This window comes from Podarcis erhardii (assembly GCF_964252035.2).
Source record: "Podarcis erhardii genome assembly, chromosome: 13".
NCBI lineage: Eukaryota > Metazoa > Chordata > Lepidosauria > Squamata > Lacertidae > Podarcis > Podarcis erhardii.
The window spans coordinates 22672536-22743633 of NC_138502.1; the positions used below are offsets into that span (position 1 = coordinate 22672536).

General features: G+C 42.4%; 4 protein-coding genes across 12 annotated transcripts in view; 3 read left to right on the plus strand and 1 right to left on the minus strand.

The window, feature by feature from the left end:
- The window catches only part of LOC309327441 (uncharacterized protein), a 14206-nt gene extending 7338 nt beyond the window's left edge, over positions 1 to 6868 (plus strand). For all 5 annotated transcript variants that reach the window (XM_081836714.1, XM_081836715.1, XM_081836716.1 and 2 more), the window contains 5 exons: positions 1368 to 1556; positions 2345 to 2659; positions 3328 to 4326; positions 5335 to 5490; positions 5900 to 6868. In XM_081836714.1, coding sequence (XP_081692840.1) covers positions 1368 to 1556; positions 2345 to 2659; positions 3328 to 4326; positions 5335 to 5490; positions 5900 to 6303 — 2063 coding nt within the window. In that variant the 3' untranslated portion in view covers positions 6304 to 6868. The remainder of the gene's footprint in view (positions 1 to 1367; positions 1557 to 2344; positions 2660 to 3327; positions 4327 to 5334; positions 5491 to 5899) is intronic.
- A 12149-nt stretch (positions 6869 to 19017) lies between these two features.
- LOC309327461 (putative serine/threonine-protein kinase SBK3) lies at positions 19018 to 48395 on the plus strand. 4 transcript variants are annotated; one of them, XM_081836756.1, is made up of 5 exons: positions 19018 to 19051; positions 30171 to 30344; positions 41967 to 42164; positions 44308 to 44510; positions 45171 to 48395. In XM_081836756.1, the coding sequence occupies exons 1-5, from the start codon at positions 19033 to 19035 to the stop codon at positions 45951 to 45953; spliced, it is 1377 nt and encodes a 458-aa protein (XP_081692882.1). In that variant the 5' UTR covers positions 19018 to 19032; the 3' UTR covers positions 45954 to 48395. The 4 variants fall into 4 exon arrangements, with proteins under 4 accessions (XP_081692882.1, XP_081692883.1, XP_081692881.1 ...); XM_081836757.1 differs by lacking the exon at positions 19018 to 19051 and adding an exon at positions 20979 to 21151; XM_081836755.1 differs by lacking the exon at positions 19018 to 19051 and adding an exon at positions 21165 to 23788.
- A 303-nt stretch (positions 48396 to 48698) lies between these two features.
- LOC309327439 (toll-like receptor 11) lies at positions 48699 to 54290 on the minus strand. The gene is made up of 2 exons (XM_081836710.1): positions 54126 to 54290; positions 48699 to 51622 (listed from the first exon to the last, which is right to left on the minus strand). The coding sequence occupies exons 1-2, from the start codon at positions 54168 to 54170 to the stop codon at positions 48761 to 48763; spliced, it is 2907 nt and encodes a 968-aa protein (XP_081692836.1). The 5' UTR covers positions 54171 to 54290; the 3' UTR covers positions 48699 to 48760.
- LOC309327442 (toll-like receptor 12) lies at positions 51574 to 60538 on the plus strand. Of its 2 annotated transcripts, XM_081836718.1 has the most exons (3): positions 51574 to 51998; positions 54443 to 54516; positions 57290 to 60537. In XM_081836718.1, the coding sequence occupies exon 3, from the start codon at positions 57344 to 57346 to the stop codon at positions 60167 to 60169; it is 2826 nt and encodes a 941-aa protein (XP_081692844.1). In that variant the 5' UTR covers positions 51574 to 51998; positions 54443 to 54516; positions 57290 to 57343; the 3' UTR covers positions 60170 to 60537. The 2 variants fall into 2 exon arrangements, with proteins under 2 accessions (XP_081692844.1, XP_081692845.1); XM_081836719.1 differs by lacking the exon at positions 54443 to 54516 and having other exon boundaries at positions 57290 to 60538.
- Positions 60539 to 71098: the final 10560 nt, after the last annotated feature.

A 71098-nucleotide genomic window follows, 5' to 3' on the forward strand; every position in this document is an offset into this window, starting at 1 on the left:
TAGCTTTGTGAGGATTCCAGAGGCTAGGAATCTCAATCATCCATCCCTTAGCATCCATCCCAACAGCAATTTCCAGGATCAGTTGGATGAAGCCATGAGTTATAAAGCTGGTGAAAGATATGAGTTATAAAGCTGGTGTAGATATACCATTGCTATACAGTGGTACCTCTGGTTACAAACTTAATTTGTTTTGGAGGTCCGTTCTTAAGCCAAAACCGCTCACAACATGAGGCATGCTTTCGCTAATGGCTCCTCCTGCTGCTGCCGCGCTGCCGGTGTGCAACTTCAACTTGCATCCCAGGGCAAAGTTCACAACCGGGAGCATCTACTTCTGGGTTAGCAGGGCTTGTAACCTGAAGCGTTTGCAAGGAGGACGGTACACAACACGAGGTTCTACTGTACTCTGGCCATGGAAAGGTAGCACTGGTCTTACTGTGAAAATTATTTCTCATTTGGTGTGTGGATGTCTCCAAGTGAGATGTGTTTCTCCTGTTGCTCATTAAGGCCATGTTGAATGCGCTCTCTTCCTGTTGAAGCCTCAGTTCCATGGCTGAGCTAAATTCTCTCTCTCTCTCTCTCTCTCTCTCACTCACACACACACACACACGTGTATGTATAAGCAACAGAAGAGATTGTAGAAGAGTATGGGCTCTGGCAAAACTGGATGTCAGGACTACAAGTTAGCTAGCAATATAAGAAACAGTGTGAAATAACCACTATTAGGATGTGACCTGTACAACAACTTTCACAGTAAGACCAATGCTACCTTTTCCTTTAAGTACTGGATATCTCACAGTGAGGTGTACTAAAGCTAATGATATACTGGATGGGAAATTAAGTGTCTTCTGCCATGGCTATTACATTCTTGTCTCAAGCTGCTCATACTTCTTGGACACTTTTTGTTATCTTGACCACAGGCTGTCAGTAAGTGGTCAGAGACTATAGTCCTATATTCCTGGTATGTGCTGATCCCAGAATGTTCTTCCACACTCAGGTCATGCTTGCACTATGGGCACTTGACTGAGTGCTGCTTCTTATAATTCTGAGATTAGGAATCTCAGGCTTGGTCATGTGTCTTCTCTTCAGCCAGTTTTGTTTTGCAGTATTGGAATACCAGACTTCAACAGGAATACTGAGGCTTCAACAGGAAGACAGAGTTGAGAAATTCCTCTGAAGCAAATGGTTTTCTGCCTTCCCAAGCAACAGGAGCAACCCAACCCACTCAAAGACATCCAGCACCCAAGGGAGAAGCTAATGATTATACCAGTATTAATTCTGCTCTAAATTATTGTGTAGGGATATGGATGCACTGAAGCTTCCTTTGTATGCACTGTGTCTGTGTCACATGATGTATCATCTTCTCACAGGTGAGATGCCCCTGGCCATGGTGGAAGAGCATGTGGCCATGCTCACAAGGACCTTGGCACCCCAGAGGCGCCGGTATGTAGCCCCTAAAAGAATTCCCCGTCCTACTCAGCCTACAGGGAACCAAGAAGCAACTGTAGCTAATGAAGCATTACAAATAGAGAAGAGCCAAAAGGAAGCAGTGCCAGATGGTGAGTAGCAGAGAGAGGTAGGTGTTTGTGTCCATCATTGACTCCCAGGCAATTTGCACAGGTGCTGTTTCTTGTTTGGAATGGGGGTGCCAATATAATTAACAACTATGAAAACACAATCTAAGTGACAAAAGATATTACATGACAACAGATTTTGCATCTTTGCTTCAACAAACCCCTTAAAAAAGGGAGCAGAGATTGAGTCACTGGTTGAACTTCAAATGAAGAATTATGAAACAAAATTCAGTTGTGACATCTCAGTGCTCAATGAAGTTATTACATTATACAGCATGTTTTACTTGTTTTATGGCCCCCTTGAAAGCATGAGTTAAGGTCAAGTTAAAACATAGGGCCCCTCCATTCGCCCACCTGCTGCTACCTAAGCAAACAGGTACGACTCCACTTTCATTTGAGTAAATGACAAAATTTGGGGAGATCCAATCATGGATCTTCCACATGGCATCTAGTTTGGTCTTGAACTGCTTTCAGGGGACATGGGCTGCATAGTCATGGTATCTGGATTCCTTGCAATGATACTGTGTTTAGATTTTTATTTATTTGTGCTTTAATTTGTTTTAATGTTTATACTGTGGCTGTAAGTTGCTTTGGGTCACCTTTGTGAGAAAAGCGATATCATTATAAAAAATAGAGGCCTTTGGGATTCACTAGAATGAACTGAGAACCTCAAAGGGAAGGACCGTGGTTTACAAGTGAGAGATCTGTGATGCAAGGACTTTTAACTCCTCTTATCCTATAAACATTTCCTCTTCATATGCTTTTAAACTCAGGCCAGTGGCAGGTGCGGCTGCAAGGAGGCCCTGGATCCTGTGCTGGACGGGTAGAGGTTCTGTATCAAAATTACTGGGGCACAGTATGCGATGATGGCTGGGATCTGGTGGACGCGGCAGTGGTGTGCCGTGAGTTGGGCTGTGGGGCCCCTCTTCTCAGCCCTGGTAATGCAAGATATGGGCCAGGATCTGGACCTATCTGGTTGGATGATGTCAACTGCACTGGGGCAGAGTTCACTCTACAGAACTGCCGCTCCCAGCCGTGGGGGACGCATAACTGCAATCATCATGAAGATGCTTCAGTCATCTGCACAGGTAGGGAACAATTCAGTTTACCAGCTGATTCCCAGTCATATTCAGTGAGTCCATTTGCCTGGTTCCAAAACAGATATGCCATATTTAGGAGAGAGAACCCTGAACTTGTGAATAAGCCAATAATAGAAAATTCAACGTCCTTGGGGGGAAAGCAGTAACAATCTCAAATGGGCTAAACCCAGTTTCATTCTGGAGACTCCAGTAAACACCTTATTCTGGGTATGTATATACAGTACTAAAGACTTATATTGGTTTTAGGTAAAGGTAAAGGGACCCCTCACCATTAGGTCCGGTCATGACCAACTCTGGGGTTGCGGCGCTCATCTCGCTTTATTGGCCGATGGAGCCAGCGTACAGCTTCCGGGTCATGTGGCTAGCATGACTAAGCCGGTTCTGGCAAACCAGAGCAGCGCACGGAAATGCCGTTTACCTTCCCGATGGAGCAGTACCTATTTATCTACTTGCACTTTCATGTGCTTTCGAACTGCTAGGTTGCCAGGAGTATATTGGTTTTATGGCAGCTTAATTGCTATGGCTTTCCATCTTGGGAATCTATTTAGGTGAGGGTGCTGAGAATTCTCCCTGCACTGCTATAATTCCCCACCAAGAAGAAATGACTGTTAAAGTAATTTTAGTCTGTGATGTAGGAACGCCTTTTGTATTTTCAGACAGGTGGAAGCGTCTGTCATTGCCAAACTCATCAAGCAATTCAAAGATAGCTGCACCTGCTACAACCATGAATCCAGGGCAAAGCATCTTGGATGTGGCTGAGACCAGCACAACTACTCAGGAGTTTTCAGCCAGCTGGGAGCTAGAGTTCCCTGAAGCACCAATCCTAACCACACAAACTGTGGAGCTTGAACTGGAAAAGGAGCAAAAGCAAGCGAGCCCCTTCAACAGAATTGAAACAACCACTAATACAGAAGCCCTGCTGCACATCCAAGAGATGGAGTCAAGCAACACTCCTAAGATAGAACCATCCTCACAGGAAAGGGGACAAGAGCCCATTTATGCCTCAGTTGAATCTCTGCCAACCTCGGCCACACTGGATCTGGTATCTGAAAGAGAAACAGAGACAGTAAGCCTGTGGAATATAGATAAAGCAACACTTAATCTAGAGATCCTGCATGTTCAGGGGACAGAGTCAACCAGCACCCCCAATACAAGGCCACAAACACACGAATTGGGACAAACCCCCACCCCCTCCACAGCTGAGTTTCAGCCAACCTTAGCCATGCAGGAACTGGAATCTGAGGAAGAAACAGCGAAAACAAGCCCAACAGGAACAGGACTGCCCATAGTTGAACCAGGCCTAACACTTGCAACAGAGGTAGTGCAGTCTAAGCAATGGGACATTGCATTTAAAGTGCCCTCAGTACAGAAGGTAGAACTTACCAATCCCACAGCTACAGATCAGCCTACCACTTCCACTTCAGTTCAGGAACCTGAAAGAGTGAATGTAATTGATAATGTAGTAAAGGAGCTGTTCCTGTTCTCAAATATCTTGAAGGTTGCAAGAGAGATGGAATTGTCGGCAACCACACAGAATGCACCATCTGTAAACCACATGGAATCCATAAACCACAATTCTTCACATTCTGAAGAGAACACAGATCAGAAGCAACAAGAGGAATCACACACATATTCTCATACCATGGGGCCCACAGGTGAGTAGCTGCCTCAGTGTCAGCTCCAGGATTTTGAGGGGCCTCGGGTAAAGTATCTACATTCAGGCCCCTCTAGTCAAATAGTGTGGGCAGTGGTTGTTCCTCATCATTCTCACCACCAGAGGGAGAGAGCAGGAAGGTAAACTGGAGGATGAGCAGAAGCTGCCCAAAGGTTCACCTGCCTGTCTTTTCCCTCTGAAGCAAAATCTCAGAGGAGATTGACAAGAAAGTCAATTGGTAGATGGCTGGCTGGCAGCAGATCCACCTCTTTCCCCTCCTTTGCCATCAATCTGTTTGCCTGGCAAAGGCTGCATACACACAGTACATTTAATGCACACACATTCTCCTCCAAGAATATTGGGAACTGTAGCTTTGTAAGGGTAAATTACAATTCTCGGGATTCAAAAGGAGCGGGGGAGATGATAGCGTATTTTAAATGTGTGATGTGTAAGGGAAAAGGCAGGTGAATTGCCTGGAAGAGTAGGAGGAACAGAAAATGTCAGTTCTGCTCAATGGTCAATTGTTCACTTACTCTGTATTTTCTCCCCTCCCAAGAGGGGAAAGGTGAGCAGGCTGCTGCTGCTATGTAGCATTTCTCCCTCTGCACCCCTCCTCGCAGTGACAGCAACTGTAGAGACTCTGTTAGCTGTCTGTGGTGGGTTCCTGCCTGAGCATGGATGTTGGTAGACACCCAACCACACAAACATAGTATGCCTGAACTGCTTATTAGGCAGGAACATACCTTCCCCTTAAACTCTCTCAGTTGGTGCGGGTTAAAGGTGAGCCCCAGCTTTCTGTGAATGAAGAATGCCTTGTAGAATATCCTCCAGAAACTTATGCAATTGCCAGACTTTCTTGGCAGGCAAGTTGATGGAGAACGGGTCTGAGATAGCCTCAGCTACCCTCCTAAGATCAAACATACCCTGCTCTTTTTTTGGGAGGGGGGTGTTATTTAACTCTGCTGCTCTCATTTAATATTACCACATTCTCCCTCTCCATTTGCACCAGAGCCTACCATTGCTCCCATTGTCTTGACCACTTTGGCTGAAACAGATGTTCACGATACGACTGTTCTGCTCCAAAGTACAGTGTCACATACAGTTTCTATGGATGGGCTGCTTGAGGATAGTATGGTGAGCTCAGGAAACACAGAAAGAGGAGCTGGTAAGTATCAGAGACAAAGCTTCACTGCTGAGGCTAGGAAAAGGGTCTTACTTTGAAGGCCTCTTCCCAAACCGCAGAGCATCGTTAACAATTTCCACACATTCTGTAGCTGTCAAAAGTTCAGAATTGGGTCTCACTTACCTCACTGGCCATGTTTAAGTCCAGTAGTCAGGGATGGCACTTCCTCCTGGACAAAGTCAGTTTTCACAGAAGAATTTCCTCCTTTTATATACCTTTGGCTATGCTTATTGATCATAGTCACAAGCTATGGCCATTGTGTTTTTGTAGTTTAGTTGACCACATAACATGCAAACACACCACCTTGGGGATACTCCTTACTGGCTACTGGGGTGATGGTGTCAAGGCACAATACAGTCATTGGTTATTTTCTGTCTCTCCGAATACATAGGTACCACCTCCGCACCAGGCTTGATTGAAGCACCAGGTCCAAACACCACTTTGCCTGAATCTGTCACCCACACTGCTACAGTTAGCGAGTCACCCTCGGACTTCCCTTTTAGGCAGGACTCAAGGGGAAAGGATCAAGGCTGTTGCTGTTCACCACCTGGCCTGGAAAACTTGGTCCATGCAATGACAGGTCTCCGTGGGGAACTAGGCTCCCTCTCTACCACCATTCAACATCAGGGCTCTCAACTAGAGGCTCTTGCCCGCAGTCTGGCTGAGCTGGCAGCTTCTGTGAACCATCTTGTGGGGGTGCTGCCTACCTTACTGCAGCCAGCAGCTGCCCAGTCCTCCTCAGCTCAAAATACGCAGGATGAAGGCCAAATGCATAACCAGCTGCCCTTAAAATGAAAATAGGACTTTCTATAAGGAAAGGAAGTTGCTTCTCAAGCCAACTAAAGTCAAACTTCTGCTATGAGGTGAGCCCACCTCCCATGAAATCCCATTAAATATGCCATAAGCAGAGGTCACACATGCTACAAAAAGGTACTATAGGAGACCTCCACCCCAATGGTTATGGGGTTTTGGTTGATCTATTTATAAGCAGTTAACTAGAAAAATGTGCTGAGAATGGTAAAATTGGGAAACATTGCACAGTTCACAAGAGGCTGCATGGTCTGAAATCCAGAAGTCAAACGAATTTGTAGATTTTTTGGAAAATGAACATGATATAGCAATTTCAAAGGTAAAAATGCAGAACCGATTATGATTGGGTACTAGATTCACTGGGTACTAGATTGCGCTAAGAAAAATGTTCAAATAAGTGTTTGTATAATTGCTTACATTGATGTGTGGTGGCCTGATCAGTATTATCTTCTAAAATATTTTGGATTTTAGCATAAGCCTTCATGAATACTCCATTTGTTTGTGTAGGCTGGTCATTGAACCTTTCTATGTAATAAACTGTTGAATTTTGTGTGATCATTCCTGTGCAAAATGGGAGGAACGAGTAGAGAAGGCTGGAAAGGGCAGGAGCCAAGCACTAGGTGTATTCTTTTTGGTAATACTGTATATCCACTGTCTCAGAAGTAAATTCCTGAAATGACCACGAGATGTCATCACAATGTCATACAGACACAACCCAAGAACCATAATTGAAATCCCTTCCATAGTTGAAAATCCTCTTCCCCCAGTCAATTTGATCAGTTAAACCTACTCCTAATAAAACTACTACAATAGTGTAAGAAGTCAATTAGAGGGATGATTTTAGGAGAGAAGCTGACACCTTCACTAATGTCTGAATCTGTTGGACAAAACTCTGCAATAATAAACAATTAAATTATAATCATTATGCTTACTTTGGTAAAAATAAAATAAAAAGATGTATCCAATACATTAGAATTAGGAGTTTTGCTGGTGATGTCAATAAGGATGAGAAATGGTATCGTTATCATAAATAAAGAAAATTTCACAGTTGCCACACGCCACAGTGTTCATAAGGCCTCTGGGTCAGGGACCTAATCTCTCCCCTCCCCCCAATGCTACTTAATAAAGTCCCATGCATTTTAATGGAGAAAATATTAAGAATTTAAATTTTAACAGAGAAGGGTGACCAAGATGATCAAGGGTCTGGAAGCCAAGCCTTATGAGGAACAGTTGAAGGAGCTGGGTATGTTTAGCCTGGAACAGAAGAGACTTAGAAGAGATATGATAGCCATCTTCAAATATCTAAAGGGCTGTCACATGGAAGATGGAGCAAGCTTGTTTTCTCCTGCTCTGGAGGGTAGGACTCAAACCAATGGCTTCAAGTTACAAGAAAGGCGATTCCAACTAAACATCAGGAAGAACTTTCTGACAGTAAGAGCAATTCAACAGTGAAACAGGCTCCCTTGGGAGCTGATGGTCTCAGCTTCATTGGAGGTTTTTAAGCAGAGATTGGCTGGCCATCGGTCGTTGTGGATACTTTAGTTGAGATTTCTGCATTTCAGGGGGTTGAACTAGATTACCCTTGGCGTCCCTTCAAAATTTACAGTTCTATGCTTCTGTGCTTGTAACAGATTAAAATAAGCTTCCTTCATTCAGAGGCAATATATTACCAATTTCTAGAAGCTGGAGACTTTTCCAGGTGACATTTAGCTCACTGCTGTTGAAGGTCTGCTAGACATTTTGCCTGTTCCAGCAAAGGAAGGTGGTATCTTCTTGGAGGTGTTGCTTCTGCCGCTTGCTCCAATAAACAGGGCTTATGCAAATTAGCTGTAGAATCTTAGTCTCTATGAGTTGGAGGAAAACTGTCTTTTCCTAGTTCCAGCCTTCTCAGTGATCTGAGACCATTTTTGCACCATTGTCTTTTTGTGGCGCATAGATGCCAATTGTAGGCAAAAAAATGGTGCCCTCTCAGTGGGCTTGTCCACACTTCCACTTGTCCTAAGGCTAGACAGCATGGGCCAATGCACTTTTGCCTTTGCTCCACAACTTTCCCCCAGAAAACCCGCTCTTTAGTACAAAAGCAGAGCAAATTGGCGTTTGCTCCAACTCAGCGGTAAAGATTGGGCTTTCCTGGGGGGAAGTGGTGGGACAAGTGCAAGTCTGGATTAGCTCTGAATCTACTGCCCACAGTAGTTGCTTCACAGCAAAGTCCGATAGCAAGACAGTTTATTCATTCTCCAAGGCTTTAAAGGTGTTGGTGTCAATGTATTCCATCTGTGTATTCTATGTATTCCATTTTTTCAATGTCATTCACACAGTGTTCTCATCCAAGTGTATCCTGATCTGTGGATAGGGTCACATTACCCAACTGTGGACATACTGAAGCATTGTGCGGGCAGGGTTTTGTTTTTTACATGTGTGGTATAAAAAAACTACACCCCCTACTTCTGTTGGAGAGTTGCTTCTCCGTGGGTTGCTGGTAGGTCTGGGCATGTCATACACACTTGTTTATAATTTTTGTTTTCTTGCTATTTTGTGAAAGTCTGGTATATTGGAAAACTTGCATCTCATTTATAAAACATATAAATCCCCCCCCCCCGACTGGTACACAAATACTTGCTTGAATGCCCACAAAAGTTGAGATTCTTGCATTGCAAAGTGTTGGGACTCGATGACCCTCAGGCTCCCTAGCTGAGAGGTAGCAATCGGAGTTCAAAATGAAGTTTGCTCTTGGAGACTAGAGAAGCCATATGATTTTTGCTCTAACCATGGTAACAGGATATGAACATCAGAGGGATGGCATCACAATGTAGGCAACAATCTAATGGCATCACAATAGCATAGGTGACATCAGAGTGGGCTACTGTTACAACCCCAAGCTTGCACTTTGCTACTAAGTCCTTTCAAGTAGTGACAAAAAACCAGGCAGGATCTCAATCAGGGTGGCCCACAAAAGTACTTCAACAAGGAACCTATGGGCCACACACTGCTTTGTTGTGGGCCTGTGAGTGGGGAGGGGAAGGGAAGCAAGGCACATACCCAGCCCTTGTTCTGCCTCCCCAAAGCTGGCTATGCTATGTGAGGTACCAGGCTTTGGGAAGGAGGTGTGAGGCTTTCGCAGGGTCCTAGAACCCTAGCATCTCCTTCCTAAAGCTGAGAAAGTGCTAACTAGACTTTGGGAAGGTTTCAATATTCTGGTTGGTTAAGGTATTGCCAGGCAGAGGGCCTTCTTGATAGTGGCGCCCGCCCTGTGGAAAGCCCTCCCATTAGATGTCAAGGAAATAAACAACTATCTGACTTTTAGAAGACATCTGAAGGCAGCCCTGTTTAGGGAAATTTTAAGGGAAGTTTTTAATGTTTGATGTTTTATTGCTTTTTGTTGTTGTTGTTGGGAGCCGCCCAGAGTGGCTGGAGAAACCCAGCCAGATGGGTGGGGTAATAATAATAATAATAATAATAATAATAATAATAATTATTATTATTATTATTATTATTTCCAACCCTGCCCCTGCTCCCCAGTGGGTCAACATTGATATCAAGATTGCCTTACAGATTTTCCCTCAGGTTCTAGCTCTAACTGACTTAAATGTCTCATCTGACTCTAACTGACTTAAATGTCTCATCTGTGCTGGGAATGCAAAAGGAACGGTGGGGTGGGGTGCCATGTTGGCTTTGAACACATCCCATTGACCCTCTACTGAGGACTCTGTCAGCTGCATTATATTTAGCACAGTGATTATAGAATGAGAGGCGTGTCAGGTGCAGCTGCTGCCCAGGGATGGGAGGGAGAAGAGAGGTGCTAATTCATTCCGTCATGGGTTGGGAGTGGCAGCCCAGGTGCCACGAGAGACCCTGATAAGGACAGAGCTGCTGTTCAATGAGCTGGTGGCTCCACGGGGACCTCGCACCTGACCCCATTATGTAAGCGCTCATTAGCAACTAATCCCGCCACCTGTCCCAGCCTTGAGGGGACCAGAGGGGCATGTTGTGGCATGAAGTCCATGGCACTGCACACTCCAAGGACATGTGCAGCGGATAGGTTTGGTGTCCTAAGCGCAGCTCCCAAAGGGGTCCTGCATATGAAAAAATCCAAAGTAATGATTTACAGTTCCTCTATATGTGGAAGTAATGGAAAGAGTTCTAGAATAGAGCATATTATTTTAAAAATAGATTTTCATTATTATTTTATATTTTCAGCTCCTTGGGGGCTTAAAATGTTAATTTTTGCCTATGTATTTTCTGTAAAGCACTATGTACACTGATGGTCCTTATTAAGCATATTAATAATTGCAGGTGTTTTTTCCAGGAAAACCTAAGCCCTAACTAGGAACGGCTGAATCTGTCAATCTCTCCGTTTCTCATTCTTCCAAACTTAATTTCAGTGACTCACATTTCCAAATTAGTTCATGGTTGTTGTTTTAAGTCCTTATGAAAATTCATAGCATTTTAGTGTGAATTTCTTCTAATATACATACACACACTTGCATGCAGCTTTGTATACATTATTGCAAGGTGATTTTCCCTAATATAATGCATTTTTCTATGTTATTTTCACTAATATATGCATTTTTATGTACACTTTCCCCTAGTCTATGCATTTTTGTACACATCAGTTGGCTGGAAAGTTGAACTGCAAAATACAGAGAATTTCTAAGAGCAGCAATGTCCCTGTTCCTGTGTTGTTTCACAAAGTGCAAATTAGGTAAAGGTAAAGGGACCCCTGACCATTAGGTCCAGTTGCGGATGACTCTGGGATTGCGGCACCCATCTCACTTTACTGGCCGAGGGAAATGGCGTACAGCTTCCGGGTCATGTGGCCAGCATGGTGAACCAGAGCAGTGCACGGAAACACCATTTATACCTTCCCGCCAAAGCGGTACCTATTTATCTACTTGCACTTTGCGTGCTTTCAAACTGCTAGGTTTGCAGGAGCAGGGACCGAGCAATGGGAGCTCACCCTGTCACAGGGATTTGAACTGCTGACCCTCTGATTGGCAAGCCCTAGGCTCTGTGGTTTAGACCTTGAATTTGCCTTAAAATGTGAATCAAATTTCTCCCCCACTCCTAACATAAAGGTAGCCCTCCAGATGTGGTGCCCTCCAGATGTTTTGTACTATCAAAGCTATCAACCCAGTCAGTGTAGCCAATGGTCAAGGACTCGATTCCACATCTGGAGGGTACCATGATTGCAATTCCTGCCCTAATCCCTCTTATTTTAGAAACGAAGTCCTGTTGAGGAGTGTATTGGGTAGTTACTAAGCAGCTATCAAGTGCTTCCTCTCCCCTAGGACAAAACACCTCTCTTGAGCCAGTAATATGTCAGCAACAGCACTGTTCTCAGGGAAGAATACTGTCAGCACACAGGGTCTTCTGCAGACTCCATTGCACAGGCCACACTCAAGGCAAATTCTATCAGTCATAATTAAAGCATTTAGTGGCTATGTTCCAGCAGTACACATGAACTGAGTACAAAGCAGCAGCTGGTACATACAGTGAGAAAGCAAATGCCATTCCAATCAAATAGGTACAACTGGAAGCTATGAATGCCCTCCTCTCTGCTATCCCCAAGGGTAGCCCCCAAGCAACAGCTGCTTGGGCCTACGTCTGGAGTGTTGCTGAACGTCCTTCTGTCATCAGGCCTTCACTCAGCATGGCCACAGAGGGGGACTATTTACAGCCCAACACATCTATTTATACCTCTTTCCCCTCCACCCTCTTTGCTCTGTGCTGCCCCTTGGCCGTTTCATTCCTTCTCACAGCTCCTGGAGACGTCACTGGGAAGAATGTCGCTATCTCCTCTGCAATGGGACAGGGATGCCTTCCGCGGTACCCAACCGGGGCCTCAGTGGTACCCACACAGGAAACCTTGGCCGTACAAGGCAAAGATTGCCTCTTTGCAGGCCCTGGTGAGAATAGAAAGCCAGCAAAACTGACAGATTGGGCATACAGCTAATTAGTCATTTGCTACTCTGCTAGGGATTAAGAGCAACAATTGATTGACTTCAGGAATTCAGGTCCCAACCAAAGGATTAGGAATCTGGACATTCCCAGGAAATGGCAGCATTTGCCTTGCATACTCATGTATCTTATTATCAGGGGAGGGATATATATCAATATGAATTTGGGGTGGGGAGCAGCCCACGCATAATCTTTACATTTAGTGAAGTGTTAGGATTTGAGCAAACTCACAAATTCATGAATTTAGCAAGGGTTGGGAAAAATACTAGCTAGCTTCCTCATGAGGCCAGCCTGGCATTGGGTAGTTCATAGAATCATATAATTGTAGAGTTGGAAGGGACCCTGAGGATCATCTAGCGCAACTCATGAGGAAGCTAACCCACATTTAGTTGGATAAATGGATCTTTGCCACATGTGTCTACTCTGTTATGGTTTTAGACTTGCTTTATTTTATTTTTTTGCTGTATTTTGAGTTTTTAACTGTTTTAATTATCTTCTGTGTGGTTTGCCTTGAGATGCTTCTTTAGAAGGTGATTAATAAATCAATGATGTTGGTATTTAAATTATGGGGGGGCAGGTCTGTAGGCATTTATAGCAACACAAAAAGATCTTGTGAGATTGTTGGAAAAGTTGCCATTCATGTCATCATATGCATAAACTATTATTCTTAGTTAACGTGGGTTTAAATAAAAAAAGAAGTAAACCAGTAGATCTGAAACGTCTTGGTTTCCTTTGCAAACCTCAAATGTATAGTGGATAAACACAATGACTATTCAACCAAAGCAGCAATACTCTGTTAAAATCTTTTGCAATCCATTTCCCCCTCACAACCAGCTCCACTTTATCAATATGTAATGGTTTCTTCTGCCTCAGGTCCTAAATGAACCTGACTGATCTTGGGTGCTATACAGTGGTACCTCAGGTTACATACGCTTCAGGTTACAGACTCCGCTAACCCAGAAATAGTGCTTCAGGTTAAGAACTTTGCTTCAGGATGAGAACAGAAACCGTGCTCCAGCGGCGCAGCAGCAGCAGGAGGCCCCATTAGCTAAAGTGCTTCAGGTTAAGAACAGTTTCAGGTTAAGTATGGACCTCCGGAACGAATTAAGTACTTAACCTGAGGTACCACTGTATACCTTGTATTGCACTGGGCGATCCATTTCTCATTCTGCCTCCATTAGCAAAATGTATTGACAGCTAGGCATGCACACACCTAGGTTGTCATGTAAAACATGTGGTAAAATGCCCGGCTGAATTCACTTCATGTATTGTTTTAATTATCACTGGAAACAGGAAACCGGGCTGCAGAGTAAACTCATCTATTTGTCTCTTTTGGGTACAATGTTATGTTAGAATGCCTACCTGTATCAGCCCTGCTGTTAGGTCAAGTGAGATGCTCCTCTCAGGAAGCTGACTTTGAGCATAATGGAAGAGATGGCGGACTTTGGGCTCTCACACTCAATTCTACAGCATTGTTGTGGTGCCCCCTGCAGCCAAACCAGTCACACTACTCTAAAACCACCTCTGATAGAAGGGCAGAAAATTGTTACATTTTAATTTATTATTATTGCTATTATTATATTCCCAGGGACAGGCATTTGTGGGATTTCCTGCCTCAGGTGCCAGTTTAGGACACTATGCATGTTGACTTGACCAGAGATGGGTGCCATTTGCTGTTCCACCTCAGGCAGCAAAATGTCTTGGACCCACCCTGATGCCCAGGTTGCTTTGTTTTTAACTCTGTAGTTGTCACAACACTGCAAGCCTCTTACATAAAAAAGGAGACTTGCCAGTGCCAGGCCGTTTGAGTGAGTCACTGAAGATGCTCCTCGTGTTCGTTTTTTTTTAGGCTGATTATTGCATGCAGTTTGATATTTTATTGCTGCACATGTTCCTACTAGTTTTATGGTTGAATCTATTTTTATATATTAGATTTGTTCTTTAGTTCTTATTTATGTGCACCTAGGCCTTTTTTGTGATAGTTCTCACTGACACCGATTAGCAGCACCTCTATTTTCTCTGTCCACGGCAGCCATTTTGCACTGGAACCCACAATGCTTTTACCAATATATGAATAGCGGGACCTAATTTGTTTGTTTGTTTGTTTGTTTGTTTGTTTATTACCAGAAAGAGCACTGTGTATACACTTATAGGGTTACTGGCTTTATTTCTAATCTAACAAGGCAAGGCTTTTTTAAAAAAGAAGAAGCCCAGAGAGGAATCTCACATGATCAGCAGGATTTCATGAGCCGTACAGATTCCCCACTGGCCAAGGCAGCATTAAGGGGAAGCAAGGGCAACCCCCAACAAGTAGCTCACCTCCCCATCACTACCGGATACCTATGGTTACTTGAAGGAAAAGCAGTTTCCACATGCAATTAATACATTAATAATAGATTAAATTAAGGCTGCAGACCTAAGCATTCTTATTGAAGACTCAGCTCAAACCAATAGGACTTACTTCAGAGAATATGTTTAGGGTGGGCCTTGTAACTTGGCCCTGTCTGTGCCCCCATCATTTTTCCTCTTGCACCACCACTGCTCCATAGCTATTGATGCCACATCTTCTGCATGCTGAAAGGTCGCAGGAAATGACGTACATTCCTGCAATTTGTAGACAGGTTTTCCTTGCATGCTAGCTCATGTACACTCTACACATGCTCCAGAAGCCTCCTTTGTTTGTATTAATAAATATTTCAAGGTTGAGCCACAGCAGTGAAAACACATTCTAGGACTCATGTAGAGTCTAGAGGAGACTGAGATGGAATCTACACACATTGAAAACCCCCGTGAAAATGCTTTTTAAAAAAAGTTCTGAAAAATACATTTGAGTTTTGCATAGTTCACTGTCACCATTTAGGGTCACATTTGTATATTGCACTTTACAACACATTTAAAACGTATTTGCAGTGGTGTAGATGAGTCCTGAGAGGAGATCTGATAGACATCTTCAAATATCTAAAGCAGGGCAGTCCAACTATTCATACCAAATGGGCCACAAAGGTACTTCGAAATGGTACCCATGGGCTGCACACTATAGCTTTGCTCAGGAGGGGGCAGCAAGGTCAAAATTTGACACACACCCCTGCCACCCTCATGCTGTCTTCCCAAAGCTGGATAAGCAAGGCACCAGGATTTGGGAAGGAGGGACTAGGCTCTGTCGAGGTCAAATGTTGCCAAGGGCTGCCCTGACCTAAGGGCTGTCACATGGAGGATGGCGCAAGCTTGTTTTCTCCTGCACCAGAAGCTAGGACTCAAACTAAAGGCTTCAAGTTACAAGAAAGGAGATTCCGACTAAACATCAAGAGGAACATTCTGACAGTAAGAGCTATTTGACAGTGGAACAGATTCCCATGAGAGGTGGTGGACTCTCTTTTCTTGGAGGTTTTTAAGCAGAGGTTGGATGGCTATCTGTCATGGATGCTTGAGTTGAGATTCCTGCATCGCAGGAGGTTGGACTTGATGACCCTCGAGATCCCTTCCAGCTCTACAATTCTATGATTCTATGACCCCTGCTTATGGTTACACTCTTAACAAGGCAGGAATATTCATGACAAATGGCACATATGGAATGCCTATTGGGATAACACTGTCTTGATAGTAAGCTTTATGGAGTTTATTGCCTCTTTAACACATTATACCAACAAATCAATCTACAGCTCAAACTGCAAATTCTGCCCTCCCAGAAGGGTTCTCCTCTGTCCTTTCTGCTCAGCTTCCCTCTCACTCTGGGAGGAACCAGCTGCAGGGAGATAGCCTGACCCTCCTGGCCTCATTTGGAAGGTAATTAATACTTGACACCACATTAGCAGCACCTGGGCTTGGCGGAGGGAAAGGTCAGGCATGCAGCCATCTACCCGCAAAGACTTCCGAGCAGCCGCCTCTCTTTGCCTGCCTGCTTAATTTGTTTACTCACTAGGATGAGATTGATGGTTGGAGGACAGATTGGAGGAAGATGCCTCCAGAACAGGTCCAGGCATGAGAGACAAAGCATTCCATGTGCCCACTTGCATGTTTAGAATATAGGTCAAAATATTTCAAGTCCATTTCTAAGTGCCAGAGTGGTGATTAGAAGAGAAGAGTGCCTTCAACCATGCACCTTTCTGAGCCTCAAGCACTGGTGAGCCATGGCTTACCCACCTCTAGAAATGAACTGGGACAGGTTACAGAATAGACTTTCAGATGGGCATAATATATTTGACATTCCTCCTCCCCCCCCCCAAAAAAAAATCAGGCACTGCTTCTGACCACTACATGGCATGCAACATCTGGGGAACAGCTGGTCTGACTTCTTTCCCAAACTAATCAGTAGATGCCCAAAGTTGAAATGTCAGATGGGCTGATTCAAAGCTTTGTGCCTTTTCTACAGTTCTAAAACATATTCACACAACTCAAAAGATGTTGCTATAGACGTTAGGAATCAGAATTCCCAGCTCATGGCTCTTCCCACTGACCCCAATATACTGTATATTCATTTTAGCTACAGCGAGGAGCCAGGAGTCTTGGTTTCCAACAAAAATTCTTCAAAAGGAGCAAAAGAATATATGAAGGAACCTGCTGGATTAGATGAAAGACCCATCTGTCCAGTATTCTGTTTTTAGTGACCAGCCTATGACCCATGATAAGCCTACAAGTAGTACACGAGTGCAAGAGCACTATCCTTGCTTGTGCTCCCCAGCATTCAGAGACATAGTGCCTGATACTAGATGTTGTGCACAGCCATCATGGCTAGTAGTTACTTATAGCATTATCCTTCATGAATTTGTCTATACCATTACTAAATCGTATAGAAGAAGATTTCATAGTTTAACTATGCACTCTGTGAAAAAGTACTTCTTTGCCTTTCTTGGATCTTGTAACATTCAGCTTCACTGGATGACATCAGGTTCTAGTATCACGAGAAATGGAGGAAAATCCCCCCTCTATCCACTTTCTTCACACAAGGCATAATTTTATACTCTTATACCATGCTCCCCCACCCCCATTCACCTTTTTCCTAAACCAGAGTCCCAAATATGTAATATTTCCTTGTAGGGAAGTTGTTGGACCAAATGAATCTCCGGATCCCTTCCAACTCTAGAATTCTATGGTTCTATTATTCTTTCCTCTAATACCTTCTTTGATTTTGCTTGTTAACCAAGCTGACATCCTCTTGGCCTTGGTGCTACATTCTGGCTGAACTTCGGTTTATTGCAGTTTTGAAGAACCCACAAGAATTCTGGGGAGGTTTGACCCTGTTTACTTTCTCTTTCAACTTTCTTTTTACAAATCCAGTTTTCAAAAGAGAAATTTTCTCTTTGAAGTAATGTGTGACTGTGTTTGACTTTCACTATATATGACTTTTTATTTTTTAAAAAAGCAATTGTCCACTTAATTTGATAAAACTGTGGTCTCTGTATTGTCTTTATATCCAGTCCTGTGCAAAAGCCAAGTTTATATATTTATTTATTACTTTTGTGTCCCATGCTTTTCCAAGATAGAATAATTAACTGAAAAGCAGCTATGTAGAAGTGAAATTTTCATAATGTACAGCTTTTCTTAATCCTGGCATGACCAAATTCCCTTTTCCCCACTTCTGTGAAAGGGACAGAAATCCTTCCCTCCTTTCCATCTGGCTACCAAAACAAGCCACACTCCAGTCTATCCACCTTACCGCCCTTTCTGCCCTCTGGGGGTGGGTCTCAGTGGAACTATCAATGTCTGTTGTTGGGGTGCTTTGCCCGTGAAAACTAGGTGCCCCCTCTTTTTGACATTAAACAACTCAGCTCAATACAATAATACTCTCCTGGCAGGACACAAACTCCGTGTGCTGCCAAAGAGCTGTTGACAGAGCATGGCCTCCAGAAATAGACCCCAGGAAATTTCCATTCCTGACAAGTCCAGATGTGAACAGGAGTTGGTGGGTTAGCATGGGGATCCATCAGTGCATGGATGACCAGAAGCAAAGGTGAACAAGGAGCTTGATTATCATTTAGGAACTGCATATTTTGCCCAGGTGTACAGGTGTGAAAAAATCTGCACCTGCTGAAATCCTCTCTTCTGCACAACTCTAAAGGCTGTACTCCTCCAGTCACCATTGATTAAACATGCAACTGGGAAGTGGTTATGTAGGCTCTCAAGCCTTGGCTGGCATTTTTCATTTTCTCACTTCCAAACAAAGAACATTTTCTTCTGAACTTTGAAGCGACTAGTAGATTTAAATGTATGTGGGTGTGTTTGCACACTTGTAGATTCCTAACAGTTCACCTGGGTCCTCTCATCACAGCCAAGACATGGGTGTGTGGGTGGAATCTATGCATGGCACCTCAGTCCCTTTGCCAGTGACACCTAGCACTGAAGGAAACAGTTACATAAACATAACAGTCATTATCTCAACATAGCCCTGTTCTGAATGCAGATTAACTGTTCCAGCCGCAACACTCAGTCCCCTCCAGGAGGTGCTCTTCTTAAGGCACAAACCCATGATCCCTAGACAGAGCCTGGAATTTGCCAATGGTAATGTCTTTTACATGGGACAAAGAACAAGGGAGCATTTATGTAGAACAATATCTGCTTAATTTACCTGCTAAAAGGGGGACAGGAAGCATGAGCTGTGCTTCCTGCTTTCAAAGCAAGTGGTATAAGATTCAACATGGAACTTGCATGGAAGAAAATCACTTAATGCATTCCAAGATTTCCTGTATCTGTTTGCTATCATTACATCAAATACATGAAATGGGAAGCATAACTCATTTCATTATCCTGTAGGCAGAAAACATGCAAAAGAATGCACAAGGTACATACAAATGTGCTTTACAACAGGGTGATGCATTCCTGCAAAACAGCCCTGACTTTATTCTGCTGACCTTTACTATGAAAAAGGATGGATCTTATGACACAAGCACATACTTCCACATCCCTCTCTTATGGATGTTGAGTTGGATCCAGACAAAGGGCTTATACACACTTATCTGTGCTTAAAAGCTCCACTTTCAAGTGCTTTCCTTCCTTTCTTTTTGCCCTAGAGCTTTCACTGTGAAAACTGCTCTTTGGTGCTCAATTGTCACAGTTGTCGATTTGAGTTTTCAAAGGATTGCCTTTGCTCCAATTAAGCTTGAAGGAGAGGGTTTTCATTGGGAAGGCTCCAGAGTAAAACAAGTGGGGGTCACTTGGAAAATGGAGTTTTAAAGCGCAGATGGTACCTGGAAAGAGCAGAGCAAAGGTAAGTGTGGATAAGCCCTTAGTTGCATTTAGGTCCCACTGAAAGCAATGGGATGCATTAGTCATGCCTTAAATCCTATATAGACTTCAATTGACATTTTCAGTTCAGTTCTATAAATGTGCATAGGATCCAAACCACTGACCTCTTCTTGTAAACAGGTTTCAGCAATTAATCTTGTGAGCAAAACCCCTATCCAGATAAAGACTAGAATGAGGTGAACTGTAAAGCACAGGCTATGCAATTACTTTAAAAATAGAGAGTTTGGATTTAATGGCATAAACCTGCTTTATTTACTGTATAAATACAAAAGCCATGTATACAGTGTCAGTGTTTTTCAAGCATTATCACTATTTTAAAATGACCATTTGAAATCACTGTGGCTCATTGCTGTGGTGCTAATGCCTGACTATTTTTGTAATTCTTGCTTCAAAGCTTAAAGCCCCCCCCCCAAGCTTCCCTTCCCAGCTGTTCCAATTTTTAAGTAACCATGAAAAGGAGTGCTTAAGCTTGGTTCCAGATGCATAAGCCAAGCAGTTGCGTACTAAGAAAGTCTTTCAGCAGCTGTGGAATTTTAAAAAGCACAAAGAGAACCGTTCAAGGATTTTTACTAGACCGAAATGATGGCATGCGTTAAGTGATTAGCTCATAACCATCTCATCATTGCCGAATGATGACATTTGATTGGAATACCTTGCTCTCTTGAAATGCCTTGCCTACAATGTAAATCAAATAGTGATGAAATGGAATGCAAAACATTGCAGGGAAAGAGGTCTGTCATCTGCCCATAAACCCTGAGATTCCCTTTAGCCTCTATTGATCTAGTTTCCCTGGAGATGGCAGTTGTTGCCTAGTGAAGGGCATTGGAAAAGCGGTAGCCACAAGAGTTTTAAACCTTCTGCTGTTTGAAAGATTGGAAGCAAGCTTTGAGGAGGTTTTTCTTTTTTTAAAAAAAGGTAAGACGGAGGACAACTATGGAAGCACCTGAATTGAAGGGGAAAGGAAAAAATGGATTTAAAAAAGTGGACTTTGAAGAACAAATAAAATGAGATACAACTGCGCAAATGAAGACACGTGGAAAAAGTAGTCGCTGACTGTGAGAAGACTGCTTGAAGATTTGCCAGAAGACCGAGATTGTCACTACAAACAAGTCTATAAAAGGAGCTTTGGAGAGCAAATAGGCAAAGTCACAGAGGATAAAACGATCACTGGCTCCTAGTTTTAACAGCTATATTACCTCCAGGATTAGAAGCCGTATGCTCTGAATATCAGTTGCTGGGGATAAGGAGTGGGAAAGTGATGTTGCTCTCATAAGCTACTTGCACGCTTCCCATAGGCATCTGGTTGCCACTGTGAAAACAATCCCGGACTAGATAGGCTCTTCATGTGTTCTTAAAGTTCTAATATTTATTGGGAGGAGATGAACGATTGATATATAAATATATACAGTCAATCAAATATTCAAGTTGGTAAGAAAGGCAATACAAGTTACAATTCCTCCACAGAATTCAGGAAAGACCATTAGAAAAAGTAATGTATAGATGTCCTGCTGTTTTTCCTAGAATTTTGGCAAAGCATACATTTATTTAATTCTATTGATTCGTACCCAACCTTCCTTCTAAAAGTACACATATTTACGCACACAGAAGCGTTGCCTTCAAAGGTTCAGGAATTCTGGTAGGTCGTGGCAGGCTGAGGGACAGGCAGACCCTGAAAATCCTTAGAGAAGCGCTTGAAATTACTTGAAATTCTAGGCCGTTACTTTATTTCTTACTGTATTTCAGTACTACTTTATGAACTGCCCTGACAATGGAAAGGCAGTATTTAAAAAAAAAAACCTTTTATGTAAATGATGTGGATTAGCCACTGAATGACATGCAAAAATCAAAACGTTTCCTTTCCATTAAGAAGAATGTCAGGGAAAGCTAAACCTGGTCATAAAAAAAAGGGTTGCAACCTTAGGCTCAGTATTGCATTTAAAAAATGCTTCCTGTTCATTACCAAGAAAATGTTATAGGGTTAATTAATTAATTAATAATAATATCTGCCCCCTATAAAGTAGAGAAAGGTATGTTCACAGGATTCTCTCTTCTGTGCTGTTCTTTTGTTTGTACAATCTGGATTGAGGGTAGGATTTTTTGGTGTTGTTTAATTAATGTGAAACAATAGAATCATATTGTGTCTATTCTTTTGAGGCATTTTACTGGATTTGAAACTTGTGGACACAATTTGCCTCTTTGTTTTAACTTTCATATGGTGCCTGAGCCATTCGGGATAGTAATCATCATCTTTATAAACGGCAAACTTAGCGGTCCTGTGCTTTGTTAAAAAAATAAAATGAAAAAGACAAAAGGGGACAAAAGTTTCAAAAGCGTGATGAGGGGTGGGAACTCTCCTATAGGAAACAAATTCTAGAAACACTAAAAAGCCTTGACAGTTATGAAAGGGGAGGAACCGGCAGTTGGTGACAGTTGAAATAAACACCAGTTGATTTGAAAAACTGCAACTACCTCTTCAGAGCCATTGTAGATTTTATGAGAGAAAGAGCGTTACACACTGAACTTCCATCCAGTTTCTAACACGAGGAAAACATAATTTCAGAAAGTAACTGCACAAGGAAGAATGACTAATGAGAGACAGAATTTGGAAAATAGTTGAAACCATTGTACATCTCAGGAAAGAAGAAAAATAAGAGAACTAGGCACTGGCACTTTGAAAACTACATCTGGAGAGTATTTTGAGAGTAGTAATTGTTTAAAGTTGGGAGAGAAATTGTAGAAAACCAGACTGGATAAAAAATAAATAAATGAATGCAACCGCATAAATAAAAAATATGTGAAGGGGGAAAGTATTGATAGTAGAGTATAAACTGAAGAAAATTAATAATTGAGAATTGAGAAAAATCGCACAATAATTTCAGGAAAAGGGAGCAGCAGGATATTTTGGTACTCTACTCACAGTACCATGGCAACCATTTTGTGGCAGTACCCACAGCATTTTTATCAATATATGAGTACTGGCACCTCAGGTATTTTTTTTACCACCCCCTACCCCCCACCCCATGGGGGTATTTTTTAAAAAAACATGGAAAGGTGTTCACATAGTTCACTATTCCACAGTAACATCATAAAAATAAAAATAAAAATTCATTATTTATATTTGTTTTTAGACTTTGTTGATTTTATATGCATTTCATACTGTTTTGCATTAGCAGTTTAGATAGTTTTTCTTTTTTTATTAAGCTGTCTACACATTTTGTTAAATAAAATATAAATAAAACAAACCCAGGGATAGAAAAGGACAAAAAGTGCTCAGTTCAAGTCTAGTTAACAGACACTGATGATATTCTAATCAAAACTAGCATAAAGATTTGGGAGTGGGGCATTTATTTGTGGGGAACATATTTATGAATGTTTTTCAAAATAAAAGTAATTTGCCAAGCATACAAAAATATGAGCAGTTGTCAATGGTTCATATAATATAGTGAAAGGAAACAGAAGGAAGTAAAAGGAAACAGAAAGGAAACAAAATGCGGCATGAGGAGAAAAAATCATGTAAGTATTCCTGAAAAGTATAACCAAATCTATTTCAATGCATACCCACCCACCCTACCAATAAAAGGCAGGAACATAAAACAAAGGGGAAACAACCCTCAAGTTATTAATAACAGACCAAAGGAATGCCATAAAGAGGTGTGAGGGGGAAAATAAAATGGGAGGATTTCTAAAATAGATGGAGGAAAAATGTGAAACTCTAAATGAGCACAGAAATGCTAATGATAGACAGTTTGTACACTACAGTGAAGGGAACTGAGGGAATTCAGGCAGCTTATAAACAGAAAACTGAAGTATAAAATTGGCAGGAAAATACCAAAAGCAAAGAAGAGGATACTCAAGGCACCAAGTAGACAAACTGTTGGGTTTTTTGTTTGTTTGATTTAAGTTTAATTATACAAAAGATACAATAAAAACATCTGAACAGATGTGTGCTCATTGGGCAGAGCTGAGAAACAAACATACAGAAAATAGCATCATGACCGTAAAAACTTGAGTGTTCCAGAGCCCTTCAGTGTGCAAAGGACACAATGAGTTTTCTATAGGCAACTTGAGACACATGTGCCAGCAAGGCTTAGCTCACCCAGGAGGCATCTGTCTCAGACAGCACAGGATCCATAGGGGCAGCAGATCTGGCCTCCAAGGATGCATTGCTTGCAGCTGACACCATGGCGGCGGCAACAGCTGTGGCATGCTCCTTGGAGACTGGAACATTTCCCCTATGAGAAAAGTGGTGATCGCATGCTGTCGCCATGGAAAGGTAGATAATAGCAGTGTAACATGGCATTTGGTCTCTCTGGGAATCCATTTCAAAAACCCTTTAATTACTTTCACCTTACTTTTCAGACAGTTATTGTCTCCCAAAGCAATAAAGAGAGAGGTGCTGCTACTAGGCTTGCAAACTAGAAAGACACACAAGGGAAGGGAGTGGAAAGAAAAGGCAGAGAAGAGAAATCAGTCCCTCAAGGCCAGAACAAAGCACAGGGCTAAAAGCATTTATATCTAGTTTGGGCCAGGTTCATCTTCCCTTGCCAGTGTTTTGCCTCTAATTAAAGTTAGTGGTTCTTTTTCCTTTGGACGATGGCTGGGTCCAGTGTGTTCTTTCGCCTTGCCTCTTGAAGTCCGAGAACAGCAGGCAATTTCCCCCCCAAGTGTCACTTTCTGGTAGAGAGGACAGATGCAAGTCATTTGCAGCTGCTCCTTCTCTGGACGATGGATGGAGCTAGGATTGTCCCCTTTTACATTGATGTTCTTTCGGGAGGCAAAGAGTGCAGCCTCCCAGTAACCTGTTGCTCCCTGACCATTGGCATAACCATAGTCCCTTCAGCTCTGAGGCCCTCAGGCAATTGTGTCTCAACACAGAGATCAGCGTGTCATAACATAACAGACTTATAACCTGTGCTATTTGATCACTATTTGAATATTCTGTTAAATTAATAGTAATTTAATTACAATTACTATTTAAGTGGCAGCTGGTTGACCACTGTGAAAACAGGATGCTGGACTAGATGGAACTTTAGTCTAGCATTCTCTTTCCCACAGATGCCTTTGGGAAGCCCACATGCAGAACATGAGGGTAACAGCCATCTCCTACTGTTGTTCACCAGTGACTAGTATTCAGAGGCAGCACGGAGATTGTGCCTAGTGGAAGATGATAGCCTACCCTTTTGTGTTTTATAGCTGTTAAGTGTGCAGGAATAATCAGATGAAACTTTTCACAGCACGGAAATCAGCATTTACCCGCTAACATCTGCATGTCAAATTCCTGTTAAAGGTACAACAGCAGGTCCTGGGCCAGCCTTTGGGAAGGCTTTATATACATCTTTTAACCATAAAAATAATGATGATGATGAAAGCAACTGAAATGTGAAACCATGAAATTTGCAGTGACACTGTAAAATCTGTCAGAATAGGCACCCTTTTTTGACCTACTTGATGAGGTTGGACTCATCAAGGCCCAGATTTAGCACTTGTTTTGAATTACATGGCATACCTTAGAACATGTTAAGTAGTATTGAAAAATGAGCATGGACAAAGTGTTCTCCTTCATCATATTTATGAATCAGATGCATCTGATGAAACAAGCATTACCTACTAAATCCCATAAATCAGTCAGATTTTAAGGGGCTATCATAGGACTCTCTCCTTTCTTGCCTACAAGTAACTACAAACATCACATCTCCATCTAGGTCAGAGGCTGCAGCTTCTCTCCAAACTCAAATTCCCTATCTAGAATCTAAGCATGCAGAATAGGTTTTAATTTCTAATTCTCTGTTGCTGGCTTTGTTTAGTCCTACAATGAAAAGGATTAGCTATACATACAAACCTGAGCACATGAACCTGGTCTCTTTAACCACATACCGGTAATTAGAAAGAAAACTAGAAGTCAGCAATAGGCAGGAACTTGGCACACATTTTCCAGAAGGTTAAACTGATGTCTTTGTTTTATTGCAAAAAAAATATATTAAGGCTTCTAATTCTTGGTGCAAACATTTTTCTTATTTTTGCTTGTAAAAGGGAGAAGCAGCTAGACTACCTTGTAAAGTAGGGCATGTCCCAAAGCTGCAGATGAGCAGGACCTCAGCCAGCCATTGTAAATAGTTGAGGCAGCTGCTGGGCTGGGCTGGCCTAATGTTACAAGGCGGGTTTATGGGATGATCCCCTCTCACCACAAATATCTCAAGGGGCCACAGAATAGGTCGCACTAGGGGGTTGGCTCTTAGCCCCATCATTTTTGCAGAGTTAACTCAGACACCACATCCTGACCTTTGCTTTCACTCCTTGCCTCTGCTTGGATTATGCTGGGCAAACGCCAGGTTCATTAGCTATTTATTTGGAGAACATTTGGTTTTCTTTCCTTGGACTCTGGTTCAGATCCAGCCAATGCTTTCCCCAGTGGTCAAAGTCATTGCACCAGTCATGGCACACGTAAATGGTAAATAAGAGAGTGCCTTGGCATATGTGACTACTTTCCCCTCATTACCAAGTAATCACTGCCAGTTCCCATTTCTGGACTGAAACATACAGTACTTGTTCCTGACAATTCTCTTTTGTGTATTTTGATGTCAAATATTCTCTGTAATCAAATATATGTTGAATATTCTCCTGATATTTGTTATCTATATTTGGCACATATTGATTTCAGTATCTGATATCTGATGAGTGATAATTTGATAGATGACATGCACTGGTATTTAAAATCTGATAGTATTAATATTCAGTGTTGTATCACAGTGGTTTTCCATTTTCTATCTCAAGGGAGCACTCTCAATGCCAACTTGTCTGCCAAATAAACTGCATATTACTAAGGGTTCTGGGACTTGTTTTAATGCTGCCAGTTAACATATACCAGTGATTTGGGCCTTACCATTGCTCACTGTGAACTCATTGCTCACTCCCTTATATGTATTGCTGAGAAATATCAGTAAAATTAAGTATGCCGTCTTTCAAGAACGCTTATAGATGTTGCTAGAGCACAACTTCCATTATCCCTATGCTGGCTAGGGCTGACAGGAACTGGAGTCCAACAACATCTGGAAGGTGGCAGTTTAGCTACCCACGCCTGACACATAGAGAATCTTCAGGTGTAAGTAGTTAGACATGCAGGAATATCTAGTGTATTGCACACCCATAGCTGTATGTCATGAATTAGGAGTTTCATAGGTACCAGTCAATCAGTGTTGTGCGTTGCCAACTTCTGCTGCAGTCTCACAGAACAGTCTGCTCCCTCTAAGATCAGGCCTGGAGAAAAAAATTGTTTGCTTGACTAGAAAAGGACAATGTGCTTTCAGAGTAGCCCCACCACACAGATAAAGAACATATCTGTGGTTGAAATTAGATCTGAACTGCATATTTGCTTGCTCCCAGTCTGTTGTCACTATACAGTGCTGTCTCTTATTACTATATCAATCTAGAAAACAAAGTCCTCTCACTGTAACACAATTTGAGTTTCTCAGAAGCAGGTCATATATATGGACAAAATAATCTTTTACAAATAAGAATGGTTTTCTGTTAGATAATCCAACTTTCTTTCCTAGGATATAAGTTTTCTGATAAAGTGTTATGTGGTTTAAGGAGTATTGAACTAAGATGGGCTAGCTAACCACAGGGTGAAGTAGATGTGATTTTCAGTAAGGCACTTTCAGAGTCAGACCAACATTTTCCAAAATAACTAAATATATAATGGCAATTCAGCCTCTTTAAATGCAGATCTGCCCCAATCACATCGGTAATTGATTCTTGTGAGGATCTCTACCCCGCCATCAACTGCTTGCCTAATTGCAGCCCATTCCTCAGATACTATGTCCAATCTGGGCTTACTTCCAATACTAGAGTCCAGTCAAGAGGGATTCACCTCTGCTCTGAAATCTCCTTTGCTCTTCCAATCAGTCTTCAACTCCTTTATATTTGATTGGGGCAGGTTCACATTTAAAAAGATGTGTTTGTCACCATCCTCTAGTTTGATAACTTTTCTCTATACAAATATTTACCCCCCCCTTTTTTTTGCATATTTAAGTAAAGCCCAGAGCTCTTTATGGTAACTATATTTGTAATGTATTTTTGTCTATGTTTGTCCTTTGATGCTATGGCCTTTCGGCTACGCAAATAAAGTCTATTGATTGATTGATTGATTGATTGATTGATTGAAAGCCCAGAGCTCGAGGCAGAGTTGCTGCATGGTGTAATTGTCAGAAGGCCATGGTATAGTCACCCAATACCACTTTCTGAAACTAACCTTTCAGGAAGCAATGGAACTATTGTGAAACAGTGTCCATGATTCCGCATGTCACAGAATTGGTCTAGAAGGATACAATGGTCAATGGTATCAAAAAACCACTGACAAATCCAGCAAGAATAAAGGTCCTCTATCCTGACAAAAGCAAATTCTATCCCAACGCTTGGCCCAGACTGATATATGGCTCCAAATAATCAATTTCCTCCAAAAATGCCTGGAGCTGCCAGAAGTTAAATACCACCTACACAGCACCTTGCCCCCAAAGGGGGTATTTGTGACCAGATAGTCATTTTTAAGTGACTTAGGATTCAGGAAAAAAATATTAAGAAGTAGCTGTACCACTACCTATTTCAAAGTAGCAGTCACCCAATCCTCCATCACTACGCCTAGAACTGCCCCCTTCCCAATCAGCATCGCCATTTAACTCATATTAGCCATGATGAGCAAGTGGCTCATTGACACCATTGTTAAAACATAGGAACTTTCTCCCCATCTACTGTGAATCCAAGGTCCTTGCATTAATTTATAAAGCCCTGAAAGACTTACATGAGGTCTAGGGTACCTTGGCTGCCTGAACTCTTACATCGCAGCTCAATCACATAGATAATCTGCAGGAACGTTGTTGTTGGTTTCTTGAGTTGTTGAGACTCACTTGATGACAAGAAACTGAGTCTCTTGTGCCATCAGCCCAGTATTACGGAATGGAATAGTATTGTCAACAGAGATTCAGCAGCTGCCTTCTGTTTCAACTTTTAAATGCCTGCCAAAAACATTTCTTTTCTGTCAGGTTTTTGCAGGCTATTAAGAACACATATTTCCATAATAGTTTGCTCATTACTGATTTTCACATTTTTATATGGATATTACCATATGATTTTAAAACATAATTGTTGAAAACAGCTCTGATATTTTTAATAATAATAATAATAATAATAATAATAATAATAATAATAATAATAATTTATACGCCGCCCATCTGGCTGGGTCTCCCCAGCCACTCTGGGAGGCTCCCAACAGAATATTAAAAAGACAATAAAACTTTAAAAACTTCCCTAAAGAGGGTTGCCTTCAGATGTCTTCTAAAGTCAGATAGTTGTTTATTTCTTTGTCATCTGATGGGAGGGCATTCCACAGGGCGGGTGCCACTACCAAGATTTATTTTTATTTATTTTGTTTATTTTTGTTTTTGTTTTTTTTTAAATAAGTACCGGTAAGTTTAAGAGGTACAGCTATAAGCACCTTTTCCGTGGACCTAAAAAATGGAAACTGATCATGTGCAACTCCTTATGGTGGTGAGCCTAGAAAATGTCACAGATAGTGAGTGATTCACACAAGAATTCATTATTTGACGTTTACTTATCATTTAATGACATCATTTAATACTGAATGTTTGAAAGACTTCCAGTTAAAGTACTGCATAGGAGATGATGTATCAGATCTGGCCATTCAATCTGATCTATGGTGGCTCTTTTACAAATACAGTAGAAGACACCATATGATTTTACAATCACTATGTGAATGTGTGTGAATTCATTCAAACTCAGACTTATATCCTCTGGGTGTGAAGTTAATTTGTAATATTTCATCACTAAAATTGTTTTATTTTTATCCCCATACCTGTCTACCTTCATCCCCATTGCCAGAAGTTCATCTCTCTACCTGGGCTGCTCACCTCTTTGGGCTGAGGGTCCTGGGCCTGAGCAATATCCAGCCTCTCACAGCAGCAAGAATCCTTTTGGCGAAGTATTGGAAGACTAAAGAATTACCTACTCTGGAAGAATGGCAGACCAAGGTGACTGAATTTATGGGACTGGCAGAGATGACCGGCAGAATCCGTGACCAGAGGAAAGAGACAGTGGAGGAGGACTGGAAAAAATTTAAAATCTATCTTAAAAATTGTTGTAAAATTTCGGAATGTTAAGATGTCAAGGGATTGGACACAAAGAATTACAGCTATAAATTGAAATTTATAAAACAGAATTTTTTTAAAGAGAATTAAATATAAAAATGGGATGAAGAATTGCTAAAAATTTTAAAATATGGATGCAGTGAAGGGGAGGTTCGGGGAAGTCGTGTTATGTTTATTTGTTTTTTGTTTATGTTGTAAAATCAATAAAAATTATTTAAAAAAAAAAAAAAAAAAGAGCAATATCCAGCCTCTCATTGCCCACACAGGTGATGAGCTTGGAGTTAGTTCTGGCACCGTGAATTGTTGCCATCACCTCACTGCTCTCCCTTTGCTTCCCCTGCCTAACTTTGGAAGCCTGCCCGGCTTGTGTCTGAGCCGTGACACATGTTGCCTTCTTCTCACAGTGGGAGAGATTAGAATGAGCCAGCTCTCACAGGCACAACTGACAGGCTGAGCAGAGCAAAAATCTGACTGTTTTGCAACGCTCTGCCCACCCAGTGTACACAGCTTGGGCCAGAGAGGAAACAGCTCAGCCGGCACCAGAAACGATGACACCTGGGCAGATTGATGCCATAGGACACGAGAAACAAGCAACAACAAGAGAATGGTCTGTTGTTGTGTTTCCACAAAAGACTTCTACAGCACCAGCTCAGAAGTGCTTTCCAGATCAAGGTAAGCTCTAGGATACAAGGGGAACATATACCTGCCAGTCCATGAGGTAAAACCAGCATGAGCTTGCAAATGTTTCAGTTGCACAGGGGTTTAGATCTAGCAGTAAATTGTTTTGTGGAACTCAACAAATTGCATATTCTCAGAGTGCTTGCAGAGGCTTAATATCTCAGACAAGTTCTTCAGATATCACTAGCAGCAGTTGGGCCTATTTTAGCTTATCAGATTTTTCTGCAGAAAGAGTAAAACTGGATTAAATTAAGGGTGAGGGAATTATGAGCTAGTATTTTTATGCCAATGTAACCCTCTGAATGCTGGAAAAGACTTAGATGCATGAACAGCACCAATCCCAGAATAACATCCTCTGGTAGTACATTTAAATAGACATAATTCAGGATTAATTCAGTGCTATTCATGTTTGAAGTTGTAGGGTAAACGTGGACACAAATGTGTCTTTGCATTTCCTGCAAGAAAGACTATTCCTGTAGAAAATATTTGCATGGTGCTTTTGTGGTGCCTTTTCCCCTACTGCTTTCTCACCAGTGTAAATGGTTTGCAAATGGCTCATAATTCTGTAAGTGTTGCAGAACACATTGATCATGCATTTCAGTGTGTTCATACATGTTCTCACATTCTGTGCATGGCAGAGATAATCGTGATTACACTGTGGAAAACCTTTGGAGCTTCCCAGAAGTGATGTTTCATCAACCGTTCTTGCAATCTACAGTTGTTCAAATGACTTCTCCAGCGTTTTATACAGATACAGCTCTGTGGCCAAAACAAATGCATGTTTACTCAAAGAAACTGCAACTGAGTTCAATAATAAAAGCTCTGAATATGTAACAGCATATCAGTGGGAACAAGTGATTGTATGAAAATTAGGTAACAGATGGTGTCATTTTAAATAAGTAAATTAAATGCAAGTTCTAAATTCTAAATTTCAACTGATTAAGAATATCGGTGCTTTCAGTCTCACAAGTATGATCAAAACAGGGCTTTTAGAGCTCCAGCCCCAAACAGCATCTGAACTGTAATTTAAACAGAATAATTTCAAAGTTCCACTGAATGAATTGGTTGTTATGTTTAATGGTCTTTTATATTTCTGGTCTGTGACCATAATAAATCAGTTCAATTCAATGGTCATTTAAACACTCCCTCTCTCTGCAACGGTCACCGTAATGCAGGAATATCATAAATATTCTTTTAAATATCATGAATTGGAAAAGTATATGGCAGTGCAAATATATTTCACACATGCTACCTTTATCTCTCAGCCTTTATTTCTATACTTTTATTGTCTCTTCAACAATAAAAAGATATCTTGTAAACTCCCTGAGGCAGAGACCTGATAATTGTTTTTTCTTTCTCATAAATTGATGGTGAAGGACCCGGGTGGTGCTGTGGGTTAAACCACAGAGCCTAGGACTTGCTGATCAGAAGGTTGGCGGTTTGAATCCCCGCAATGGGGTGAGCTCCCATTCCTCGGTCCCTGCTCCTGCCAACCTAGCAGTTCGAAAGCACGTCAGAGTGCAAGTAGATAAATAGATACCGCTCCGGCGGGAAGGTAAACAGTATTTCCGTGCGCTGCTCTGGTTTGCCAGAAGCAGCTTAGTCATGCTGGCCATGTGACCCGGAAGCTGTACGCTGGCTCCCTTGGCCAATAAAGCGAGATGAGTGCCGCAACCCCAGAGTCGGCCACGACTGGACCTAATGGTCAGGGATCCCTTTACCTTTAAATTGACTGTGCATAATAATCATTAGCAGTAATAGTAGTAGCAGCAAGAGTTTGGCCTTGGGGCATACAGAGGGAATCTTCCTTTCCACAGCTCAACATAGAGCTTGTTTTCATATTACATTTCTAATTCAAATAAACTATTAGAAATAACTTATAAGAAAACCATATGATTTCTCTGGAGCTCTTGTCAGCAACAAGTTTAATAAGCATGGCATTTTTAGTGGTGATGGTTGACGGTGACAAGCAAAGCACCCACAGCAACTTCGCAGAGGGATTTATCACTACATACATCTGCTTTCAAGCTCTTTCAATATTATCTTTCCCAATGGTTCAATGGTTGTGTTTTTTAAAGTAACTCTTTATTTGAACTACAGTTTATTTTCATCCTCCCCAATTATTAAAATATGCGTACAACACTTTAAAAAGTGTTTTAGAGCAAATTTAAAACTTGCTCTTTCTAGTGGATACCATTTCAGCAGTCTTCCCCCTGCCAATTATCATTATTTATATTATTGAATAAATATATAACTAGATAGATAACTAAATATATAGGTTAATACTGTAAATATCTGCAGCCCTGTAACATTATTTGTAATGAAAGTGATTCAGTGGCTTACATTAAAGTAAAATAAAAAATATCACTCTGACTTACCTAGGTTTTACATCCTTATATAGAGGCATCTTGTTTGATCTCCAAATCATGATATATGAAGACAACTAGACATTAATTTCTAAAAAGAGAGGTGCTGTGGCTGAAGACTTTTTGGCTATTCCACCTTCTTAACTTGAAAGCCCTTGTCCCTAAAATCAGATGCATCAGGACTGATTCAGGCCTGTTTGAAATCTGCCAACATTCAGAGCTTTTTCTCTTCTAATTGATTACTTCACATCTTCAAGGGCTGAGTGCCAGCATTTAAAACAGAATTCATGGCTTAAACTAGATGAAACTTGGCTCAGAGAACTCCCATAGGTAATAGATAGCTTGAGACTATGCTCAATCATCAGTTGACCATGTGTGTGTTTGTTTGCATTCCTATGTACTGCATTTTTATCCTGCACTCCTCCAAGGACCTCAGGGTATTAAACATGACTCCCTTTTTTATCCTCACTACAACCTTTTGAGGCAGGTTAGGCAGGGGGAGAATGACTCAATGAAAGTCACTCAGCAAGCTTCACAGCTCAGCATTAATTTTCCCGTGTCATGGTTCAACACACTAACTACTACTAATCCAGACTCTCTATTTTCCAGTGGAATTCATTCACATACCAGCAAATTCAGGTTGCCTTATTATAGTTGACTGGGAGGTCTTGCGCAACAAACCTGCTTCCCCCAAAGATCGAACTTTTTGCTATAAGGAAAGTGATCAGGAAACGCATTGGAAAGTGTGAGGCAACACTTGCTTTGATGTGTCATCAGACCTCCCCAAAAACAAATCAGAATGAATGCTCATTAAATAACCTATGTCATCTAATTTACTTGCAAACAAACAAAAACCATATTTATTTAAGATATTTATATTCCACTTTTCGGGCGAACCTCACAAAGAGGTTTACTTTAGATTGTTACTAAAATAAACATATTTTTTTAAAAAACAAACCACTTACAGTAAATATTACTGTCTGTTCAGAAGAAGTTGCAACTGCTTCTTCTCTGCTCCCTGCAGGGCAAGATGGTCCTTCAGAAGCTGCTGTGGTGACAGGTGGAGGCCACCACTGGGAGCTGGATGGAAGCAGTTCACCAGGCTCTTTCCTCCTTAATTGCAATCAACCCTTTGTGGCATATTTCGAAGCCCAAGCAAAAGTATATCCATGGAGTTAGGCATTAGGTTTCTGCCTTAAGCACAACAGGACAGAGAAGTGGGGATGGAATTGGTTTTTTTTTTGAAATTTACTCCCAATGGAATGTTTAAACCCCCCCCCCAAAAAAACAACAACCCCAAAGCAAAAGTCAAATTGCATGGAAGACTCCATCAACAAGAGAAGATTGCAGGGGAGGAGAATCCTGTTGCTGTGGGACGTTGTCAAAGCTAAAAAGATAATTGGGATATGGGAGATGGATTAGAACATATTCACAGAGGATAAATCTATCAACACCTACTAGCCATAGTGGTTAAAGCGTAATTTATCCAGTCGTTTGACCTGAGACAGCTGAAAGCTGAAAGGGAACAATGGTAGAAGGGGAAACTATAAAGCAAGAGAGGTGATATGTTTATCTTGGAATGGCTAAGCTATTAAAAAACACTGAAGAGAGCTTTCTAATTACAGCAATATCTTGTTCAGGCTAAAGAACAAAAAGGTTCAGAGCAAAAGAGAAGTTTCATGTTCAAAGAACCACAAGCTGGCTCTCCTGTGGTTCTTTGAACAAAGGAAGGAGGGGCTATGTTAACTGAAGTTATAATAGAGAATCAAAAATTAAATACAGAATCACAAAATATTTAGGAGTAGATCCTTAGTTCTGGCTACGCAAAAGGTAAAAAGAGCTCAGTAATCCCAACCTTGAAAGAAGCAAGTTATGAAAAAGTCTTCTCATTAAAATGTTAAATATTATAATATAAAAATTATCTTGCTCATTTTCTCACTGCTTTGACTTGAAGGAAGGGTGTGTCTTTTCTGTCTGTGTGTATGGCGGAAAAAAGCCATGCTATTTATAATCCAATTAGCACAGTCCTTAAATTTGTTCTAAAAATGATTGTTTCAGATAGAAAATATGAACACAAACCTCTAGCATCTTTCCATTTTGTTATGAACACCTTCGCCCAAGCTACAAGCATCTTGTATGCTAGAGAAGAAGGAATAGTTCCTCTCCAAGGGTTCTACTCTGTTTACGCAAATGGATCAAAGAGAAGAGCTGCAACTGAGGAAACCATGGAGGAGAGAAATTTTGTTCCCCCTACAAGAGTTTATCCAGTCATTACAGTTTTTTCTGTGGAAAGTCCCAGCAGACTTAAATTGTGAAGGGGAAAGGAACCTCAAACTGGAAAAATTTCATGTGATGCAATTATGACTCTTCCCCCTTAATAATTTTTTCTGGTTAGTCTACTGCTCCTGGAAAACTGCTGCCCTAGGCAGCCATCTGTGTTACCTATAGGGTTGGGGCAGTCTTTGTTTATTGGGCGGTGTGAAGAAGTCAGGGCTCCTAACTTCAGTGGTGGGAAGGTTGGTTCTACTTGCTCATTGGTGAAGGGGAAAGCATGCTGTGCAACTCAGTGGTATTCTAGTCATTATTATTAGTTTTGTGTTCCAGTGAGCCTTGGTACTGAAACACCAGGCAAGGTTCTGGTGAGTCCTGGATGATAGTAAGCCCGGATCAGACCCAATACTTGGTTAAAAAGCAAGGTGGATTAAAAAGAGCAATCCATGGCAATATATTTTTCAGAATCATTTACAGACCTATCAGGCAGTTTGCTTGCACTCCCCCCCCCCCAGTGGCCATATATTTTCCCTGTGGGCTTCAGAGCTGGGCCCACTGAGTGTGAGATTCTGTCTCAGCAGGAGCTCTAATATCGCTGTGCAAGGGCAACCTGGCACCCAATACCCTATCAGCAATTTCTCACAAGGAAAGAGCAAACACCTGCCCAGGTCTGCAGGGCATTCCCTTCCCTCCTCCTGCACCATGTTTGCTGAGTGAAACTGAAGCTAGTGCCCTATCGAGATCTGCACTGTCTATCACTATCAGTTTCTTAAAGAGAGAAAGCTAAGCAAGGTTTAACTTCTAAAACCAGAGGTGGTGGGTATTCAAGCGGAGCTGAACTCCCTCCTTGATTTATAGGTGTGAATGGGCTGCTCAGAGGTGAGAGAAAGGCTCTCAGCAAATTCCTGGCTTACAGCTTGTTTATTTCCTTTCCCCCCCTACCCTTATCTGAGTAGCTCAGGGCACAGTACTGTACTTGGTTGCAGTGGCGTAGCGTGGGGGGTGCAGGGGCGGCCGGCCGCACCGGGCACAACATCTGGGGGGGGGCGCTTGCACTCGCAGCTCTCTGCCCCCTGCTAAAATCCACGGGTTAGGGGGCGCAAATTACTTGCCTTGCCCTGGGTGCTGACATCCCACGCTACGCCACTGCTTGGTTGTGAAGCACCCACCACACAGCACAACTTAGAGTGAAAGACAACCCAAGATCACCCAGTCAGTTTTAATGCTGACTGGAGATTTAATGTCCTCAGGCCACCTAGCTTTCTAGCCACTACTTACAATGTTGCTATCCTAGTTACAATTTTTATGGTATTGATTGCAATGTGGACTACCAGAGCTGAGGTCCTAGCTTGGAAAATTTTTGACTCAGGATTCCATGGCTGTGCACAGACACACATAATCTGAGCAGTGTAAAAGTACACTCAAAGCATTATATGCAATATAATCTCTCCCTATATCCATTTCAAGGGAAACCTGTACTTCAGGTATGCAGCAAAGGCCAAATTTGCAAAGCCCTGGTTGACTGAATTCCCTTTCCGGAATATTTTCCAGCTGCTTTTAAAAAATGTTCTTTACAGGATAAATATGCAAGAGAGGCTAGTGGTGGGGAACACAGACTGTCCGAAAAATGGCAGGAGAGGGCAGAGAACAGGAAAGACCATCACCATTTGATTTAGAGGCTGGACATGTGTCATTTGAAGGGCAAAGGCAAAGAGAAGCAGGTCTCGGAAGGAAAAAAGAAGAAGGAACCTGCTTGTCTTTCTAGCAGTGCATAATAATGTAGCAGTGCTCTGTCAAGGAGCATATGAAATAATAAAAGTGTGTCTGAATATGTCCAGAGTGCCTTTTAATGACTTTTTAACAGCCCAGGTTTAGTCCCATATATATTATGACTTCCAGGAAATTTGAGTCCCTTCTGTTTTTAGAATTTAATAACGGATCAATTCCCCCAAAATTACAATGTTTCTTTGCAACCACATTCCATTAATGATAGCTTAAAATGTATGCCACCCACCGAAGGAGTATTTTGGCATTTGAATATTAGAGGTTGCTGCTGCTGTATTCTTAGGGTTCAAATTGTTCAGTGCTTTCAGGCACCAATCAGCAGTTGGGGGAGTGGTGCAGGAAAGACAACTTACTCCTTACTTTAAAGAAAACAAAAGAGATTATTGTGGACTTTAGGAAATGTAAATTGAATATTCAGCCAGTGCGTGGAACAGGCCTTGGTGTTTCAATTTCTGGGAATGGAGTTGAGAGATGACCTAACCTGGGGAGAAAACAGCAAAGACCTTATGAAGAGAGCACAGCAGAGGTTATATTTTCTGAGAATCCTCCAGAAAAACAATCTCTCAGATGGCATTTATCATTGTACTGTGGAGAGTGTATTAACTTATGGTCTCTGTGTGTGATTTGGGAGCTGCACAACTAGGGAAAAAATAATGCTGTCCAGGATTGTAAAGACTGCAGAGAGAATAATTGGGTGCACTCTTCCCACCTTAGATCAAATCTATGCTGTCAGGTGCCATAAGAAAGCTGCAGAGATAGCGCAGGATAGTGCGCACCCCGGGAATGATCTTTTTCAGCTTCTGCCTTCTGGAAGAAGGTACAGGGTTATAAAGACTAGGACTAGCCGCCTGAGAAACAGTTTCTACCCAAATGCAATTCTGGTTTTAAATGCAGTATAAGGAGTCTCTATAGGGGTATATTGTATTTTAAAATGGGAGTTTCAGAGTTTTTAGGGGGTTTTGAATGTCTTATGTAGATTTTTCAATTTCATCGTTCCGTATGGGACAATGACAATAAAGATATCATATTGTATCGTAGGCGGTGCAGTGATCGATGGTACCCAGCAAAGCATTGCAAAAAAGATTTTTTTAAAAAACAACAACCCAAAACAATCCTGCCAACAGAAAGAGTTTCAGTACATCCCCAGTTGGGTAACATTCCCCCCCCTTACTACACTGTCTGTGGATCAAGAAAATCCAAATTAAATTGGGGGTGGGGGAGCACAGGCTGCCACTTGAATGAGAATGTCATCATGTGAATGAAGCGAAAAACATACACACAATGGGATGCATCATATCCAGTTTAAACTGCTGTGTTCACCATCTTTTTGCTATGAGTCACACCAGACTGCTCCATGAACAACTTCTCTATAGCTTCAAAAACAACAGTGAATTATATACTGGAAGATGAAGAAGAGTTTGGCTGTGAAGGATAAGGTGATTGCTTAAGGGAGGGTTTTCTATGCCATATATGGTTTCTTGGCTGTTGATGAGTTAGCAGCAAATCCCTGTGCGATGCATGCCCATGCCAATGTGTTTTACGGTGCCTAATATGCAAACTGACTCACCGCTGTCTCTCCCATGTTTATCCTCCTAAACAACGTATTCACCAGAAAGCTGGGGAGAAAACACTTCGCCCCACTGATTGATGAATCTCCCCTCTATTTTCTAAAAGGTGCTCGTTGTTCCTAGTTGCTATCTCATGATGACCAACAACTGTGAGTATCTAGTGCACTGGCCCCCAAATGGGCCTGCTGTTTGTGTGCCTTTGGTCTCATGAGAAGCATCCCTGAAATGAGGGGGCCAGGCTTCTACCCAGAACACCTGGTTGCCCCAAATACTTTCTGTTTAAGTTTAAATTTATGATAGACAGCTTTTATTAAAAGAATGAGGCCTTGCCCACCACCTTGCAAGCCATACCTTTTCAAATTCCTGACCTGAATCGCTCAGCTTGCTCATGATTCCTGCTGGTTTAGGGTGGATCGGAAACTAGCCCCTTATCATACTTAACGTGTGTGTGTGTGTGTGTATCTGCTTTATTTAGTAATCTTGTAATTATGTTTTATTATATTTTTAACCTTCTGTTTGCTGCTTGAGCTTTTTAAAAGGGAAATAATGATGAAAACATTTTAAATCAACAGACTAAATGACTGGCAGAGTGGGACACCCAGAGACCGCAAAAGCATAGCTGCAATAACTGTGAGCATGATAGGGGCTTTAGCGGGGCAAGGGTAAGGCAACTTATTTAAAGGTCTTAAATATAAGCAGGTAAAAGCTTCTAAACTTAGCAGAAAACACCTGTATTTAACTCACACATATTTGGTAATGATGATTCAGCGGCACAGATATTTGATTTGGGGTTATAAGAGCTTACTCTAATGATGTTAACTGTGGAACCGGCACTTTACAAACACCACATAATATTCATTATTCACCTTTGAGAAATCAGTATTTTAGTGCAGCAGCACCCATTCTCCAGAACTCCCAGAAAATTAATATTGGTCAGGTGCCATCTTTGTACTGTTTTCAATGTCTGCTAAAAACTGTTTTTAGGCAAGTCTACCCAGACGTACTTTTATTATTTACATTTGTTTTTAAAACTGGTTTTATTGACATTTTAATAATTTTATTATGTCTACTGTTTTTAAAGTCTGTTTTTATTGCTATTTTAATTCATATTTTATATAATTTCATGGAAACTTAGATATATTGATTAAGCAACACATAAGTTTTGCTAAATAAATAAAGGAAAGAACTGAACGTACTGTTTTGAAGAAAATTTTTGAAAATCAAAAGATAAACGGCTAAATATGCAAAATTTGTACAATTTTCTTAAAAAAACTGAATAGAAGCCACTATTCATAAAATGTGTTGAATATTTAGATTGGCACAAAAACTAATGAAAAATATTTTAAAGGTTTTGAACTATGACAGTTGTGGGGGAGGATAAGAAGGATCTTAGGCTGCTGGGAGCCCAAATATTAGAAAATAATAGTCTCCAGTGAGAGAAAACCAAACCCAGGTAAGATATAGCTCTGAAACTTCCCATTGTGTGGGATAGTGGGGAAAAAACACATTTCATTCAAAAAACCAAAACTCTAAAGCTGATTTGAATTTGTATGCAAGTTTAGCATGTCATTAAACTTTCAGAATTCCGATTAGAAATTTCAAAATGCTCAAATTTCAGTTTTAAACCCAGCTGTTGAAAACCTCTTAATGCTGGCCACTAAATCTTTTTATTATTCTCATTGCTAAACCTTTTAAAACAAAATTTGTTTTCAGCTTAAAAATAAGCAGTTTGTAAATCTGTTCATTCAAACATGGTAGTAAGCGCTGCTCCAGGTGTTCATTTTGTTATTACCCTTTTCTAAAACAAAACGGTCCTATGTTCCAATGTTTTTCTCATCAGGGGGCAGCAGAAGCAACTTCCATTTTATTCCTGTAGTTTTGTTGGTGCTATTTAAGTAAATTTCATATGTGAAATTGCATGTGCTCAGAATATTCCCCCTCCTCCTCCTCCTCCTCCTCCAAGTCAGTGTTAGCAAACTCCTTTTGTTTATTTTTTCACTCTATACCATATCAGGAATGCAAAAGCAGATGTAAAGTATAGAATAGATGGGAAGGGGAAATGTTAAATGTGTGTGTGCTTCGTATTCGTAATCGAATGAATACCTACGGCTGTCTAAAAAGCACAGAGGAAGGTGGGGGCTTAAGACCATAACACAAGGGTCAGATTACCTAGCACTGCTTTTACCTTTCTTATTGCGGTCCCAGAGCAACAGAGCTTTGCATTCAACACAGCACTCCCACCCCGGCCAGTTTTCCCTAGGCACTGCTCTGACTCCCTGAGAAAGTCTTTCTGGGATCTCAAACTGCAGAGTCATCTGCTAACACACAGGCAAGCGGCATGTAGGGAATGTCCTCCTGTGGTGCGCGGGATGGTGGAAGGATGCCTCTGGCCTGGCGCTGTTCCAGTTCCCAGCCTGCTGCTATATTGGCTCCCTGCTCCCGTTGGTTATCTAACAACCTCCCCCCCCCCCCGCCCGCTGCCTCTTCTCCTAAGTGCATACTTCCCTGAGTGCCATCCTTTGATAGTAAGAGATTCAGGAAGCAAACCTGAATCGCGCCTCATTAAAATCAGGGGCAACTGCACCAAAACCTTCCCTCATTGGGCTGTGCAGGATAAAGTGTTCAGTTTTTGAACAGAAGGCAGGAGGAAGAACCTCAGCCTAAGCTTTAAGAGAGCCCTGTGTCCTGCACTGCACAGGGGAGGATTTGAAGGGCTGTTCATTCAAAGTTGTGTTTATAAAAGATAAATAAGAGAACATGAACAATAAAGTTATCCACCAACACTAACTGGACAGCAGATGGGAAGCCGGACATACAGTTCACATTTTCCCTCGCTGTGGTGAGACGTATTTTACAGTCTATTTAAATAAATAGTGATTGACACTAAATTTGCAGCCATACTTATGCACGTCTTACGGAAATGTGTCCTCTCCTCACCTCTTTTTTGTGGTTCATTTTCTCTTATTTGATGATGGGTAAGTGGCATAGCTTGCTGCTGCTTCACCTCCTTTTTTATCTCACAGCAAGACCAGATGCCATTTCTCCCCAAGAAGGCCAAGTCAAAGTCCTCAACAGTTTCTTACCTCAGGCAACTGTGATGTCTGCTGTCTCTCACCTAAGTTAATTAAGTGCAGGATTCCCCACCTTCTGTGCTCTTGCAAAAATAAATAAATGAGTCCAGCCAAACGGAGAGGAAAGGGGACCTCTCCCCATACTCTGCTGTTGATGCTGAAGGTCAGCCATCATAGAATCATGGGATGGGGTCATAGAATTGTATAGTTGGAGGGAACACCGAGGGTCATCTAGTCCAACCCCGTGATGCAGGAATCTCAACTAAAGCATCCATGACAGGTGGCCATCCAACCTCTGCTTAAAAACCTCCAGTAGAGAGTCCGCCACCCTCCAAGGGAGCTTGTTCCATTGTCAAACTGCTCTTACCATTAGAAAGTTCTTCCTACTGATTATCCTGACTCTCCTTTCTTGTAACTTGCAGCCATTGGTACAGGTTACAACCCTCCAGAGCAGGAGAAAACAAACTTTCTCCATCTTCCAATGGAATTTAGAAGACTATATGTGGATTACAGAGAGTGTTTTAAAAAAATATCATTCCTTCTTTCTCTCCACAGGCTCTATTCATGAGCAGAATACCACCTCAACTGAGGCTCTGGAAGATATTGAAGACAATGAGGAGCTCATAGAACAGCTCATGTGCATCACCTCGGACAGCTTACCCCAGCTAGAAGTAGAGGAGAAATACGACATAGCCAAGGAGCTAGGCAGTGGCTCCTATGGACATGTTCTGCACATCCAGCATCGTGAGAGAGGTGAGAGTGTGAAAAGGGCAAATTCCTTGCTAGGGATCATTAGGAAAGTGACTGATAATCAAACAGCCAATACCGTAATGCTGTTACACAGATCTGTAGCATGACCACTTGAAATACAGTCTACTATTCTGTTCTCACCTGGAAAAGGTTCAGAAAAGAGTAACCAAAATGATCAAGAGGATGGAACAACTCCCCTATGAGGAATGACTATAACATTTGAGGCCTTTTTGTTTAGTGAACAAGCGGGGAAATAAGAGGTGTACAGTTGTACCTTGGAAGTCGAACAGAATCAGTTCTGGAAGTCCATTTGACTTCTAAAACGTTTGGAAACCAAAACGCAGCTTCTGATTGGCTGCAGGAAGGTCCTGTAGCCAATTGGAAGCCGCAGAAGGCCTGTTGGACGTTCAGGTTCCAAAGAACGTTCGCAAACTGGAACACTGGCTTCTGGGTTTGCGGTGTTCAGGAGCCAAAACGTCTGAGTACCAAAGCATTCGGGATCCAAAGTACAACAGTATACAGTTTATGCACTGGGTGAAGGACATTTTTGTCTCTGTCTCATTATGTTGTAACTTGGGGACATCCAATGAAGCTGAGTGTTGGAAGATTCAGGACAGACAAAAGAGAGTTCATAGCACATAGCACAGAAAAGAGAGTTCAGCACATAGTTAACTTGTAGAATTCACTCCCACAGAATGTCAAAATGGCCACCAATTTCAATGGCTTTAAAATAGGATTAGAAAAATTCTTGGAGAATAAGTTTATCTAGATTACTAGCCATTTTCTGCCTCCACTGTCTGAGTCAGGATGCCTCTAAATATCAGTTTCTGGGAATCACAAGTGGGAATAATGTTATTGAATGGGCTTCCTAAGAGCATCTGGTTGCATCTGTGATAACAGAGTGTTGAACTTGATGGACCTTTGGACAAATACAGCAGGTTCTTCTGATGTTCATAAGGGCCACACCAGCCCACAGGAGGCAATGTGCTGTTACAGCTGGGGACCAGAGTACCAAAGTCTGTTAGTGAATATTAGAAGCTAATAAACCGTAATATTTGGATAATATTTGTGATACAAAGGGAAAATGCAAGCTGCAGAACTGTGCCAGACAAGGAATACATGGGTTAGTTTATGCAAACCACATTGGCTGAACAATGGGGAAAGAAGTACTGAGCCATTAAGGGCCACAGGCAATGCAAAAGAACTGTCCTTCTCTTTGCCCCTCACCCCCAGTGAGAATTAGGGGAGGGGTGTAATATCACAGGAAAATTTGTCCTTTTAGAAAGCTAAAGGTTTGTTGGGAAGGAGTAGGACAGAATTCCATGGGCTGCTATGGAGGAAAGCAGGAACACAATAAGTAAAAGTTGCTGCGGGAAATGGGATGTTAACCAGATTAGAGTGTGGTCTTGTCTTGAGATTGACCCTAGTCTTGAAGAGAACCTACCCTCTAGTACTGCAAACATGCCCTGGGGCTAACGCTTGACTTAAGACCTGCCTGGAGCTGGCTCTGCTGCAGCTCAGCCCAAGCTGCCCCACTGCCCTCTTCTAGTTCACTAAATCCTGTAATTAATTAGCTGTGTCATCCCAGGAGTGTGGGCAGCTGCCAGCCAGCAGGTGCTGTGTTGGCGATGCCAAGTGCCTGCAGCAGTCCAAGTAGCAAGCTAGCCAGCCTCACAGCTGTAAGAAGAAGGAAGGAGGTAACCATTTGCACATAAATGTAGAAGAGTATGTCACTGAACAACAGATTCAATCCGAGTCCCAAACCCAGGTTAGGGACAGATTATTTTTTCTGTTACCCAGTTGAAAGATCTTCCTCACCATTTGAAACTAGCTTTGCAGTGCCCCCTGCTGGGGAGACAATGGTATGCAGCAGTTCATTTCTGAAAACAAGTGTGTTGCCAGAGTTTGAATTGCCCTCCAGAGCTTCTGACCTGAGTGTTCCTTCTCCCAATCCAAGGATGATCAGCTTCTAAGGCCATACAGGTTAGCTGCTGTGTGAACTGTGTTTTCGAGGTACAATGCCTGGCGCGTGCAGGTATCAAGTACTAAACAGAAGATTTATGTGTGACATGGGCACTACTTTTGGTGCTGTGGCACCCAGGCACCCTCTAATGTCCAGCCGCTGACATTTTGTTGTTGTTTGCAGGAACATCGATGGCTCTGAAGCTGATGTCCAAGGAGCGGACAGGGAGGCACGAGTTCCTGCGGGAATACTGTATTGCTCTCTGCCTCTCCTCACACCGCGCCCTTCTCCGAACCACTGGCATTGCTTTTGAGACATCTACACATTATGGCTTTGCACAGGAGCTGGCACCAGCTGGTGACCTTTGTGCCATCCTGAATTCAGGGGTACGAAGTGGGATGGAAACTTTGTGGGGCCTACAAATGGGAGAGTCTCAGCACAGGTGGGAAAGTAGGATTTATTTTGTGTATAGGGAAATAAACATGCAAGCAATTGTAATCTAAAACTCAGAGTGAGCCTGCAGTGTAGCTCCAGCTTCCTCCTGGCTCTAGTATGAATGGCTGAAACACACCCTAGCACATTGTTGTCAAAACCTGGATCTCCAGCTGTTTTCACCATCCCTGACCACTGGTCCTGTTAGCTAGGGAGACACAAGTTTGGGAAACATTGCAGCCTAGCATATTAATTAAATGCTGGTTCAACTGGCCACCTTTTTGTTCTTTAAAGTGCCACAGTACCTTTCCCCATTTTTATATTTATCCTTTGCCTTCAGTGCTAAGTGTTAAGTGTTAAGCAGCTGATGATAATATAGCAAAACTGTTCTAAGGATTGGGGGGGGGAGGTGTCTAGGTGACATCATAGGTACCACTAGCTAGGCAATTACATCTACAGTTAGCTTCTTTCAATGAAAGGTCCATTTGCACTTGACTCAACGACGGTGCTTCCAAACTGGTCCCATTCCTATGAAAGATGGAGGCTGGAGGGCAATCCTTTTCAAGAGGTACTGCTCATCTTTGCCCCCTGCTCTCTTTTCTCTTCCTCAACAGGAGGGCCTTCCTGAGGTACAGGTGAAGCGGTGTGCAGCCCAACTGGCCGAGGCGTTGGATTTCATGCATGGCAAAGGCTTGGTGCACCGGGACATAAAGCTGGACAACGTGATGCTTTTTGACAAAGAGTGTCGTCGGGTGAAACTGGGAGACTTTGGCCTCACACGAGTGGAAGGCACACAAGTGGCTGCTATGTCTGGCACTCTGCCCTACTCCCCACCTGAATTGTGCCTTTTGGAAGGCACCGAGACTTTGGCTCTAGACCCCAGCCTGGATGTCTGGGCCTTTGGCGTGCTACTGTTCTGTATTTGTACAGGTTGCTTCCCTTGGGATGTGGCCATGAGCCCTGACCCTCAGTTTGAGGAATTTGGCATCTGGCAGAACCGCACGGTGCCAGGGGAGGCTCCGGCCCTGTGGAGAGGCTTTACCACCCATCTCTTGGGTCTGTTCCGCCGCCTAATGGCCATTGACCCTAACCGCCGCATTCCTGCTGTTGAAGTGCACAAGTACTTAGCTCTGCCTTGGCGGGTGGACAGCTGTGGAGGGACACAGAGTCCTCAAGATGAACCTCTGAATACAATGGATTCAGGTGCCTTCCTCAATGACCCTATTGGGGGCAATACTAACCTGGGCAATAGATCTCAGGAGAATTGTCCAGGGGAAATACTGCCTGAGCTAATTCTCTGTGAGAAAACCCACACCATTCAGAATGGTCATAGCCCTGGAAGCAATCCCAGTCCACAGGAAGCCTCATGGCTAACTGAGCCTGGGCTCCAGCCCTGATTTTAGATAATCCTCTTCCATGAACATGCTGAAATGAGTTGAAAGACCCAAGTAAGGGAACTAAGACTTAGCAGTAGTTTGTTCCGTATAATGCCATCTCTGCTATTGGTCAGGTTGGATAGAACTAGCTAGTCAGTAATGGGTGATCTACTCCCTGCCAGAGAGATAGTGTGTAGTTGGGTAGCAATGGTATCAGCAGAACAACCTTTATTTCAATAGCAGGAACATCACTAGAGAAGATAACGGTTGCTTCCTCTTTAGCTGGATTAGCTGGAGATGCCTTCCTTTATTCACTTACTTTTTGTGGAGCATCTAGGCAATGTCATTATTAAGGTGTTGCAGTCCAGAATTTTCTGTATCATCTCACCATGATATTTTTTAGACAATTATGACAATTTTAAATTAATAAAATATGATCGCTGGACCAGCCTGCCCATGAGGAACAGGCAGAGTTCTGTTCCAGCTTCTCACAGCTCCTATACCTTTAAAACAGCGATGGCTAACTCACAGGCCGGATCAGGACCACCAGGCCTTCAAGTCCACAACCTGATTTGGAAATCTCGCCTGCTCTTTAAGGAGCAGATGGGGCACTTAAATCTCCAGATTGAGGCATAAAATTCCTCTTCCTTCTCTTTAGATCCACCTATGGAGAGATAAAAGATCCCTCTGGCATCCCTTTAGAGGGGATATCTGGAGAGGAGTCATAGGAATAATTTCTCCCTGATCTTAATGCTCAACACCACAGTGCTGAGACTGGAGATTATCCCTCTACCTGATATTTAAGAGTAAAAGGCAACATGCCCACCCCTCAGTCCAGTCTTAGGGTGGGGAAATGCTGAGTTTTAATCTTAAAGAGCAAGCAGAAGGCTCATATCCAGCCTTAGCACTGTGATGGCTAGCATTAAGATCAGAGAGAAGTATAGGATAGGTTTTAGTGGGTAGGAGAGGATATATTAATTGCACTTTATCCCTCTAGGCCATGTGTATGGGGTGAACAGAGTTTTAAAATCCCACCCCAAACTGAACAATTAAAAGAATAGGAATTAGACTGTAAAACCTTATTTTTAGCAAGTCCAGCTATGAAGTAAGTTGGCTCTCCTTTCTTACCCTGCTCAATAAAGATTGGGCAACAACTCGGAAAGTAAGTTAAAAACTATAGCTTGTTTACTTATAATCTAGCATTGGTTCAAGCAATGGTAGCAGTAAAAACTATGCAAGCAAAATACATTTGTAGTATAAACATCTTCAGTTATGCACCTAAAGCTGGAGTAAGTAGAGGCATATCTGCATCCATGGCTGTCAAAGGGAGAGAGAGGAACAGGAAGTACTGCATGCTCCTTCCTCTCCAGGGGGGGGGGGGAGGGAATGACATAACACAGAGCCCTTGCTGCCAATTTTAATTTGGTGGTCTGAGTATCTATCAGCAATACAGCTCTGTGGACATAGCCCCTTCTCATGCTAACTCAGCAAGAATATGTGTTTGTTAGGTTTTGCTGCTATCTTCCACAAGATTCCCATGGCTGCTATTTAGAGCTCCAGCACTAGAGTAGTGTGGATGGAAATGCTGTCCTTAACTTCACATAGTCCAAAAACAGCTGTAGGTTCTTCTTTGTCAAGAGGATCTTTAAAGCGGTGTCAGTGAACAGCTTGGCTTTTTTACTTATGGCAGACTAAACTGAAGGCTACAGGGAGATGAAACATATCCCTATAATTTTAAGGCTGAAAGTTTCAGCAGTTCCTCTTTTCAGATCTTGTTTTGCCCCCTCTTTAGGGGATTGGTGCTAAATAACCTATTAATTGCCTCTTTAATTTATCATTCAGAATTACCCAAATGTCAGTTTCTGTTATTGCTTTAATTACTAGTTTCCTTCTGTTATATTTATTCCCACTCTCCAAATAGTGCTGTTTCACCAGTAAAGAAAAGAAAAGAGATCAGTAATCAAAACATCTTTCCTCAGAAACAGAAATTGTCAGTGGAGCAATTCTGAGAGACTATTCACGGGGTGATCATTCATCTCCCAGGTGCAATTAATAGGAAGCAATTGAACAAGCTGAACTGCAAGTAACAAACTTTTAACTGAATGGGACTTTCTTGGGGGCAAATATTATATGAGGATCTTGGCCACAAAGGAAGGGTGTTGCTGCATGATATAGTGCTATATTAATATGCTGGAAACTCCATTTTAATTACCCTTTCAACTATTTAGAGAAAAAGCAATACGTCAGCTGTACCAAAGGACTTTAAAAGCAAAGAAACCAGAATGCTTTATGTTTCCAGCAGACCAAGACCTGAGAGTAAATATATGGATTTTTAAATAAGGTGAATGCAGGAAAAAACGGTTTGGCTTGTTAAAATAATGAATTATACAGGATATTATATGTATATTTATTGTACTGTATGGTTGATGAAATTTCTGTAATAAAATTGTTGCCAAGAAAGAAGGCTTAATACTAAGATGCTTCTGCACACTCAAGTGTAATGCAGTGTTTGTGTAGGTTAGACCTCAGAGTTTGTGTACATTACACACAAGCAGGAAAATATTTGACAATAATGCTATCCACGATATAACATTCTCTCATTTACATAGAAATAGGACACATCCGAGTAAACAAAAATGTTATGTGGGAACAAGATTTAGCAGTGTTTGTGTCTGTATGTGAATTCTCTTAGTTTCTCTGGTCAAGACTCCATTAAGCTTGCCTACATCTTTTCACAACTAATTATTTTGCAAGATAAGAAATAAATCTCGTTGGGCAGAAGTTTGTTGGATGCTCACTGCATAGCCAAGTTGGACAACACAGAATGCTTAAAGCTTTGGTTCCTCCCCACCACAGTGTTGCTTCAGTATCTTCCTCAACCTATCCCAAAAGGCAGCCTGGGCAGCTGGCTCCTGAGGCCAGTCTAGATACGCCTTCCTCTTCACCAGCTTTGCCAGACGATGATAGGCCGAGAGACGGTATCTGGAGATGTGCTCCATGAACAACAGGATCAACGTATCCTCTTGCTCAGCCACAAGACGGTATGTGGCCAGGGTCATCTCCAGAGAACACCAGGAGCTGTTGAGGGCATGGTGGCTGATAACACAGATGGTCTTGTAGCTGCTGTAAAGACTCTCCATGATATTGTCCACAATGGCCTTGCCCACCACAAAGTCCCGGTTGTGGAGACAGAGCTTCAGGAAGGGGGGTCCCTTCTGCTCCAGATTGGGCACCAAGTGCTGCAACACCCACTCCTGGTCGTGACTGCTGTAGGACACAAAAGCATCATACTCAAACCTCTGGCCTTTTCTGTTATTCAACAGTCCATGCCACCATGCTCTCAGGATGTAGATCAGGAAAAGAAGCTCTGAGCCACAAGTGGCTTTCAGGATAGGGAGTGAAATAAGGAGGAGCAGCACCGAGGAGGTTGAAACAAAAAGGAGGAAGCCAACATCCTGACTACAGTTCTGCTCTATGAAAGACAGATAGTTGCCTTTCTTTTCTCTCCTTTGGACATCCAGACAGTCTGCATGCTCCAGCCCAAATACATAAATCTCTTTCCTTCTGATGGCCCAGTCAATGAGCCAGGCACTTGAGCAGTCACACCTGAAGGTGACACTGGAAAAATGCAAGTAGCGGAGAGGCATTTGTCCCAGTATCTGATCCTGAATGTCACTGTCAAGTTCCAGGAAGGCCTCCTTCTCTAGCACGAGTTGCTTGAGTTTGCACTTTCTTCTGAAGAACTTTGCTGAGACGTACCTGATGTTGCTGTTCACCATTCTCAGGGCCTCCACCTGGGGCAGATCCATGAAGAGGGACTGCATCTCTGGCGCAGAGGAACCATAAGGTACTTCAGGCAGGTTGTGCACCTCAAGCAGTTGCAACTTGGACAGATGAGACATGTTGAAATTCCATTCAGTAGATCTTGCTTCTAACTTATACTTGTAAACAAGCTGCTCCAGCACAGGGAAAAGCAGATGGAGGGGCTTAGAAGAATCACATTCCAAAGCTGGCTCCCAATGCATCAATCGCACATTGGGGAAAAATGTGTTCTGAGACAAGTTGTAAAATTCAAAGCAGCCACTTAGAGTCATATTCTGCACTGAAGCAAAGTCAGTCTGTGGCGGATTGTATAAGGCAATTGATGAAAAATTTTGCAATACAAGACTTTCTACATTTTTTGCTGAGAATCTCAGGGTTTCTTCCCCTTCCTGAAAATATGGAAAGCCTATTTGGAGTTCTCTCAAAAAAGCCAAACCCTGGAATGAATCGCTTTCAAACTGTGTGATGGGATTGCCACACAAGTCTAAGGAAACCAGATTGGACAGTTTATAGAAAGAGGCATTTGCAAGGTTGCGTAATCGATTGTTTCTCAGATTTAAAACCTTAAGTTGGCCAAGTCTAGAGAAGGCAGATACTGGAATGTTCTCAAACCCACAGTCATTGAGTGAGAGTGTCTCTAAGTATGGCAGGCAGGAGAATACAGTAGATTGGGGACTTTTAAATCTGTTACCAGAGAAATCAAGAATCCTCAGCCGGGAGTTAAAGTTCATCTTCTCATACTCCAGTGGGCAAAGGTTCCAGTAAAGATTATTTCCAGAAAGATCTAACAGCTGGAGATAGAAGAGCTTATACAGAAGCAAGGGATCTACTTGCTCCATTTTATTATCCTCAAGTACCAAATTCTCCACAGAGTAGCAGCCAGGAAGCTCTTCACTGTTGAAGTTTTTGTAGTAATTCAATGAAAATGACAGAGATCGGAGGGAGAAACGGGAGGCCAGAGCACAGACCTGAAAAGTCTGGTTCTCATGCATGTGGTGAGTCTTCTCCAACGAAAGTGTGTCAAGTTCTTTTATTTCTAAGGATAGAAGCTCACTGAGTGCCAGAGGGAAATGGCTCAGCACCAGGGACTGAAGTGAGCTTTTGTTCTGAGAATAAAGACCCATTCTTTCCTGTGATTGAGAAGATGGGACCCTAGAGCTTGAGAAGTTAGGATGTTGCCTCAGATACAAAGAGTGGGGAAACCTCCCTATTTCACAGTTATCTACAGACACGTGAGGCACTGACTGCAAAGATGGGAAAATGCTGAACAGCTCTGAAAATTGGTCTAAGCAGCATCCAGAAATGGAAAGCGATTTTAAGTGACTTGGAAGATTTATCCCTCGCTGTCCTGTGAGATAGATGCCCTTCATGTTCAAAGTCTGCAGTTGCTCTAATTGGTGGAAAGCTTGAGTTGGGATGGAGCTGTTGCTGCAGCCTGTATCTGAGTGGTGGATTGATAAGTATTGTAGCTTGTCCAGGCCCAGGAAAGCCCTGGGTGAGATAACAGGTGCCTTCAAGTTGATGCTCAGGTGATTAAGTTCTGGAAAAGAGGAGAAAGCTCGTTCATAAATGACAACACTCCCGGAGAGACAAAGGGCACTCACCAGCTCAGGAACAGTAGCCAGATCTTCTTGCAAGGAGGTGACATTGCTACAGAATGCAACCAGACCTGCATCTGAAGCAGAGAGACAGAGGGATAGGGGTTCAGATGTGTGTGGTCGTAGCCAGCCCTCAGTGATCTGACATTTGCTGGTGAGCGTCGCCTTGCAGAAAGGTGGGCTCAGAAACAGGAAGAGCAGGAAGATGCTGGCCACTCTTCTTGCTTCCAATTTATTCCAGCAGCTCCTCTGAAAAGGGCTTCCATCTCTCTGAAAGATATTTGGGAATCATACATTGTCCATCTAGTGATCACTGTTTTTTTTTTTTTAAAGAGGTACTTGCGGTGATCAAAACTGCCTACTGTTTGACATGCAGACACTGGTACCTGGTATTCTGCAATTCGCATTGGGGAATGCAGGGAATCTTTCCACAGAGGCACACTTTTTATACACATCTCTAATGTAATGTCAGCAACATTAAAAATATTGACACTTGTTTAAAGCCTATTTAGTTATCATGATAATTCCCACAATGAACTGAAACTGGAACTGAATTTTGGAATGAATGCTAAGTGAAGGCTTTGCTAAAGCTTCTGCATCTCTTCAAAGAAGAAATACAGTTCCCAGAATCTCTTTGCTAGGGCAGGTAAGTGCTTGAAACTATTTTATATGTGGAGTGTTGTCACACTCTTATCAGTTGGTCTACTCACTTCACTTTATTCTGAAGCCTTTTAAGAGTCTTGAATTAATATGTATACATTTGGATTAATATTAGAGATCAGGTGCATACAAATTCACTCATGTATCAAAAAGCATGGGATTTTGAGATTAAGGTGCCCATCTTATGTAACATGGAAACATTAAATATGTACCACAGTTTTATATATTGTACTTGTTACAACTTGGCTCCATGAAAACAACCTTTACCTTGGTCTTTCCACCCCAATTTTCTTTCTTTAAAGTTTGGGGAATAACTGACCTTGTACTGTTGTTATTTAGTCATTTAGTCGTGTCCGACTCTTCATGACCCCATGGACCAGAGCACCCCAGACCTTGTATTAGTATCCCTTAATTATTGAGGGAAGCCGTTTTGCCCTTGCTCCTGAAGTTTCCTCAGTACCTGGTGGCTGCTGCTTCTAGCAACAGACATCTCAATACATCTTTAATTCTGCCCTGAGTTATTTGTATAGGTGAATAAATGGACAGGTTCTCCTGTACAGCTTCATGTAAAGTTATGCACAGAAAGGCAACTTCCTCACACAATTCAGGACATCTTTGTTGATGTCTATAAGGCAGCACTGCGTTTACCCCATGTGGCATGAATGTCAAGACTTTCTTTCCTGATGGCCCATATTTAAAGTCTAAGACCAGCATTAAAACACCCACCCACCACAGCTATAAAGAGTTCATTAGGTAGTAGAAAAACACTGGTACAGCCTTATAAAATATATGCTTTCTATCTTATACACAAATTTGGTCCTGCATGTATGAAAAAGCAATGTAACCCTAAATAGTTAAAAGCAAGTGAATATATTAGAATGACAGTGTAGGGCACTGTTGAGCATTGCTCAACTCCCATTAGCGTCAGCTAGCATGGCCAATGGTCAGGGATAGGATCTGTACTCCAACAATATCTGGAGGGCCACAGCTTCCCTATCCCTGGTTTGCAGGAACTCTCTTTGTATGTGAAGGCCCACAAAATGTCAGTTGTATGAACCATGGGAGTGTGGCTGTGCTCAGCCTACTCCCACATTGTGTCCTGGGCTGACCCATATTCAGGGCCGTCTTTAGCATATGTGCCACTGGGGTGCACAGATCCGCCCAGCGCTCCCAAATTTAGTTAATTTTGCGTGCACAGCACTGTTGAGAATGACAAGCGCTATCATTGAGTCTGACAAGCGCGCCGTTGTGAATGACAAGCGCTGCTGCTGGCGTGGCGCATCTTTGGTAAATGAGCGCACAAAGTCAAATGTCCTTTAGTGAAACAGTAGGTATACATTTCGGTAACGCCTAGGAATATATGTATTCTGTTTTTCTAGCTTGATTAAAATTCTTTATTATTTCATAACAGGTAGATAGTTAAGAGCCTGGCACCCCCCTGAATTTGGCACCCAGGTGCCCCGCACCCCTTGCACCCCTGGGTAAAGACAGCCCTGCCCTTCTTCAGTACTGTTTATGCATTTGGTAGGTGCAACCTACCAAACTCATGACCTGCGATGTGGAGGTGGGATGAATATGTGTGGACCAGCTCTCTTGGCTCATGCAATTAACATTATGTGGGCCTGAACACTCAAATAGGAAACTGGAGAACCTGTTGCTTTGCCCCTTCTTTTTCAGTTACTCATTGACAAAGTGGTGATAATTTGGTGGGTTTGGGTGAAAAACTGAAGCGGTTGAGGCACCTCAGACACTGTGTGTATGAGACACGGCTTGAATCCTGTCCCTGGTCTAATCACTTGGTGCACATCCTAGAATCATTTTGAAATATGACCCAGCAGCAGATGAGCAACTATTGTTCCATGGCATTGTCACCATACAGACCATACTATATGCACACAGAGACAAAGACACACTCCTCTCCTGAAAATCACACCATGATGTCCTTTACCTCTAAGATGTTCATTTGAACCCTCTAACAATACCCATTCAAATGGGGAAAAGTCAGCTTTTATCTCTGTGGGTTCTCCAGGTTGCAGAATACATTGCTATGAAATTATAAACCCATTGAAAACTAACCTAGAGAAAAAGGGAGAAAAAAGCCAGTTAGCAGTACCTCTTTGCTTCGCCATCCTGGTGCTAGAACTGCATGTTTAGCCATTCTCTTTTCCAGTATTTCTTTCCCTGCTCCTCAAGCTAACTTCTCTCCCTAAGTCTCATACAAGTAGTATCTCTACTGGATAAACTTAGTTACAAAGGGTATAGCAGATCTCACTACTCACTACTCCACTTCAGGACACAATTCCTCTTTCACTCTTACTACAAAGCTGCATGCAACTTTCACATGCAAGTTAAGGCAGTAATTTAAAAACTGGAACTCTATGCAGAAGTGAGAATTTACTAGAATTGTGCCTTTCCTACTTCCTCATCTAGAAGAAGCCTTTTTATGTGTTTTCCCTTTGCAAACCACAACTACATGAAGCGTCTTTGCATGTTGCTGCTTAGAGGTAAGTGACTTATGAACAATGGTCTTGCACACTTGTGGATGGGAATCCCTGCACACCACAGGTTGTCATTTGGACAGATCTCATGGGGCATTCAGCTAGGAACTGTTATAGAATAGAAAAGGTGGAAAAGCTTGGTGAAGAACAATGCTCTATAACTTGGGCTTGGACAGTACGGCTAAATGTGAGCAAAGGGTTAGGGATGGGTTGACATGGGTTTTGCATGTAAGCAAGCTGTGGGAAAACACTCTGAGATGAAAGAGTGGTGTTGAAGGAAGCCTCGATATAAAGGAAGAGCTTCTTTGCAGTGGTATGTATGGCTTAGGGACGGAACTGGGAATAAGTCATTAGATTCTGGAAGATGTATGAGGCAATACCAGAACTTGCCCTTTCTGAGGTCCCAAAGGAGGATTTCTGGGTGACCCTGAAAGAAGTTATGTACTGTGGCTGTCACTCTGGACCTATTTAGACACCCACTTTCCTAAGGAGCAGGAAGTTTCATGAGCAAGCCGTTTCCGTTGGAGGAGAGATCACTGGAAAAGCACTTTTGCTGCTTCTGGCTGCTCATTTCTCTTTCTAAAGGAAGATTATGGTTCAGTGCCCCAGGATGGTTGCTTGATTGCTTTGCTCAATGGGAGCTAATGATAAGGAGATATTTGAGGACTGACAGTTGCTTCTACATTACTGGAACCACCATCCTTTGTTTACGCATTTTTATGGCACATCTGAACAGTGTCACTGCCATAGTGTTGATGTCTAGTGTTTTCCTGTATGGAATATTCTTTTTTAAATGCAATTAGTGACAATGTTGTTCTGCAAGAAAACACAATTTGCAGGACCAACTGCTGTTGAGGATTTTTAGAACTCCCGTGCCTTTAATTCTAAATATCCCATGTGCAGGTCTCACCCATTTCATTGATTTGTGCTTTCTCCTGATCTGTAATGAATCGGTTACTGGTTTCCTTGCATATGGTTCTTTCTGTTTGTAACAAAATAGTACAATTTCACTATTACAAAAAGAGAGAGAGAATAAATGAGCAGTTGAAACTTCCACCCTTCATAGGGGAACAGAAACTGGTGCTGGGACAACTAAGGGTTTGTCCACTCTTCTGCTTATCCCATGCCTAGAAAGTGTGGGTCCAAGCAGTTCTTCATTTATCCCATATTTCTGGGCATGGGTCTGACTGATTTTCCATTTGCCCCACTGCTTTCCTCTGGAAAACCCACTGTTTACCTCTAGATTGAAGCAAATGTCAATCCCAAGAAAGCTTGGTTGATGTTTGCTGCAGTTCAGTGTATGCAGTGGCTTTCCACAGAAAAGCTGATGAGCTTTAAGAAAGTCTATTGAAGATGCAACTAAAAGGACATTTACCAATCTCATGGCTGTGATCAAGAGAAAGAGTTAAAATGAAAAGGACTTGCAGTCAGCCCATTTGCAATTAGGACCAGAAAGGGGATCTGCCAACCAGGACTTAATAGTGAATATTATAGAAGGTTTTTTTAATTGTGTAGAAAGGGATGCATGTTGATGAATAAAATGTAATATTACCTTGAGCTGTGTAGAACTTTTAATTTCACCCATGTAATTATGGGAAAGCAATGTCTCAGCAGCACTGAGGGGCTTTAGTATAGAAGCATTTTTTTGTGTTTTAAAGAGCATTACTAGAACTTGGGAAAATTACACCTCTCCAGCTCTGAGAATGGGGAAGATGTAAGGCATTTGTTTGTGAATAAATAGTTTCTCTTTTTCATTTTGCAGTTTTGAAAGAGGGAGACTATGTGTACAGAGTTTGTATTTGGAGTCAGTTAAGACTGGGGGGCGGGGTGCAACCTGGAAGGCTGCCTTGAAGGGATCCTCAGGGATCTTCTGCCTTGTGATTCTTGGCTTCCAATTACTGTATACATTTTCCATACATTGGTAAATAAAAAAAGAAAGTGCTCCAAACACTGAAACATTGTAAAATTACAAAAATGCCTGTGGTCTCTCACCCAAAGGTACTCAAATCTAGGTAGAGATGCCTTTGGAACTATCTGGTACTTAAAACTCTCTCCAGGCCACACCCTTCATTGGCTCTGCTTCACAACGCTTTTGCCTGGCTAGGATTGTTCTTGGGCTCTGATAATAGCTGCTTACCTGAATCAAAGGTGAGTGGTGGTTGCAGCCTCTTTGTAGCAGCTGGCCATTGGGTCCTCCTCTGGTCAGCTGCTATGAATGGCAGTATAGCTCACCAACAACAAATGTGAACTGCCCAGTCAGGAGTAGGTTGGGGGCGGAGCCTGGGCAGTGGACCAGAGTGTGGAAGTCTTCATTCTGGTCCACCCCCTGGAAATATAAGCCGACTTCACCCAAGTATGGTACATTGTCTTGTCCCATTTGTTTAAATGTATTGTTGCCTTCACTCACATTCAGTGTGGGGTGCTGTGAGTGGGTCTGCAATGCCTCTTGCTTGTCTGGATGAAGGATAGAGCTGTTGACAGGTGTGTGTGTTAAACTAGCCGACTGTACAAAGGTTAAAATTTACATTAGTTGCCCCACCCATCACTGGTCCTTGGAAGGTTGCCCAGAATGAAACATCCCCCAATCAAGTGCTAAACTATTAAATTTCAAACTGTGTTCAAAAGAACAGAGACCTCCTGGGCTTCTTTGAAAGCTGATTAGATTCCCAATGAAATCTAATGGCAGACAAGCTTTCATAGAGGAAAGATGACTAATGATGATGGTGGTGATGATGTTGCTAAACAAAGTGAACTCAAACTGTGTGTTTTTCTTTGCCAGGTTACTTGGCACCTCTAAGGTGATCCAAACTCTTCAGCTGTGGAAAGGAGGCCAATGCAACAGAGAGGAACAATGCTGGCCATCTTGATGCTTTTTTCCTTGGGACAACCTTTCTCTCTTGCTTTGATGAACCTAAAATGCTATACCATTGAAGGGTCACTGATGCCTTATGTGGATCGTCGCTTTCCCAGCTGCTCTCCACCTAATAGCACCAGGCTGATAGTGAACTGCCAGAATGTATGTTCCTTGCCAGAAGACATCATCACCGTCCCCAAGGAGGTTGAAGCACTCTGTCTCTCAGGGGACATTAAAGTCTTGGAAGCTCAAACCTTCCAAGCTTTTCCAGAACTCCACTATCTGAGACTCATAATAAAGAAGGATGTTGTTATCTCACCCAGGGCTTTCATAGACTTGAATAAATTGCAGTACCTTTTCATCATATTCCAAAATCTTCAGTCTTGTTCCAAACTCATCGACATTTGTGAAACCTTCTTCCCTATGCCCTCCCTTCAAACTCTGGTCCTAAGTGATGTCAGTCCCACAGGAGGAGATATAACACTGTCTCATCAACTCCAACTGCTCTCTGTTTCTAGATGCAGCTTGAAACACGTTTTGGAGCTGCTCCACTTCTTCCTCTCATTGAAGTCATCACCTCAAGGGTCTGTAAATCAACTCATGCCAGATTCCTTTTCTTCCTCTTTGTCTCAAAAGCAGCATCCTAGCAGCTTGGCTCCTGCTGTCCCTACCTCATGGTCTCAGAAAGAGGGAAAGAGTCCTGAAGGCCAAAACAGATGTTTTCTCCAGAACCTAAGATGGAGCTTTTCCCCTCTGACTCTGGGTGAGATCCTAATATTAGCATTAGAAATAGAAAAACTTGACTCCCTTTCACTGGAAAACACCAACCCAAGGTTCAAGAGCCAGACCTTCCCAGTCTGTGATTTGGCTTCCCGTTTCTCCCTCTGTTCTCTGTCACTGTCCCGGATATTTTTCAAAACCTTTGATGCTGTAAAGTATGATGCCTGTCGCTCTCTGGAGAAATTAGCACTTGTGCGGAACCAACTAGAATATGTAGATTCTTTGATTCTATACAAAATGCCCCAGCTCCAGCTTTTAGATCTTTCTCTAAATAACCTCCACTGGGGCCTGTGCCCACCAGTGTATAAGAGGATGAATTTCACCTCTAAGCTGCAGATTATTAATTTCTCAGGAAATAATGTCAGCAACCTCCAAGCCTACGCCTTTTCCTGCCTGCCATATTTACAGGAGCTCTTACTCTATGCCAGCAATATTAAAAGGATAGATTCAATGGCATTTTATGGACTTCATCAACTTAAGGTACTCAATCTGGAAAACAACTACATTATTCATTTGACAAATCATTCCTTTTCTTCCCTCTCCAGGTTGGCCTTCTTGAACCTAAGGCATAACCCAATTGAAGTGCTGACAACATACTTCTCTCAAGGTCTCAATATGCTGAGAGAACTACAATTTGGTTTTATAAATTATGGTGACCTGGATGTGGGCTTTTCAATCCCTGGCCTTGAAAATCTTGAACTTCAATCCAAATCCAGAGTTAGATTTAGAAGACAAAGCATGGAGATGTTTTCCACTTTGGAGAAATTAACACTCAAGTGTAATCAGCTTGAAGTGGACTCATGCAAATCGCCCTCTTTCCCCAAAGTAAAGGAACTTTATTTGTCAGGATTCATTTTTTCCTGTAATACCTCTAGGCCTTTTTTCCATGATTTCCCTCTCCTAGAAAAACTTCACCATAGTGTTATCGTACAGGGTTCTTACAGGGGACACTTCAACTTTTCCCATTTATCAAATCTAAGGGTCTTGGTGGTTTTTAACCTTGCAGATGCAATTAAAGATATTCCTAAAGCTGATGCCCAGTATCTCTTCCAGAACCTCACTCACCTGGAGGTATTGCACTTGATGGAATCGGGCCTGGAATATGTATCCCCTGTTTTATTCCGGGACATGAAGAGTTTGCAGCTTCTTGTGTTGCAAAGTGAATTAATCCTTACCCTAGATGCTAGCTTTCAGGATCAAATGGGGCAACTAAGGTACTTTTACCTGAACACAGGCAACTTTGGGTGCTACTGTTCCAATGCCTGGTTTGTCGGCTGGGCATCAGGAAAGAAAGACCTTTTTGTATCTATTGTACACCCACTGAGGTGTCAGCAACTGACAACGGCATTGAAATCTCAGAAGTTCTTGCAATTTGTTGAGCACAATTGCATCCTGAAGATAGATTTCATTCTCTTTATGGCCACTTCCTCTCTGATCCTCTTCCTCATGTCATTCCCATTGATTCATGTCAGCTGTGGTTCAGAGCTCTTCTTCCTCATCTACATACTACGAGGCTGGTGGCATAGACTGTGTGGTGAAATAGGGAAAGGCAAGAGGTTTGAATATGATGCCTTCGTGTCTTACTGCAGGCAGGACCAGAATTGGGTCCTTCAGAACCTGGTACCCAACCTAGAGCGCAATGGTCCTCCCTTCCTGAAGCTCTGTCTACACAGTAGGGACTTTGTGGTGGGCAAGGCTATTGTGGACAATATTATGGACAACCTCTACAGGAGCCGGAAGGCCATCTGTGTGATCAGCCCACACTCCCTGTGCAACCATTGGTGTTCTCTGGAGTTGAGCCTGGCTACGTACCGACTCTTGGCAGAACCAGATGACACACTGATTCTGGTGTTCTTGGAACGCAGGTCCAGGTATCAGCTTTCATCTTACCATCGGTTGGCCAAGCTGGTAAAGAAGAAGACCTACATAGACTGGCCTGAGAAGCCAACAGCTCAGCTTGTCTTTTGGGATAGGCTGAGGAAAAGCCTTAAGCAGCCCTGTGGTGACGAAGAGGGGGCAATCTGAAGAAAGTGCTACTTTAAATCTCTGAACTGTAGTTATAACTGCCAAATCTGCAAGATTAGGACATTTATTCTATTCAGGGCCATCTGTCATTTTCCCCATGCCCCCCCCCCTGAAATAGCTTCAAAGTATTTTCTATATAATGTTTGCTCCATATTTGTTTCCAATATTTCAAATGAAGATATAGCTGGGATAATGCCATGATTACTTAATAATGCCCCCCCAACCCATTCTTTCCTGGTGTCTTTTAGCTCTCCTCAGAAAAAAAGGTAGTTGAAACTTTGCTTACTATTTTTTTTTAAGGGTTAAAAAATCTTAGATTTTGAAACTGAATCCTGAACTTGGGTAGAATCTATAACAAGATCAGGCGAAGCGAAGCTAAGGGCCAGTTACAATGATCAGAGTAAAGTGGTAAAGCTTGGCTTGGATGAGACCTGTAAGACAGAGTTGTTCCGCCTGGCCTTTGGCTTGGAGCCAATTTGATTCCCTCCCTCCCTCTCTCTCTCTCTCTCTCTCTCTCTCTCTCCCTCTCTCTCTTTTGTTTTCTTTTCCTTCTCCTCCTGTGACGAGGCTACATTTTAATATTTTAATGTTCCATTATTTTAATGTTGTATTTTATTTTTGTTTTTAAGTTGTAATCATTCTTCTTGTTTTTATTATTGTTTGTAAGCTGCTCTGAGCCCGGCCTTGGCTGGGGAGGGCGGGGTATAAATAAAAAAATATTATTATTATTATTATTTAGAGGAACCAATGAGCCTTTCTCCTATACGAAGTACCCTAGGGAATCAGTTATTTGTACTGGAGATAACCCTGAAGAAAATTAATTTCTTAAACAGTGTCATGCACTTGTCATCTCTGAAAACACACATCCACAGCTGTTTCCCCTCTCCCAGCCAGTGTTCCAGAAGTGCACCTCACAAACACAGATCTAGAGAACCTTGTAAAAATAAAAGCAGAAAGGAAAGGAGAAATCTTCCACTTCCAGACCTCTTCTACTGCAACCCTTCATGTGAGTTGCTTAATGTGGACAACAAAACCTGAAGTGACACACTCACTGCTTTGTTTCCTGGAGATATGGGAGTCTTACCTCACATATGAGAAGGCCTACTGCCATCTTCTGGCACAAAATAGTATAAAGTCTTTATTAGCAAAGAGTGGGCAAGAGGGATGTTTGTCTCGCACAGGGCAATTCTTAAATTCTTTGGTTCATAGTGAACACTTGGTAATCTCCCCAGGCCTTGTCTGAAGCTGTGCTATGCCAAAATCTCCCCTCCATCCCCCCTCCCACCTCCTGTGAAAGAAGTCTCCATTTCTGTCCCTTTGCCGGGGCACCTTTGGATTTGGGTGGGTGTGGGGTTTTGAGCTTATCATTTCAGCTAAAGTTGGTGTGAGTGGGGGCATCTTTCCAGTCAGTATTTCTTCACCATTCTGCGACCTCCCTGGTTATCTCTGCTTCCAGACCTGGAAAAGACTCACAAGAGGAGTTACCTCATGTTTTCCTCCAGACTTTAACTGTAGCATGGGAACCTGGGAAGGATGCAGAGTGCAGTGCACTGGTGATATGATTTGTGGAAGGAAAGAAAGGACTCCTTGGTGTTACAGGAATTTTTATAATGATTTGGGGTGGGGTTGCCCCTCCAGCACGCAGTGTGTACCCCCCCCCCTTTGTTCACAAACAATGTCTCCTCAAAGCACCACATAATGCACGACCAACGTTGTTCTGCTCTGGGAAAAGATGGCTACCGAAGGGGGGACTTGGGAAACTGGTAAAAGACAACCATAATTCCTGAATCCTGGGATCAGGTGCACAGCAGCCTCCTGCATAAGAGATAATCACTGGCATCCTGGCAAATGGGTGCCAGACAGGTAGTCATCCTGTGGACAATAGCAACCCATCCAGGAATGGATTAGTTCAGGGGTCAGCAAACTTTTTCAGCAGGGGGCCGGTCCACTGTCCCTCAGACCTTGTGGGGGGCTGGACTATATTTTGAAAAAAATTAAAATGAACGAATTCCTATGCCCCACAAATAACCTAGAAATGCATTTTAAATAAAAGCACACATTCTACTCATGTAAAAACACGCTGATTCCCAGACCATCTGCAGGGAGGATTTAGAAGGCGACTGGGCCGGATCCGGCCCCCGGGCCTTAGTTTGCCTACCCATGGATTAGATTCTTGGTCAGGAGAAAGAGATGTGATTAACTTGGTAGGGGAAACCAGGAACTTGTAAATACTTTTTTTGTCTTACTTGATAGGTATGAGGTGGAGGTCAAGGGAAAGATGGGGGCAAACCTGATGCTCAGGTTTCTGTCACCAGACTCTCCCAATTTGTGATGTATTTGTGATGTATGCACGATGTAATTTTAGGAGTGTTGTGGGTATCTTTGTAAAACTGATAAAAGTGGGATTCAGGTAGGTAGCAGTGTTGGTCTGACGCAGTAGAAATAAATTAAATAAATAAAAAATTGTCCAGTAGCACCCTAGAGACCAACTAAGTTTGTTCTGGGTACAAGCTTTCATGTGCATGCACACTTCTTCAGATAAGTGTGCATGCACACGAAAGCTTATACAGTGGTACCTCCAGTTCGAACTTAATTCATTCTGGAGGTCCGTTCTTAACCTGAAACCATTCTTAACCTGTGGTAACACTTGAGCTAATGGGGCCTCCCACTGCTGCCGCGCACCCGCCGCACTATTTCCATTCTCATTCTGAGGCAAAGTTCTTAACCCGAGGTACTACTTCCAGGTTAGCGGAGTCTGTAATCTGAAGTGTTTGTAACCTGAGGTGTTTGTAACCCGAGGTACCACTGTACCCAGAACAAACTTAGTTGGTCTCTATGGTGCTACTGGACAATTTTTTAATTTTTTGATTTATTTTGATAAAAGTGGGAGCCATCCTTTGTTCTGGGCTTCTTCCTGCTTCACCCAGTCCTTTAAAATAAAAACCAGGCCTACTGGCTGCTGTTTTGCTTCTATATTCCTGGCTGGTGTCTTTGCTTGGCAATCCAAGTGAGCCCAAGGATTTTCCTACAACATTGGCCACCTCAAAAGTAAGGGTAGGCATGGCAGAAACAACAACAACCCTGCTCTCTACCCACGAGAATTTGACTAAAGTTTCTTTTCCCTTTGATAGGTTTCTTTTCTCATTGATCGATGGAGAATGGTATAAAACAAACCACACACAACTGTAGGAGAATGGTTTGAGACAGAACTAGTTTGAATGGTAGGCTGGAATTCTGTGCAGTTCTGTCAGGTCTATTCCTTGAGCTGTGCCTCCACAAAGACATCCATGTTGATGTAGATCATGGATTCCATGTGTGTGTTAGTGTCACACATGAGCACCTTCCATTTTATGCCTCTGAAATCTATCTCGGTGTTTCCCATCCACACTAGTAGTGGGTGGTGCTTGATGGGATATATTCATCCTGAATGTTGTTACCTCCTGCCCTCGGTTAGTACTTTCCCACCCAAAGTCCCAGAAACCTGAGGCTAGTTGTGGGCATTTGTTTAGCTGGGTGCATGGCTTTAATTTTTAAAAAGGAAAAAATACAAAGTTTTCCAATATACCACGTTTGCATAAAACCACAGTAAAAAAGAAAGAAAGAAATGAAATATGTGCATTTCTCAAGGCCAGGAAACAATTTGGAGGAGCTGGCATGAAAAGCTGTCATTTCCTTTTCCTCCCCCTTTCTTTTCTCACCTCACCCTACTGGTGTCTTTGTTTGACAATCCAAGCCATCCCAATTTCTGATTTGATCCCAGAATTTCCCGCTTTCCCTATTTTCATCAGAGAAATGTGGGAGGGTATGGAGTTATGTGACCCTGGAGCCAAGGAGATATGCAACTATACAATCTTTAGAAGACATCTGAAGGCAGCCCTGTATAGGGAAGATTTTTTAAAATGTTAATGTTTTATTATGTTTTCATATATGTTGGGAACCACCCAGAGTGGTTGGGGCAACCCAGTCACAAGGGCAGGATACTACTACTACTACTAAGATGATGATGGAACAAGACATCCCTATTTTCATCAGAGAAATGTTGGAGGGTATGTGTTCATCACTTCAGAACATCTATAACACCAAAGTTACAGAAAGAGAGAACTGTTGTTCCAGAAAGAGTAAGCTTATTTAATAATGACTAGTAAAGGCCCTTCAGCATAAGGCTAGTCAAGTCTTTGAGGGCTTCACCAACAAGGAAGGCCAAGAGGTGTGTGTACGTGGCACCATCTAGTAGAAGACCATTCCCACTAAGAGGGGCGCTTGGATGCACAGGGGTGTTCATTCCCACTGTTAATGGTCGGTGTGGCTTTGGCTGCTGATAGCCTGGGAGTGAAGCCAAAAGATTCCGGAGCCATGAGCTCTGAAGAGATGACCTCAGAGCACAAGAGGCCCTGTCAGTCGGCAATGGCAGCAGCTGGCTATACTCAGCTGGCAGTTGAAAAAAGGATCCTAAAGGGAGTTGCTAGTCTGCCCCCATAGTTCTCTCATCTTCTCTCCACCTGCTAGGAGGGGAGGTGGGGAGAGCTGGTAAAAGGGTAGGTGAGGGGAGAGGGCCTCACAGTCCATTGGAGATTTATCGCCAGCAGGAGGTGGGAAGAATGCTTTGAAATGCTTCAGAAAGGGGATGCCCTGCTCCATCTTCTCTGAGGTGAACTTAGGAATCTGGTCCTAAGTACAAGGCTACGCTAGCTATAGAAGGCCATTTTTTTAGGGCTTCCTACCACTACATGTTTGAAACACTAGTAGTTAAACATCTACATCACTCTTACCCTGAGCTCAAGTCACCTGTGGAGCTGCAGGGAAGCATTCTGGTCCCATCCATCAGCTAAAGGATGCTTGAATTGTGCGATTTCAGGATTAGCATATTGCGGTCTGTTGTAAGCTGCCTTGAGGCCCATTCATCCAAATGACAGGATATAAATCTTGTCACTAATTAAGCGAAATCCAGTTAATATGTAGATTAACTCCACCCCTTTCCCCTATACAAAAATAAAATAGCATTCCCATGCCACCTCAGCTCATTCTTGTCTTTTTCATTCGACCATCATTTTAAACAACTAAACTAAACAAAAGTGCACATAATTACTTCTAATATAACTTATCAATAAAACAAAACTTTGGAAGGTAAATTTAATTCTCTATAGATAGACCCGCACACCTATATGTCACTGTTGGGCTTTAGGATTTGGCAGACACCATCACCCCACCAAATGGATGAAGGTCAGTATAGAAATTAATAAATAGTTATAACAGCCTGCTCTTTACTGCTTAATCAGAGCAAATGTCAATAGGGTTTTCCATGGACTGACGTTTGCTCTGATTCCGTGGTAAAGAGCAAGTTTCCATTTGGGGCAAATGGAAAACCACTCTTGGACCTGGGCCTAGTAGAAAGCACTGAACATGCAGAAAACCTCTCTAGAAATCAGACAAGCAAAGTGTGGATGAGCCCTATATAGGACCATAAAGACCTGGTTTGAAACCTCCTTGCAGCCGTGAAACTTGTTAGGTGATCTAGGGCCAATCCCTAACTCTTAGCCTCACCTATCTCACAAGGTTGTTGCAAATGGGTGGGAGGAGATGGGGCACACCATGTATGCTACCTTGAGCTCACTGGAAAATGTAGAGCTGCCTTAAAACTGAATAAAAATGCTGGCCCATCTAGTTCAGCGCTGCTTACTCTTACTCTTACAGCAGATCTTCAGGGTTTCAGATGGGAGTCTTTCTGAGTCCTACCTGGAAATGCCAAGGCACAAACCTGGGTCCTTCTAAATGCACAGTATGTGTTCCACAGCTAGGTCATCCTCCTGCCCTTGTAGAAATGACAGGCTATAAAGAATAATAGAAGCCTTCCATGCCTCACAAAACTACCCCATATTTTATTTTCTCCAGTGTTTTCAAGCCTTTTACATTGGTGTAACTGTTGTAACCTTGGAAAGCATCCAACAGGAAGTTTGACCGTACGAGATCCATAAAGATGCAAAAGAAGTGGATGCAGAACGCTACCATCTCCTGCTCATTTTGGTGAATCGTGTGCAGGAGAACTTCCCAGTTGGACACTGTGCCTCTTTGACCATTTCTTGGCTTGTTTCCCTATCTGCTTGCATGTTTTGGACGTTAGTAGGGAAACATTGCATTAGATGTGATTACAGCAGGAGGAACAGAGCACCAGTCATCCCTTTGAACTATATCATCCCCCACCCCCAAGCCTGGGCAGCTGTCGGGGTGACACTCTATCCAGATCATTCAATGGCTAATTGAAAAGCTTAACAATGACCTCAGCTTCTGATGGATCAACAAATAGCCACCGGACTGTTACACATTCCTTGCTGTGATGGACTTAAGCTGCCTGAACTAAACTGAAGGTTTTGCTAAGTCTCGGCACATTAGATGCAGTTTGAGGAAGGGGCAATCGTGGTGGTGTTACCTATGCTGGGTTGACACAAGGGGAATAGACCACTGGGAGCAATACAGAAAATGGAAAGACTAGGAGGACGTTTCCCCTAGACCACAGAACACCAATGGAGATGTTTCTTGATATTTATTCATTTTTATTTTATTTATTTCATAAAATTTATACACCACTTGATTGTAAAAAAAAAACCCAAACCAAAAAACCCCTCAAAAGGTTTATTAAATAATAAAATCAAGAAAAAAATCACAGCCATACTTTCAAATACTAAAACAGATTATAATTTATGTAGTTCAATTTCCACCCTTCTTATTCTGAAAGGGGTCAAAGGTGGGTAATAACTGCAAAACGTGCTGCCGAACCAAGATAAAACAAAATAAAACAAAAACTTCCTGTCATAAAATTACGTCGCGTCTGTTTAACTGAGTGACAATCCAAAGAGAAATGTTTGAAAGGTGCCTGGAAACAATAAATGTTTGGGCTTTTCTGGATCTTTATGGGAAGCTTATGACTAAGAAGTGGAAGAACCATTCCTGCTTCTGAATACATGCTAATAGCCCAGTCTTCAGATTACTACTTTTTCACACAGCACATAGTTATACTGTGGAATTTTCTCCCCTAAAGGGCAGGGATGGCTACCAACTTGGGTGCCTTTAAAAGATAACTATACCAATTCGTTGAGGGTAAGGCATTCAGTGGCTGCTAGCCATGATGGCTGTTTTCTATCTTCACTGTCAGAAAGCAGTTGATGGAAACCACAGGAAGGAAGAGTGCTGTTGTGCTCAGGCCCTCCTTGTTTGTTTCCTGCAGGCAGAGCCATAACTACCGGGGGGGGGAGGGGTCAGGGCGGGTAGCCATTTTTTTTGCCCCAGGTGAAGACTCTAAAGGAGTGCCACTGAGGTTCCAAGCCTCTGTGTGAGCGCGCACACGTGCAAATATGCATGGTGTTGGTGGTGCCAAACTGGGTCTTTGATCTGGGTGAAATAAAGCCTAGTTTCACTCCAGCCAACAGGCATCTTGTTGGCCATTGTGAGAACAGGATGCTGAACAAAATGGACCACTGGCCAGATCAGGCTCCTGTCATGTGCAAAGAAAGATAAAAAGAGAGCCAATATAAGAAAACTTTCTTTTGAACAGAAGATGAAAGAAGGCATTAAAGCTGCCAAGAACTTCCAGAGGATCTGTTTATCAAACATTCATCCTATTTTGTTCGCGAGGAGATTAGAGAATGCCAGCCATTTATTGAGCACTGATTCTGATTTGTCTGTGGGGAGGTTAGGCAATGTGGCATCAAGCAATCATTATCCCACACTTTCTGGTGCATTTTCCAGTCACTTTTCTCATTGCAAAAAGTGAAATTTGGGGACAGGGGGGGATTTGTTATGCAAGTGCTCCAAAGCTACTTCAGTTGCACAACTTGAATATGCCAGGATGTGACTGTATTCTACCTGAAAATAGCAACAGCTTAGAAGTGCTCAGTGTCAAGCACAGAGCTGTGGAGCTTTGAAAACAAGAAGTGTGAAGTTTATGGAAGACATTCTGAGAGTCAGTGTAGGCAGACGGATGGCATGACTATAGTAATGGGAGAAGCATCAGTTTCATAGATATTATAAATTTCCCCAGAGAGGGAAGGCATTCAGGGATTGATTCAAACTGGGGCTCCTAAGCCCAGCTGCACAGAATTCTAAAATGGTATGAACAAAGACATCTCTTTGAGCGCCACGGCAATAGATAATAGGCAAGTACACAAACCCAAGTTTAGCATAACAAGAAAAGAAGAATACTGTATTATGTGTCCTAATCTAGAAAAGATTCAGACAGTGGCCTATGAAAATTTTATATTTTGTTAAAATCAGCCTCGAAGATGCAACTTGACTCATAATTAAAATAACTATCACAAAAAGAGAACCAGGTATATGGTGTGTGCCCTAAAACTTTGCCTCTAATGCATTGCCTGTCTCTGAGTACCCCATTGAATGTAAAATTCAGTGCATTTCTAAACCCAACATGATCATACTGCTGTCTTCAACCCTGGCATTCTACTCTGTTTTGAACACAGCATGTTCATGAAGCAAAAGCCCATTAATATTTTTCTAAGTCAATTAATGGCAACTTAATTAACCAGTTATAGTATGATTGTGGAAAAGACCCTGGAAAAGACCCTGACCCTGATGTTGGGAAAGATGGAGAGCACAAGGAGAAGGGGATGACAGAGGACAAGATGGCTGGATAGTGTTCTCGAAGCTACCAGAATGAGTTTGACCAAACTGCAGGAGGCAGTGGAAGACAGGAGGGCCTGGTGTGCTCTGGTCCATGGGGTCACGAAGAGTCAGACACGACTAAATGACTAAACAACAACAAAGTATGATTGTAGCAGAACTTCTCCGTGATAGGGAGAACTCAGTGCTACTGTAAGATTGTCAAAGGCCAGACAGGGTGTGTGTGAAGGACACAACATTAACAACCAAATATTTGGCAGTCAGGAATCACCAGGTAAAGCTCTTCATGACACAAAGATGATAAGCATTAGTAGAAGTTCTTTCAATTTGTGGTAGGGGCAGTGGGATTGCACACACTGCCTCTGCTCCAAAACTTCTTCATATTCAGTTTGGGCAGGTTCAGGGTAACTTGTCCTTTCGATGTTATCTTTTACCACAAGAGATACTGTTTCAATATGAAGGTAGCTTATTCTGTTTTTTGTTTTTTTAAAAACATTTTCAGCTGCTTTGCTCTTTTGGGTAGAAATTATGATCCAACCAGAAGGTTTCCAAGCCTTGGGTGCAATTTTAAAAATGCTTTCCCAAATTAGAACTGCTGCATCGGGATTAAAAATGGGCTGCTCTGTGAAGAATTGCAGGAACACTTATAACTGAAGAGGCAGCTAAAGGTTCTGCTTGCCTCATCAAATTCCATCCTGGATTTCTGTTTGATCTTTTCTGCCAGATCACGTATTTCATAAAGGAAAATGCTGGCTCTTCCAAGTCTCGTGCCTGAACATTGATGGAATAGACTCTTTGCACTCTGCACCTTGGGAACATTTCCATCCACCTGCTGTTGTGCTAACCAGATGAATGATGAGATTAGCACTTGCTGAGAAAGAGCTCGACCTCCCTTATAGCAGAGCGAAAAGAGATCTGGTGCTAGGGAAAGAAGCCAAGATGGACCAGCAAGACTGCCAGCAACCTGGGCTCTTACAGCGATAGGATACAAAAGGTTGCCCTTCTTGAAGTGTGGGTGAAAGTGTAAAACAGCTGCTTCCAGTTTATGAGGAAACAATCTGCCTTACCAAATGCTAATGCCTTCTTAGTAACACTCAAGCTCTGGTGAAATTCTTGGAAGAGTCATTTTATCTCTGGCCACTTCCAGGTAGCTCACCTCTGGATAAACTGCTTCTTGAGCATTCATTCTGGTGTGTTCTCACAGTTTGCAGGCAGGTTAGTTTAGTGGTTGCTTATTGAGCATTCATTCTGATTTGTTTTCAGGGAGGTTATATGACATGGCCTCAAGCATTTTTTATCTCATGCATTCCACTCAGGACTTTTTTCAGCTGGAACTCAGTTCCGGCACCTCTCAGGTGGACGCCATTGCCATTATAAGAGAAAGAAGGGAGGCGTTCATAGCGAGTTCTGGCACCTCTTTTCCTAGAAAAATAGCACTAATTCCAGCACATTTCTCGTCATTCTTCTTATCACAAAACGTCTGATAGGAGGGAGCAAGTTTGTTGCGCAAGAATGACAAATCCACTTCAGTTATGTAACTTTTATGTAACTTATGTATACAGCTTTCAGAGAATGCTTGAGATGCACCTCTTTTAACACTTGTTATGTTTTTAGGACCCACTTCATTTTATGGCTGTAAATTGTTTTAAGTTGTTTCTAATATCGTGTTTTAATGTTGCCACCCTCCATGGACCTTAGGGCGAAGGGAGGGTAACAGTAAAAATAGTAAAAATAATAGTGTTATGAAAGTTGGGTGCCTCGCCCTCTTTCTGCCGAGTGGTAACAACAATCCATGGGGTTCCAGGTACTCACCCAGGGTCTGTGTTCCTTTGGAGAATTGAGACATGGCATAGACTGTTGTAGCTTTAAGAAATATGGTCTATTCACCTATCTACATCTTCAGTCTACATGAAGGGAGTCCAGATCTTACAGCATGGTCATTTCAAGAGGGGCTTGTCCCCCACAGCAGTACAGCCAGCCTTCAGCCAGCCTGCCCAAGATGGATTCCAGTCTTTTTTCCTTTTTTATTCTTCCCTAAACACCTTGCTAAAAGACTCTCTTTTTCTGTTACCACACACCAAATTACCCTGGCAACCTTCTAAACCCCCAGTCTCCGTTCACACCTCAGGGCAAGGGAAAAGACAGTTCTCTTGCATTTCCAATGCCTCTCAATGGCCCCATATTGTTTCTTAATGGCCCTAGCTTATCCTCGTCATGTGCTTTTTTTTTTTTTTTTTGCAAAGGCTAGCATGGGAATTCCTCTGCAGCTTGTATTTCTCCCTTCACATCCCAAATAATCAA

What these genes read in the sequence shown, in the direction of transcription:
- LOC309327461 (XM_081836755.1), top strand. Translation starts at nt 23,674, where the DNA reads ATGCATTGCTTGCAGCTGACACCATGGCGGCGGCAACAGCTGTGGCAT. An exon ending in CATGCTGTCGCCATGGAAAG is followed by an intron (nt 23,789 to 30,170) that starts GTAGATAATAGC and finishes CTGCCCACCCAG; the next exon opens with TGTACACAGCTTGGGCCAGA. An exon ending in GTGCCATCCTGAATTCAGGG is followed by an intron (nt 44,511 to 45,170) that starts GTACGAAGTGGG and finishes CTTCCTCAACAG; the next exon opens with GAGGGCCTTCCTGAGGTACA.
- LOC309327439 (XM_081836710.1), bottom strand. Translation starts at nt 54,170, where the DNA reads ATGGCTAAACATGCAGTTCTAGCACCAGGATGGCGAAGCAAAGAG. An exon ending in CAGGATGGCGAAGCAAAGAG is followed by an intron (nt 51,623 to 54,125) that starts GTACTGCTAACT and finishes AATATCTTTCAG; the next exon opens with AGAGATGGAAGCCCTTTTCA.
- LOC309327442 (XM_081836719.1), top strand. Translation starts at nt 57,344, where the DNA reads ATGCAACAGAGAGGAACAATGCTGGCCATCTTGATGCTTTTTTCCTTG.